General features: G+C 45.3%; 2 protein-coding genes across 2 annotated transcripts; one reads left to right on the top strand and one right to left on the bottom strand.

The window, feature by feature from the left end:
• Window positions 1–8,828: 8,828 nt before the first annotated feature.
• On the top strand, window positions 8,829–10,087 carry LOC123141582 (homeobox-leucine zipper protein HOX24). The gene is made up of 2 exons (XM_044560688.1): window positions 8,829–9,288; window positions 9,409–10,087. Exons 1-2 carry the CDS (start codon window positions 8,905–8,907, stop codon window positions 9,700–9,702), a joined length of 678 nt encoding a protein of 225 aa, XP_044416623.1. The 5' UTR covers window positions 8,829–8,904; the 3' UTR covers window positions 9,703–10,087.
• A 28,654-nt stretch (window positions 10,088–38,741) lies between these two features.
• On the bottom strand, window positions 38,742–44,703 carry LOC123144963 (embryogenesis-associated protein EMB8). Its single transcript, XM_044564240.1, has 9 exons — window positions 44,223–44,703; window positions 42,820–42,948; window positions 41,456–41,587; window positions 41,018–41,160; window positions 40,830–40,927; window positions 40,651–40,745; window positions 39,546–39,599; window positions 39,081–39,411; window positions 38,742–38,956 (listed from the first exon to the last, which is right to left on the bottom strand). Exons 1-8 carry the CDS (start codon window positions 44,637–44,639, stop codon window positions 39,190–39,192), a joined length of 1,290 nt encoding a protein of 429 aa, XP_044420175.1. The 5' UTR covers window positions 44,640–44,703; the 3' UTR covers window positions 38,742–38,956; window positions 39,081–39,189.
• Between the last annotated feature and the right edge of the window lie 27,386 nt (window positions 44,704–72,089).

A 72,089-nucleotide genomic window follows, 5' to 3' on the forward strand; every position in this document is an offset into this window, starting at 1 on the left:
TTGGCAAGGTGAACCTCCACGTTGTTACCCAGGGTTCCCTCAATACCCTAGTTGCTAAACCAGATCTCGAGGACAGCATCAAAAGGCTACAGAAGTATGACTCTGAAGCCTACAAGATTAAGCGCTACCTCGCAGAAGGAAAGCCCTCATTCTTCACCATTTCTGAAGATGGCACCCTATACTTCAAGGGCCGCCTAGTGGTGCCATGTGCAGAGAAAAACCTGGATATGACACAGGAAGTTATGAAAGAAGCTCATGATACGCCTCTAAGTATCCATCCGGGTAGTACAAAGATGTACCAAGATATCCGTCAAAGATTCTGGTGGTCTAATATGAAGCAAGACATTGCTCGTTATGTTGCTGAGTGTGACGTTTGCCGTCGTATCAAAGCAGAACATCAAAGGCCTGCTGGAACTCTGCAACCTATCTCTATTCCTGAATGGAAATGGGACCATGTTGAGATGGACTTCGTCACTGGATTTCCCAAATCGCAGAAAGGTAATGATGCTATTCTTGTCGTCATTGACCGACTTTCCAAAGTTGCACATTTTCTGGCAGTCAAAGAAACGATCACTGCTAGCCAGTTGGCAACGCTCTATATGTCCAGGATTGTTTCACTCCACGGTATTCCATTGGTTATCAGTTCAGACCGTGGTAGCTTATTCACTTCAAGATTCTGGGCAAGTTTCCAAGAAGCAATGGGAACTCATCTGTCATTCAGTACTGCGTTTCATCCTCAATCGCAAGGACAAGTTGAACGCGTCAACCAAGTTCTCGAAGACATGCTTCGAGCTTGCGTTATTTCCTTCGGCAAGAAATGGGAGGAATCTCTCCCGTATGCTGAGTTCTCTTATAATAATAGCTATCAAGCTAGTCTGAAGATGGCCCCCTTCGAAGTGTTATATGGACGAAAGTGCCGAACCCCTCTGAACTGGTCAGAAACTGGGGAACGTCCACTCATCGGACCGGATATTATCCAAGATGCCGAAGAACAAGTCCGCATTATTCGCGAGAATCTCAAGACTGCTCAGTCACGTCAGAAGAGTCAGTATGACCGTCATCATAAAGACATGGTCTATCAACCTGGCGAAAAGGCTTATCTTCGAGTCACACCTATGAAGGGTGCTCACCGCTTCGGGATCAAGGGCAAACTAGCTCCTCGCTATATTGGCCCATTCACTATTCTCGAAAGGCGTGGAAAAGTGGCATACCAACTGGAACTACCGCCGAACCTTTCTCAGGTTCACGATGTGTTCCATGTGTCACAGCTCCGCCGTTGCTTCAAGGATCCAATCCGAGCTGTGGATCACGAAGTGCTCGAATTGCAGCAAGACCTCTCCTATAAGGAGCATCCGGTCCGCATTCTCGACCAAGCTGAACGCCGCACACCTCAGAAGGCGATCAAGTTTCTCAAAGTCCAGTGGTCGCACCATTCTGAAGATGAGGCCACTTGGGAACGAGAGGATCGTCTGCGCGAAGAATACCCCGCACTGTTTCCTTCTACCTCCTAAATCTCGGGACGAGATTTCTTGTAGTGGAGGAGATTTGTAACACCCTGAGAATCATGCTACAGTAACCCCCTGTGATTAAGCTAATCATATTGCTAAACAGGGCTAGATCACATTTGAACCACACCCTTGTCAAACTCCTAGTTCAAACTTCAATTAAATTTAAAAGTGGAAAATAAAAGTTTTCAAAAATTCAAACAAAAATGTTCAGTGGGTTCTAAATAATACACTGGTAATTATGGTGGAGAAATCACATTTTTATAAAATGTCTAAATACTTTTAAATGAAATAAAACAAAAAAGGAAATAAACAAATAAAAGGAAAACAGAAAACAGATCCCAGAAAAAAAAGGAAAAAGGGAAAAGACCCCCCTCCCCGCTGGGCCTCGGCCCAGCTGGCCGTCGACCCACCCTAGCCGGCCCACTCCCCCTCCCCGGTCGGGTCTCTGTTCCCCCGACCCCGTCGCTACAGGAGGCTGGTCGCCGCCGGACCCCCCCTCGCCGGCGATGAACCCCGCGAGAGGATAAGGCTGCCACGGCTCGACTCCTCGATCCCCTCTCCAATCCCCCTGGCGTCCCCATCCATTCCCCTCCTCCTCGCTCGCTCTCTTCCCTCCTCTGTCGTCCGAACGCCATCGCCGTGCCGTCACCGTGCTCGTGGCCACAAGCCTCCCCGGCGCTCGGGAGGATGTCGAGGAGCACCGCCGTCCTCTTCTGCACCGTATGCAAGCGCTAGGTTGAGCCGGAGTGCCTCGAGACATCGCCGCCGGCCTTCTTCCCCAACCACGGCCGTCGTCGTCCACCTCATCGATCTGCCTCGCCGGACCACCCCGCGCCCGCTTAGCACCTCTGCAGACCCCCCCTGTGAGCATCTCTCTCCTTCCCCTCACTCAACGCGCTCGATTGCGAGCTCTAGCAGCTGATCCGCCATCGGCCGAAAGCTTGCTCCGCCGCTCACCTCGCCGTTGCGGCCACAGCTCACGCAGCTGGCGTTTGAGCACGCCGTCGTGCTCAACATCTCCGTAGGAAGCCGTAGCACCCACTAGCTCTTTCCCGCATGCCCCCTGCGTCTTTCCCGTCAGTGCCGTGCTCTGGTCGCCGCCTCGGCTCATCGCCGGTGCCATTTCCGACCACCTCGGCACCTGCCGCTTGCCGCGCCCGATGCGCGCGAGCGTCAGCTCGTCATAGGACCTAACCGCGCTCCAAATGGGCCACCGTGGGCGAAACCCGAGCTCACCCGCGCATCGCCGCCGCGTTGGAGCTCGCCGGAGCCCCTCTCCGGTGCCCTGCCGACGTGGCCGGCCGGGCCCCACCCCTGGGTCACTGCCAGTGGCCCCCACGGGCCCCAGTTGACTGGGTTGACCCAGTCAACTGCTGACTGGGCAGGCCCAGTCACTGACATGCGGGCCCCGCCGCAGAAATTAAAAAAATAAAAGAAAAGGAAAATGTTTTATAAATAAAAATAATTAGTTTAGCTAAACACTCACTGACATGTGGGGCCCATCCCTCTAATTATACTGTTAGATTAGTTTAATTAAGTATTAGACTAACAAAGGCTGACATGTGGGTCCCACTGGACCCACCTGTCTGGTTTGACTGGTCAGCCGACCTGTTGACTTGCTGACGTCAGCATTGCCTCATGCTGACGTCATAATTCATTTTTCTTAATATAAATAATTCCAGAAATTCAAATAAACTTTGAAAATTCATATCTTTTAAACCGTAACTCGGATGAAAATGTTTTCTATATGAAAGTTGCTCAGAACGACGAGACGAATCCGAATACGCAGTCCGTTCGTCCACCACACCTCCCTAACCTATCGAACTAGCAACTTTCCCCCTCCGGTCCGTCTGTCCGAAAACGTGAAACATCGGGAATACCTCCCGGGTGTTCCCCCCCTTCACCGGTACCACCTACTGTCGCGTTAGGACACCCCTAGCACCGCTCACTGTCATGTCACGCATCGTCATGCTTATGTTTGCATTGTATTTACTGTTTCTTCCCCCTCTTCTCTCCGGTAGACTACGAGACCGACACTGCTGCTGCCCAGTTCGACTACGGAGTCGACGACCCCTCCTACTTGCCAGAGCAACCAGGCAAGCCCCCCCCTTGATCACCAGATATCGCCTACTCTACTCTCTACTACTTGCATTAGAGTAGTGTAGCATGTTACTACTTTCGATATCCTATTCTGATGCATAGCCTATCCTTGCTAACTACTGTTGTTACCTTTACCTGCAATCCTATCTGCTTAGTCTAGGATGCTAGATTTCCATCAGTGGCCCTACATTCTTGTCCGTCTGCTGTGCTATACTATCGGGCCGTGATCACCTGGGCGGTGATCATGGGCATATACTTATATACTATATACATGACACATGTGATGACTAAAGTCGGGTCGGCTCGTAGGAGTACCCGCAAGTGGATCTTTGTGGCGGAGCGACAGGGCAGGTTGAGACCGCCTAGGTAAGAGGTGGGCCTGGCCCTGGTCGGCGTTCGCGGACACTTAACACGCTTAACGAGATCTTGGTATTTGATCTGAGTCTGGCCATTTGGTCTATACGCACTAACCATCTACGTGGGAGTAGTTATGGGTATCCCGACGTCGTGGTATCAGCCGAAGCTCTTTTGACGTCAGCGACTGAGTGGCGCGCGCCGTGTTGGACCGCTTTGACGTAACCGCCGTGATCGTGTGGGTTGCTAGGTCTGCTCGCGGCCGCGTTCGCAACGTGCAGGTGTGCATAGGGCGATGGGCCCAGACCCCTGCGCGCATAGGTTTAGACCGGTGTGCTGACCTCTCTGTTGAGCCTAGGTGGGGCTGCGACGTGTTGATCTTACGAGGCCGGGCATGACCCAGAAAAGTGTGTCCGGCCAATTGGGATCGAGCGTGTTGGGTTATGTGGTGCACCCCTGCAGGGAAGTTTATCTATTCGAATAGCCGTGTCCCTCGGTAAAAGGACGACCCGGAGTTGTACCTTGAGCTTATGACAACTAGAACTGGATACTGAATAAAATACACCCTTCCAAGTGCCAGATACAACCCGGTGATCGCTCTCTAACAGGGCGACGAGGAGGGGATTGCCGGGTAGGATTATGCTATGCGATGCTACTTGGAGGACTTCAATCTACTCTCTTCTACATGCTGCAAGATGGAGATGTCCAGAAGCGTAGTCTTCGACAGGACTAGCTATCCCCCTCTTATTCCGGCATTCTGCAGTTCAGTCCACTGATATGCCTCTTTACACATATACCCATGCATATGTAGTGTAGCTCCTTGCTTGCGAGTACTTTGGATGAGTACTCACGGTTGCTTTTCTCCCTCTTTTCCCCTTTCTATACCGGATTGTCGCAATCAGATGTCGGAGTTCAGGAGCCAGACGCCACCGTCGACGACGACACCTACGGCACTGGAGGTGCCTACTACTACGTGCAGGCCGCTGACGACGACCAGGAGTAGTTAGGAGGTCCCAGGCAGGAGGCCTTGCCTCTTCGATCGTTGCTACTTTTGTGCTAGCCTTCTTAAGGCAAAACTTGTTTAACTTATGTCTGTACTCAGATATTGTTGCTTCCGCTGACTTGTCTATGATCGAGCACTTGTATTCGAGCCCTCGAGGCCCCTGGCTTGTATTATGATGCTTGTATGACTTACTTATGTTTTAGAGTTGTGTTGTGATATCTTCCCGTGAGTCCCTGATCTTGGTCGTACACATTGCGTGCATGATTAGTGTACGATCAAATCGGGGGCGTCACAAGCTCAAGGGGAATAAGGTGAAGACGCGGTCTTCTGAGTTAAATCTCAGCCTCCCTAACCAGACGTACAGTTGTCATAGCAACTGGAACTGGTCCAACAAATCCTTGTCCTCACCAAGCAACTGGTTCTATCTCTTCCCTCACTTATTTACAGTTTGTCTTCGTGAAGTCATTTGCATGCTTGCCTTATCAGTTTGACTTCACGGTGTGACGACTATTGTTGTTTGGCTTCATACTATCTTCCATCCTAATCTATACTACCTAGCTGCTAATAGTCTTCGTGCTTTCACTTCATTGCTTACTTGACTATGGCTTGTCTAGTGTTGTCTATCTTTCGCTGCATATCAATAGGTTTAATTGTTATGTTTGTCTTCAAAACCCAATGTTTTGAAGATTTTCATAAAAATCGCCTATTCACCCCCCCCCCCTCTAGTCGATAACTAGCACTTTCATCCACGAACCATTGTCATTGAGCAGACCAGATACAAAACGTATGCGACACCGACCATGTAATGACACCTGTTTGTATGAGTAAGGTCTTGGGATCCAATTGTCTCTCCATACTCTGATACTCCGTCCATTTCCAACCCTCCAAATTAAGCCTTTCTTCGAGAGATCGAGCCCATGACTTATAGCTTGCCACGATGATGAAGCATTACCTGAGAAGACCGTGTCTACTAAATTACCATGAGGATAATACCTGGCCTTCAAAACTTGGGCGCACAAACTGTCCGGTCTAGATAACAATCGGCAAGCTTGTCGGTCCAACAACGCTTGATTAAACATACGAAAATCACGGAATCCAGCACCTCCTTTGTACTTAGGCTGTAACAGATAATCCCATCCTCTCCAATGGACCTTTCTTTTTCCTTCTCTAGACCCCCAATAAAAATTTCTCACCATCCTTGTCAAATCATCGCACAATGAATAAGGTAACTTGAACACACCCATGATATAGGTTGGCAATGCTTGTGCAACTGATTTAATTAAAACCTCTCTTCCTGGTTGGGCAAGAAGTCCATCCCCCCACTGCATCAAATGCTTTGTGAGACTAGTTTGTAGATTCTGGAAATGTCCCTTGGACATACGCCCCTCAGGAGTTGGGAGGCCCAAGTATTTTTCCTCAAAAACCAAGCTTGTTACCCCCAACACATCTCTCACTTGCTGCTGTATCATCACAGGGCATGTAGCACCAAAGAAAACAGAGCATTTACCATAGTTCAGACTTTGTCCGGTGGCCTTACCATAAAGTTCCAAAGCAGCCTTCACATTCTCCGCTTGGGCACTAGAGGCCTCGAAAAACAGTAAAGTATCATCGGCGAATAACAGGTGGAATATACCAGGGGCTGATCTGCATACCTTAACTGGGGTGATCACACCCAACCTCACTTTGTTCTTTAAAATTGCAGATAAGCCATCCGCAACAAATAAGAATAAGAATGGTGATAGAGGGTCGCCTTGCCGAAGTCCACGCGACAGTGCAAATGTATACAAGAGGGCCCCATTTAATTTGACAGAATATCTCACCGATGTGACACATGTCATAATCCAGTCAATCCATCTTTGAGAGAAACCCCACTTTTGCATCACCCGCTTCAAGAAAACCCAATCCACTCTATCGTATGCTTTTGACAAATCAAGCTTATAAGCACAAAAACTCTTTGTTGGATCATTCTCCCGCTTGATGTAATGAATGCATTCAAAAGCCACAAGAGCATTATCTGTAATCATCCTACCAGGAATAAAGGCACTTTGTTCTGGCGAAACTAGTGTATCCAATAGTGGTATAAGCCGGTTCACCAAGCACTTTGAGATGACTTTATAAATTACATTGTAAAGGCTAATGGGCCTGTAATCAGAGATCTTAGCAGGGTTAGAAATTTTAGGAATAAGAACAATGGACGTAGAATTTACCCCCTCGGGCATTATTCCAGTCACAAAGAAATCCTTAACCGCCGCAAGCACATCCTCTTTGATAGTACTCCAATTTTGCTCAAAAAACCTGGCAGGAAAACCATCCGGCCTTGGGGCCTTGAGCGGTCCAATCTGAAACAACGCATCAGAAATCTCCTTGTCCGAGAACGTGGCACATAACTTGACATTATGTTCATCCGTCACCATAGACTCCAAAAGATCAAGGACCGGTGAAGCATCAAGTGTCGGGTCTGCAGCAAAGATATCATGAAAATAGTCATTTGCACGCTTACCCATTGCAGCAAACTCCGAGTGCACCACCCCAACACTGTCTGTAAGTTGGCGGATTTTATTCTTCCTAGCTCTCCATACTACCTTACTCTGAAAAAATTTGGTGTTTCCGTCCCCCTCCTTCAACCAAGAAATTCTAGATCTCTGAAGCCATAACATTTCCTGTTGATATAATAACTCGTTCATGCATTGGACCTGTAGCTGCCTGCAGAAGGCGCCGGAGGGATCGAGCCTCCCGTTACGTATACTGTACTGACATAGGTGAGCCGCGATGACTCGACGTACTTACTTAATCTCAGCCTGCTTAGCCGACCGGCCGCTGCACGAATCACGTGCAAACACTTACCGGAACTTGACAACGGGGTTGGATCGACAAAAAGAAACGTCAGCTGGGTTTTCATTTATAAACACAGTGTCAATGTTCTTGAGCAAATGAATACCTTACGTGAGCAGCGGTCATTGCGTCCGGGGCGACTCATTCGCCAGCTTGCTCTTTGTATAGTAAGTACTCCCTCCGTAAACTAATATAAAATTATTTAGATCATTATTTATATAGAGAATACTTACTATATAAGCAGATTAATAGTCCAACTGTCGGACTGGAGACTCTAGTGTCAAGCAAAATCTATCGACAGATAAAACAGGTGACGACAACACACGATTTTTGTGTAGCACAACGCACATGCATCGGTCGGTGGCCCCGCTATCCATCTTGGTCGACGCAGAGCAGCTGGAGGGACACGTAACGCAACGTAACGTCGATCGAACTGGAGATAAGCTCTTCTAGCTAGCTTTAACGATCCAAGGACGAAGAGAAGCTATCCATGGAATTCTCCTCTCCTCTCTTCTGCCGAGCCGTCATCTCGTCGCCGGCCTCCACAGCGACACCCTACCCAGACCTAGGGAGCCTAGCCAGCGAGAAAACGGGGAGCCTCCCCTGCCACCTCGGCATCTCTTTCGGGAGAAGCCGTGCGACCCCTGGGCCGATTGACATGGGCGCTGTCGACCTAGCTACAGCGACTGGCCTCCCGAGAACCGTGGCATCGTCGAACATTTCCTTCTTGAACAAAGTGTGCAGAACAAAGTTGCAAAAAAAGAGAGAGAGAGAGGATCTCGCACTCCAGCGATGCGCGCACACCACGTGTCCGGCCGGCGCGAGGCCCAAGTCGATCTGGAGACGGATAACCATTCCGTGCATATGCCCGCGGGCCACCGGCCCGATGCGCGACACCTGTACGGCCCGATACAGCGACGACGGGCCCGCGGGTTTCGATCGGCGCCACGTGTGCGCGTGCGTCGCGCAGTTCCGTTCTGGACCCGTATAAAACCGGGCCGGTGCACCACGTTCCAAACGCGCCACAGATGCACGCGCTACTAGCCAGCTTGGTTCACTGGAGTTCTGTCTCTGACGATTCGATTCCAATACCGCGACGGCTCCGAAATGGAGAGCGACTGCCAGTTCCTGCTGGCGCCGCCGCCGCGCATGTACGCCGCGGCGGGGGACGACGGCCAGTTCCTTCAGCAGCATCAGCTGAACGGCGGCGGCGCCGGGGAGAGGAAGCGGCGGTTCACGGAGGAGCAGGTGCGGTCGCTGGAGAGCACGTTCCACACGCGGCGCGCCAAGCTGGAGCCCCGGGAGAAGGCGGAGCTGGCGCGCCAGCTGGGGCTGCAGCCGCGCCAGGTGGCCATCTGGTTCCAGAACAAGCGCGCCCGGTGGCGCTCCAAGCAGCTGGAGCAGGACTTCGCCGAGCTGCGCGGCCATTACGACGCCCTCCGCGCTCGCGTCGAGTCGCTCAAGCAGGAAAAGCTCACTCTCGCCGCGCAGGTAATTAACCAGCACATGCATGCCATATCCTCCATGCTCCATGGCCGGTCGTCGATCATTAGTTCATTACAGATACGTGAGTCGCGTGCATGCTAATGGTGTCGTCTGCTCGATGTGCAGCTGGAAGAGCTGAAGAAGAAGCTGAACGAGCGGCAGGACCAGAGCGCCAGCTGCGGCGGCTCTTGCGCCGTCGCCGACGTGGACGACAAGAGAAACAACGTTAGCAGCTGCGTCATGAAGGCGAAGGATGAGAGCGTGGCGCCGGCGACAGACGTCTCGGACGGCTCAACTCCGGGCTGGTACGAGTATGACGACCACCTGGCGTACGGGGTTGACCTGCACGAGCCGTTCTGCGCCACTCCGGAGCTGTGGGAGACGTCATGGCCGCTGGTGGAGTGGAACGCAGTGGCATGAACCAACGTTGCATACACTACATCTGTGTACGTCGATGCTGTTGCTAGCTTGTCTAGCTGGTTGATCCGGACTATGTAGATCAGGTCGATCGGGCCGTCAGGTAGAATCGTAGAACAGATAGGTAGTAGGGATCCCACATGCAAGCAGCCATGAAATCTGATGCGAGAAATCCTCCCGCCGACCGGCCGACGATCTGCTCCGTCGACTCTGGGATTCATGTCCGTGAAAATGGCTTAAGAGTCACGCGAACCGTGTCTGGCGGCTGTCACTCATGTGATTCCTGTGGCGTCGTCGCCGACGAAAGAGAACCACTGTTACCTATAGAGAACGTGTTTCACCAGCTGCCCATGTCGCTCTAGAAATCCATACATCCGTTCCTGTGTTCTCCTCTCGCGCGCGTGTTTATTTACTGTGCCTGTGGGCGACCGATCGATCCAGAACGCGCGTGCACCGGAGACGACGAGAGGGGAGGAGCGTCGCTGTCGCGGCAACACAGGGGGGATGATTCGTATCGTCTGTTGCTGCTTTGGACGCCACCCGGCGTGTCGACCGTTGGTTCGTCCGGCACTGTCGCGCGCGGGGGCCAAAGACGAGAAAGAGGCAGCGGGAAAACGACGCGGGAGGCGCGGCTGTCGCCGGAGGAGAGGACGGTTCGGCGAGAAAAGGAAGTTGTGGATGCGTGGCCCGGCGGCTCAATGGGTGGTGGAAACGACTCACTCACCTGGAAAGCGACCGCCCGCCACATCAAATAAGAAGCGCGCAGATGCTAAGGCCAACTCCAACTCGACCGCGCGACGTCAAACGGATGTTCGCTTTAACCAAATTTCGTCCTTTGGGTAGGACGATGGGGTCGTCTCCGGACGTGTCCCTGGGATGCTGTGGCTGATGGATTATGGATGGGCTTGGGCCCATATAAGACAATAATCCCTAGTTAATCTCTAAGGCCCATGCATTTGTGCGGCAAGTGGTGGGAAGTGTGGGAGTGAGACCTCTTTATAAGGGCTGCTCCATCACTTGCTATTGGGAGCTTGGGAATAGGAGCTATACACGCGCGCTCCTCCTCCTTCGTCGCCCGCCCCGCCTCGCCTCGCCTCGTCACGACGCGGACCGTGGGTTGTTCGCGGACTCGGTCGCGGGCCTGGCCCAAACCCATCTACTTGATGGCCTATATAAGAAGGCGCTGGCCAGTGGAGTGAATCCTAACTCAGTTCATTCACTCCCTCTCGTACAACCCTAGCCGTCATCTACTGTTCCTCTCACTGTGTTGCCTCCGGCGATCCCATCCCAACGACCGCGTGCACGGTTGGTTGGGAGAGCAGGTGCCTCCGAAACCCTGTCGTTCGAGATCCTGCCCGGGAGAACGGCAATAAGGTTTTTGGGGAGCGTCTCGACGCGACTGCTCCCGCCCCGTCTCCGTCCGCCTCTGCTTCCAGTACTTCCCCTGCATCGACCCCATGGCTGACGACGCCGCCGCCAAGAAGAAGGCCACAGACAACGCCGAGGCTGCTGTTGCCGTCGCCGCGTTGGCCTGGCCAACCGGAGGGTATGATCTGTTCATCCCTCGTTTACTCGTACTTGTACTAGCCGTATATGTGCTGCTCATAGATGGTTCGCTTCTATGTTCTGTACGTGCTAGTATGCTTAGGTATCGCTATGAGATGCATACCTTTTATGCCATGCTTACTGTCTACTCGTGGATTAGATTAGTTGAAAAAGTACTAATATTTTCAACAATCCAAAACCCTTATTTTAGGCACTTTTCGACTCATGGCTTCGTCGCTGCTCTGAAACCGGAAAAGTTTACTGGAATGCATTTTAAGCGTTGGCAGACGAGGACCACTTTGTGGCTCACATCAATGAACGTGTTCTAGGTTAGTGGTGTGTCTCCCACGATAACGATTGCTCCTGAACAGGAGAATGCGTTTAGGGAGGCGACCACCATCTTTCTGGGAGCCGTTCTTACTGTGATCGGAGACAAGCTTGTGGACGCATATCTCCATATGCGTGTTGCTAAGAATTTGTGGGATGCGCTCGAAGCTAAATTCGGCACAACCGATGCTGGAAGCTAGTTGTATGCTATGGAGCAGTTTCATGATTACAAAATGGTTGATAACCGTTCTGTATTGGACCAAGCCCATGAGATACAATGCATCGCTAAGGAGTTGGAGCTCCTGAAGTGTGAGTTACCGGACAAGTTTGTCGCGGGTTGCATTAATGCAAAACTCCCTCCTGGATGGAGAAACTTTGCTACTTCTCTCAAGCACTTGAGACGTGAATTCTCTGTTGAGGATGTCATCGGTCATCTAAGTGTTGAGCAAAACTCGAGAGCAAAGGACTCACACGTGAAAGGGGCAGAGGGTTCTTCTAGCACCAATATGGTGCAGAAGAACTCCCACAAGTTTAAGGGAAAGAACTCTGTCCAGCAGAATACTACCTTTAAGAAAAAGGGTAAGAAGAAAGACAAAAGAGAGATGGCTGCTTTACTTGTGGTTCAGATGAACATTGGGCAAACAAGTGCCCGAACAAGTACAAGAAGCCAGCACATGACTCCAAGTCTGTGATGTCACTCTGAGCTACAATGATGCGGCATCTGGGTATGGTAATTTGTTTACCATACTTTCAGTTTGTCAGTCCACTGATTGGTGGATTGACACTGGGGCCAATATTCATGTGTGTGCTGATGTGTCTTTGTTTTCTTCTTACCAGGTCGCACAAGATTGTTCCGTTCTGATGGGGAATGGCTCGCATGCTTCTATTCATGGTGTTGGCACAGTAGATCTGAAGTTTACTTCGGCAAAGATCGTGCAACTGAAGAACGTGCAGCATGTCCCCGCCATAAAGAAGAATCTCGTTAGTGGCTCCCTTCTATCTAAATAAGGGTTTAAGTTAGTATTTGAGTCTAACAAAGTAGTCGTATCTCGGTATGGACTATTTGTTGGAAAAGGATATGATTGTCGTGGTTTGTTCCGCCTTTCCCTGGAGGATTTCTGTAATAAAGTCGTGAACCAAATTCATTCCAATGTGAACGAATGTGAGGTTTGACATTCACGTCTTTGTCACATAAATTTCGGTTGTATGACGCGGCTAGATAAGATGAATCTAATACCAAGTTTCACTTTAGCCAAAGGCTCTAAGTGCCATGCGTGTGTGCAAACAAAGCAACCTCGTAAGCCTCACAAGCCTGCGAAGGAGAGACATCTGGCACCACTAGAGCTCATACATTCAGATCTCTGTGAGATGAATGGTGTGTTGACTAAAGGTGGAAAGAAATACTTCATGACTTTGATTGATGACTCCACTAGATTCTGTTATGTGTATTTGTTAAATACAAAGGATGAGGCTCTACACTACTTTAAAATCTATAAGGCTGAAGTTGAGAACCAACTTGAGAAGAAAATAAAACGAGTCTGGTCTGATCGTGGTGGAGAGTACTTTTCTAGTGAGTTTGATTTATTCTGTGCGGAACATTGCTACCTCTTGAGCACTACGTTGGTTTTCCCTTGAAGAGGAAAGGGTGATGCAGTAAAGTAGCGTAAGTATTTCCCTCAGTTTTTGAGAACCAAGATATCAATCCAGTAGGAGACCACGCTCAAGTCCCACGCACCTACACAAACACATAAGAACCTTGCAACCAACGCGATAAAGGGGTTGTCAATCCCTTCACGGCCACTTGCAAAAGTGAGATCTGATAGAGATGATAAGATAATGTTTTTGGTATTTTTATGATAAAGACTAAAAGTAAAGAAAGCAAAACAAACGGTGATAGAAATAATGGGAGATTAATATAATGGATACCCGGGGGCCATAGGTTTCACTAGTGGCTTCTCTCAAGAGCATAAGTATTACGGTGGGTGAACAAATTACTGTCGAGCAATTGATAGAATTGAGCATAGTTATGAGAATATCTAGGTATGATCATGTATATAGGCATCACATCCGTGACAAGTAGACCGACTCCTGCCTGCATCTACTACTATTACTCCACACATCGACCACTATCCAGCATGCATCTAGAGTATTAAGTTCATAAGAACGGAGTAACGCTTTAAGCAAGATGACATGATGTAGAGGGATAAACTCATGCAATATGATATAAACCCCATCTTTTTATCCTCGATGGCAACAATACAATACGTGTCGTTTCCCCTACTGTCACTGGGATCGAACACCGCAAGATTGAACCCAAAGCTAAGCACTTCTCCCATTGCAAGAAAGATCAATCTAGTAGGCCAAACCAAACTGATAATTCGAAGAGACTTGCAAAGATAACCAATCATACATAAAAGAATTCAGAGAAGATTCAAATATTGTTCATAGATAATCTTGATCATAAACCCACAATTCATCGGATCTCGACAAACACACCGCAAAAGAAGAGTTACATCGAATAGATCTCCAAGAGAATCGAGGAGAACTTTGTATTGAGATCCAAAGAGAGAGAAGAAGCCATCTAGCTAATAACTATGGACCCGAAGGTCTGAGGTAAACTACTCACACATCATCGGAGAGACTATGCTGTTGATGTAGAAGCCCTCTGTGATCAATGCCCCCTCCGGCGGAGCACCGAAAAAGGCCCCACGATGGGATCTCACGGGTACAAAAGGTTGCGGCGGTGGAAATAGGGTTTTGGCTCTGTATATGATGTTTCCAGGGTACGTAGGTATATATAGGAGGAAGAAGTAGGTCGGTGGAGCTATGAGGGGCCCACGAGGGTGGAGGGCGCGCCCCCTGCCTCATGGCCTCCTTGTTGATTGCTTGACGTCCACTCCAAGTCCTCTGGATCACGTTTGTTCCGAAAATCACGTTCCCGAAGGTTTCATTCCGTTTGGACCCCGTTTGATATCCTTTTCCTTCGAAACACTGAAATAGGCAAAAAAACAACAATTTGGGTTGGGCCTCCGGTTAATAGGTTAGTCCCAAACATAATATAAAAGTGTATAATAAAGCCCATTTAAACATCCAAAACAGAATATATAATAGCATGGAACAATCAAAAATTATAGATACGTTGGAGACGTATCAAACATGGTATTATTCATGAGAGGACGCCTCCCTATTCACCCCAGTCAAACGGGGTTGCTGAACGGAAAAACCGTACTCTAACAGATTTGGCTAACGCCATGTTAGATACATCAGGTTTATCCAAGGCATGGTGGGGGGAGGCTGTATTGACATCATGTCATGTCCCGAATAAAATTCCCGCAAAGGATAATGAGACTACTCCCTATGAGCAATGGGAAAAGAAAAGAACTACACTCTCTTACTTGTGCACTTGGGGTTGTTTGGCGAAAGTCAATGTGCCGACCCCCAAAAAGCGTAAGCTTGGACCAAAGACCGTGGACTGTGTTTGTTGGGGAACGTACTAATTTCAAAAAATTCCTACGCACATGCAAGATCATGGTGATGCATAGCAACGAGAGGCGAGAGTGTCGTCCACGTACCCTCGTAGACCGTTAAGCGGAAGCGTTATGACAACGCGGTTGATGTAGTCGTACGTATTCACGATCGACCGATCCTCAGTACCGAACGTACGGCACCACCGCGTTCAGCACACATTCAGCTCGGTGACGTCCCGCAAACTCACGATCCAGTAGAGCTCGAAGGAGAGTTTCGTCAGCACGACGGCGTGGTGACGATGTTGATGAAGTTACCGACGCAGGGCTTCGCCTAAGCACCGCTACGATATGATCGAGGTGGATTATGGTGGAGGGGGGCACCGCACACGGCTAAGAGATCAACAGATCAATTGTTGTGTCCGTGATCATATCCGGGACTCCGAACTACCTTCAGTACATCAAAACACAAAAACTCATAATACCAATCGTCACAGAACTTTAAGCGTGCGGACCCTACGGGTTCGAGAACTATGTAGACATGACCAAGACACGTCTCCGGTCAATAACCAATAGCGGAACCTGGATGCTCATATTGGCTCCCACATATTCTACGAAGATCTTTATCGGTCAACCGCGTAACAACATACGTTGTTCCTTTTGTCATCGGTATGTTACTTGCCCGAGATTCGATCGTCGGTATCTCAATACCTAGTTCAATCTCGTTACCGACAAGTCTCTTTACTCGTTCCGTAATACTTCATCCCGCAACTAACTCATTAGTCACATTGCTTGCAAGGCTTATAGTGATGAGTATTACCAAGAGGGCCTAGATATACCTCTCCGACAATCGGAGTGACAAATCCTAGTCTCGATCTATGCCAACTCAACAAGTACCATCAGAGACACCTGTAGAGCACCTTTATAATCACCCAGTTACGTTGTGACGTTTGGTAGCACACAAAGTGTTCCTCCGGTATTCGGGAGTTGCATAATCTCATAGTCATAGGAACATGTATAAGTCATGAAGAAAGCAATAGCAACATACTAAACGATCAAGTGCTAAGCTAACGGAATGGGTCAAGTCAATCACATCATTCTCTAATGATGTGATCCCGTTAATCAAATGACAACTCATGTCTATGGCTAGGAAACTTAACCATCTTTGATTCAACGAGCTAGTCAAGTAGAGGCATACTAGTGACACTCTGTTTGTCTATGTATTCACACATGTACTAAGTTTCCGGTTAATACAATTCTAGCATGAATAATAAACATTTATCATGATATAAGGAAATATAAATAACAACTTTATTATTGCCTCTAGGGCATATTTCCTTCAGTCTCCCACTTGCACTAGAGTCAATAATCTAGTTCACATCGCTATGTGATTTGACACCAATAATTCACATCACCATGTGATTAACACCCATAGTTCACATCGTCATGTGAGCAACACCCAAAGGGTTTACTAGAGTCAATAATCTAGTTCACATCGCTATGTGATTTAACACCCAAAGAGTACTTAAGGTGTGATCATGTTTTGCTTGTGAGAGAAGTTTAGTCAACGGGCCTGCCACATTCAGATCCGTATGTATTTTGCAAATTTCTATGTCAACAATGCTCTGCACGGAGCTACTCTAGCTAATTGCTCCCTCTTTCAATATGTATCTAGATTGAGACTTAGAGTCATCTGGATTAGTGTCAAAACTTGCATCGACGTAACCCTTTACGACGAACCTTTTGTCACCTCCATAATCGAGAAACATATCCTTATTCCACTAAGGATAATTTTGACCGTTGTTCAGTGATCTACTCCTAGATCACTATTGTACCCTCTTGCCAAACTCTTGGTGAGGTACACAATAGGTCTGATACACAGCATAGCATACTTTATAGAACCTATGACTGAGGCATAGGGAATGACTTTTCATTCTCTTTCTATTTTCTGTTGTGGTCGGGTTTTGAGTCTTTACTCAACTTCACACCTTTGTAACACAGGCAAGAACTCCTTCTTTGACTGTTCCAGCTTGAACTAATTCGAAATCTTGTCAAGGTACATACTCATTGAAAATCTTATCAAGCGTCTTGATCTATCTCTATAGATCTTGATGCTCAATATGTAAGCAGCTTCACCGAGGTCTTTCTTTGAAGAACTCCTTTCAAATACTCCTTTATGCTTTCCAGAAAATTCTACATCATTTCTGCTCAACAATATGTCATTTACATATACTTATCAGAAAGGCTGTAGTGCTCCCACTCACTTTCTTGTAAATACAGACTTCACCGCAAGTCTGTATAAAACTATATGCTTTGATCAACTCATCAAAGCATATATTCCAGCTCCGAGATGCTTTGAGAAAACCTTTTGTTAGCACCTTTAGGATCAACAAAACCTTCTGGTTGCATCATATACAACTCTTCTTTGAGAAATCCATTAAGGAATGTAGGTTTGACATCCATTTGCCATATTTCATAAAATGTGGCAATTTGCTAACATGATTCGGGCAGACTTAAGCATCGCTACGAGTGAGAAAATCTCATCGTAGTCAACACCTTGAACTTGAACTTTGTCAAAACCTTTTTGACAAGTCTAGCTTTGTAGATAGTAACACTACTATCAGCGTCCGTCTTCCTCTTGAAGATCCATTTATTTTCTATGGCTTGCCGATCATCGGGCAAGTCAACCAAAGTCCATACTTTGTTCTTATACATGGATCCCATCTCAGATTTCATGGCCTTAAACCATTTTGCGGAATCTGGGCTCATCATCGCTTCCTCATAGTTCGTAGGTTCGTCATGGTCAAGTAACATGACCTCCAGAACAGGATTACCGTACCACTCTCGGGCGGATCTCACTTTGGTTGACCTACGAGGTTCGGTAGTAACTTGATCTGAAGTTACATGATCATCATCATTAGCTTCCTCACTAATTGGTGTAGGAGTCACAGGAACAGATTTCTGTGATGAACTACTTTCCAATAAGGGAGCAGGTACAGTTACCTCATCAAGTTCTACTTTCCTCCCACTCACTTCTTTTGAGAGAAACTCCTTCTCTAGAAAGGATCCATTCTTAGCAACGAATGTCTTGCCTTCGGATCTGTGATAGAAGGTGTACCCAACTGTCTCCTTTGGGTATCCTATGAAGACACATTTCTCCGATTTGGTTTTGAGCTTATCAGGATGAAACTTTTTACATAAGATCGCAACCCCAAACTTTAAGAAACGACAACTTTGGTTTCTTGCCAAACCACAGTTCATATGGTGTCGTCTCAACGGATTTAGATGGTGCCCTATTTAATGTGAATGCAGTTGTCTCTAATGCATAACCCAAAACGATAGTGGTAAATCGGTAAGAGACATCATAGATTGCACCATATCTAATAAAAGTACGGTTACGATGTTCGGACACACCATTACGCTGTGGTGTTCCAGGTGGCATGAGTTGTGAAACTATTCCGCATTGTTTCAAATGAAGACCAAACTCGTAACTCAAATATTCTCCTCCACGATCAGATCGTAGCAACTTTATTTTCTTGTTACGATGATTCTCCACTTCACTCTGAAATTCTTTGCACTTTTCAAATGTTTCAGACTTGTGTTTCATCAAGAAGATATACCCATATCTGCTCAAATCATCTGTGAAGGTCAGAAAATAACGATACACGCCGCGAGCCTCAACACTCATCGGACTGCATACATCAGTATGTATTATTTCCAATAAGTCAGTTGCTCGCTCCATTGTTCCGGAGAACGGAGTCTTAGTCATCTTGCCCATGAGGCATGGTTCGCAAGCATCAACTGATTCATAATCAAGTGATTCCAAAAACCCATCAGCATGGATTTTCTTCATGCGCTTTACACGAATATGACCCAAACGGCAGTGCCACAAATAAGTTGCACTATCATTATTAACTTTGCCTCTTTTGGCTTCAATATTATGAATATGTGTATCACTACGATCGAGATCCAACAAACCATTTTCATTGGGTGTATGACCATAGAAGGTTTTATTCATGTAAACAGAACAACAATTATTCTCTAACTTAAATGAATAACCATATTGCAATAAACATGATCAAATCATATTCATGCTCAATGCAAACACCAAATAACACTTATTTAGGTTCAACACTAATCCCGAAAGTATAGGGAGTGTACGATGATGATCATATCAATCTTGGAACTACTTCCAACACACATCGTCACCTCGCCTTTAACTAGTTTCTGTTCATTCTGCAACTCCCGTTTCGAGTTACTACTCTTAGCAACTGAATGAGTATCAAATGCCGAGGGGTTGCTATAAACACTAGTAAAGTACACATCAATAACATGTATATCCAATATACCTTTGTTCACTTTGCCATCCTTCTTATCTGCCAAGTATCTAGGGTAGTTCCACTTCCAGTGACCATTTCCTTTGCAGTAGAAGCACCCAGTTTCAGGCTTGGGTCTAGCTTTGGGCTTCTTCGCGGGAGCAGCAACTTGCTTGCCGTTCCTTTTGAAGTACCCCTTCTTCCCTTTGCCGTTTTCTTGAAACTAGTGGTCTTGTCAACCATCAACAGCTTTTCTTGATTTCTACCTTCGTCGATTTCAACATCACGAAGAGCTTGGGAATCGTTTCCGTTATCCCTTGCATATTATAGTTCATCACAAAGTTCTAGTAACTTGGTGATAGTGACTAGAGAACTCTGTCAATCACTATCTTATCTGGAAGATTAACTCCCACTTGATTCAAGCGATTGTAGTACTCAGACATTCTGAGCACATGCTCACTAGCTGAGCAATTCTCCTCCATCTTGTAGGCAAAGTACTTGTCAAAGGTCTCATACCTTTCGACATGGGCATGAGTATGAAATACAGATTTCAACTCTTGGAACATCTCATATGCTCTGTGGCGTTCAAAACGTCTTTGAAGCCCCGATTCTAAGCCGTAAAGTATGGTGCACTAAACTATCAAGTAGTCATCATATCGAGCTTGCCAAACGTTCATAACGTCTGCATCTACTCCTGCAATCGGCCTGTCACCTAGGGGTGTATCAAGGACATAATTCTTCTGTGCAGCAATGAGGATAATCCTCAGATCACGGATCCAATCCGCATCATTGCTACTAACATCTTTCAACTTAGTTTTCTCTAGGAACATATCAAGAATGAAACAGGGGAGCTAAACGTGAGCTATTGATCTACAACATAGATATGCTAATACTACCAGGACTAAGTTCATAATTAAATTTAAAGTTCAATTAATCATATTACTTAAGAACTCCCACTTAGATAGACATCCCTCTAATCATCTAAGTGATCACGTGATCCATATCAACTAAACCATGTCCGATCATCACGTGAGATGGAGTAGTTTTCAATGGTGAACATCACTATGTTGATCATATCTACTATATGATTCACGCTCGACCTTTCGGTCTCCAGTGTTCCGAGGCCATATCTGCATATGCTAGGCTCGTCAAGTTTAACCCGAGTATTCTGCGTGTGCAAAACTGTCTTACACTCGTTGTAGATGAACGTTGAGCTTATCACACCCGATCATCACGTGGTGTCTCGGCACGCTGAACTTTGGCAACGGTGCATACTCAGGGAGAACACTTTTACCTTGAAATTTAGTGAGAGATCATCTTATAATGCTACCGTCAAACAAAGCAGAATAAGATGCATAAAGCATAAACATCACATGCAATCAATATAAGTGATATGATATGGCCATCATCATCTTGTGCCTTTGATCTCCATCTCCAAAGCACCGTCATGATCACCATTGTCACCGGTGCGACACCTTGATCTCCATCGTGGCATCGTTGTCGTCTCGCCAACTATTGCTTCTACGACTATCGCTACCGCTTAGTGATAAAGTAAGGCAATTACAGGGCGATTGCATTGCATACAATAAAACGACAACCATATGGCTCCTGCCAGTTGCCGATAACTCCGTTACAAAACATGATCATCTCATACAATAAAATATAGCATCATGTCTTGACCATATCACATCACAACATGCCTTGCAAAAACAAGTTAGACGTCCTCTACTTTGTTGTTGCAAGTTTTACGTGGCTGCTACGGACTGAGCAAGAACCGTTCTTACCTACGCATCAAAACCACAACGATAGTTCGTCAAGTTAGTGTTGTTTTAACCTTCTCAAGGACCGGGCATAGTCACACTCGGTTCAACTAAAGTTGGAGAAACTAACACCCGGCCACCTGTGTGCAAAGCACGTCGGTAGAACCAGTCTCGCGTAAGCGTACGCGTAATGTCTGTCCGGGCCGCTTCATCCAACAATACCGCCGAACCAAAGTATGACATGCTGATAAGCAGTATGACTTGTATCGCCCACAACTCACTTGTGTTCTACTCGTGCATATAACATCTACGCATAAACCTGGCTCGGATGCCACTGTTGGGGAACGCAGTAATTTCAAAAATTTCCTACGCACACGCAAGATCACGGTGATGCATAGCAACGAGAGGGGAGAGTGTCGTCCACGTACCCTCGTAGACCGTTAAGCGGAAGCATTATGACAACGCGGTTGATGTAGTCGTACGTCTTCATGATCGACCGATCCTCAGTACCGAACGTACGGCACCTCCGCGTTCAGCACACGCAGCTCGGTGACGTCCCGCGAACTCACGATCCAGTAGAGCTCGAAGGAGAGTTTTGTCAGCACGACGGCGTGGTGACGATGTTGATGAAGTTACCGACGCAGGGCTTCGCCTAAGCACCGCTACGATATGACCGAGGTGGATTATGGTGGAGGGGTGCACCGCACACAGCTAAGAGATCAACAGATCAATTGTTGTGTCCGTGATCATATCCGGGACTCCGAACTACCTTCGGTACATCAAAACACAAAAACTCCGATCGTCCTAGAACTTTAAGCGTGCGGACCCTATGGGTTCGAGAACTATGTAGACATGACCGAGACACGTCTCCGGTCAATAACCAATAGTGGAACCTGGATGCTCATATTGGCTCCCACATATTCTACGAAGATCTTTATCAGTCAAACCGCATAACAACATACGTTGTTCCCTTTGTCATTGGTATGCTACTTGCCCGAGATTCGATCGTCGGTACCTCAATACCTAGTTCAATCTCGTTACCGGCAAGTCTCTTTACTCGTTCCATAATACTTCATCCCGCAACTAACTCATTAGTCACATTGCTTGCAAGGCTTATAGTGATGAGTATTACCGAGAGGGCCCAGATGTACCTCTTCGACAATCGGAGTGACAAATCCTAGTCTCGATCTATGCCAACTCAACAAGTACCATCGGAGACACCTGTAGAGCACCTTTATAATCACCCAGTTACGTTGTGACGTTTGGTAGCACACAAAGTGTTCCTCCGGTATTCGGGAGTTGCATAATCTCATAGTCATAGGAACATGTATAAGTCATGAAGAAAGCAATAGCAACATACTAAACGATCAAGTGCTAAGCTAACGGAATGGGTCAAGTCAATCACATCATTCTCTAATGATGTGATCCCGTTAATCAAATGACAACTCATGTCTATGGCTAGGAAACTTAACCATCTTTGATTCAATGAGCTAGTCAAGTAGAGGCATACTAGTGACACTCTGTTTGTTATTCACACATGTACTAAGTTTTCAGTTAATACAATTCTAGCATGAATAATAAACATTTATCATGATATAAGGATATATAAATAACAACTTTATTATTGCCTCTAGGGCATATTTCCTTCAACGTTAATTTGGGCTACGCTAAGAATAGCGTTGGCTATAGATTTCTAGTAGTGAAATCTGAGGTACCTAACCAGAAGTTCGGTACAATCATAGAGTCTAAGGATGCTATATTATTTGAGGATATTTTCCCCATGAGAGATATGCAAAGCACTTCTAGACTGGAATCTGATGAGACTCCTGAACCTGCCATTTCGATGGAATACTATGAACACAAAAGTGATGAAAATTCATCAGAGGATGACGAGGAAGCTCCTGTTAGGAGCAAGAGACAAAGGACTGCAAAGTCTTTTGGTGATGATTTCCTCGTGTACCTCGTGGATGACGACACTCCCAGTTCTGTTTCAGAAGCTTATGCATCTCCGGATGCTGACTACTGGAAGGATGTGGTCCATAGCGAGATGGATTCCATCTTGGCAAACGGGACATGGGAGATCACTGATCGTCCCTATGGTTGCCAACCATTGGGATGTAAGTGGGTGTTCAAGAGGAAGCTTAGGCCCGATGGTACTGTTGAGAAGTACAAGGCTAGGCTTGTGGCCAAGGGTTATACCCAAAAGGAAGAAGATGATTTCTTCGATACTTACTCACCTGTGGCTAGGCTGACAACCATTCGAGTGTTACTCGCTTTGGCTGCCTCGCATGGTCTTCTCGTTCATCAAATGAATGTTAAGACGGCTTTCCTTAATGGAGAGCTAGACGAGGAAATTTACATGCAACAGCCAGATGGCTTTGTAGTAAATGGTCAGGAAAGAAAGGTGTGTAAGCTAGTGAAATCTTTGTATGAGCTCAAACAAGCGCCTAAGCAATGGCATGAGAAGTTTAATACAACTTTGACATCTGTTGGTTTTGTTGTTAACGAAGCTGACAAATGTGTATAGTATCGCTATGGTGGGGGCGAAGGAGTTATATTGTGTCTGTATGTTGATGACATACTGATATTTGGGACCCACCTCAAAGTAATTGAGGAGGTCAAGGCTTTTCTATCTCATAACTTTGAGATGAAAGACCTGGGCGTGGCTGATGTTATCTTGAACATCAAGCTACTGAGAAATACTGAGGTGGAATTACACTTTTGCAATCCCACTATATTGAGAAGATTTTGAGCCCTTTTTGGATATTCGAACTGCAAACCTTCTACAACACCATATGATCCTAGCATGCGGATTCGAAAGTTCGAAGGCACGGCTGTAGATCAATTGAGATATTCTCAAGTGGTTGGTTCACTCATGTACCTAGCTTGTGCTACTCGCCCTAACATCTCAGTTGTTGTGTGCAAACTGAGCCGGTTTGTTTCCAATCCGGGAGATGTGCATTGGCATGCTGTTGAGCGAGTGATGCGCTATTTGCAAGGCACTGTGAACTACGGGATTCACTATTCTGGGTACCCGATGGTACTTGAGGGGTATAGTGATTCTAACTGGATATCTGATGCTGATGAGATGAAAGCCACAAGTGGATATGTCTTCACACTTGGTGGTGGTGCTGTTTCCTGGAAGTCTTGCAAGCAGACGATCTTAACCAGATCGACCATGGAAGCAGAACTCACAGCATTACACACATCATGCGTCGAAGCAGAATGGCTTCGAGAGCTTTTGATGGATTTGCCCGTGGTTGATAAACCACTCCGGGCTGTTCTTATGAACTGTGACAATCAAACAGTGATTGCCAAGGCTAAGAGTTCAAAGGATAACTTGAAATCCACAAAGCGCATAAGAAGAAGATTAAAATCTGTCAGAAAATCAAGAAACTCCAGAGTAATAGCGTTGGATTATATCCAGACGGCTAAGAATCTGGCAGACCCTTTTATGAAAGGGCTATCACGGATTGTGATAGAAAATGCATCGAGGGAGATGGGTATGAGACCCACGTAAGTTGCCATGGGAGTAACCCAACCTATGTGATCGGAGATCCCGTGAATTAGGACCTGGGAAAACAATCCAGCGGTCAACTGAGGAGAGTATCCTTAATTAACTCACTCAGTTGGAGATGCAATAATACTCTCAATTCTGTAAGGCAGGCTGACTTTTGTCTTAATGTGTTCCAAAGCTTATGTAAGCAAGATGCTAACCTACAGAGCATTCTTTGGAGGAAAACACCTATGTGAGCCCGACTGCTGGTCACAGTCTATGAGATTGGGTGATCTCTAGGAAGCTCATGAGAAGGTACGGAGTATGACTAATAAGCTCCACCCGTGGGGTTTAGCCTTCGGCAGCCACGTATCAGCGACAATAGGCGAAACTTCTACACGCCAAACTGACAATTCAAGGCATAGTGCATTGTTCAGTTGTGAAGAAGTCTAATCCTATTGCTCTAGGTGGAAGTTCAACTTAACAGTCTCCACTGAAAATTCTGGTATATTAAACAAACAGTTGACAAACTTATGTGCCTCGAGATCTGGTGGGGGATTGATGGATTATGGATGGACTTAGGCCCATATAAGACAATAATCCCTAGTTAATCTCTAAGGCCCATGCATGTGTACGGCAAGTGGTGGGAAGTGTGGGATGTTTAGTCCCATACTGCTACAGTAAGAAGAGTGAGACCTCTTTATAAGGGTTGCTCCATCACTTGCTATTGGGAGCTTGGGAATAGGAGCTGTACACGCGCGCTCCTCCTCGTCCGCCGCCCGCCTCGCCTCGCCTCGTCACGACACGCGGGCGCCGCGGGTTGCGGGAATGAGCTGAGCCGAAGCTTTTTTTTGCCGCTCAGGAATGGTTAATTAATTAATGAGTCGCTTACGGAAGCGCCACTGTCCGAGACGTTGGACTGTGGGCTATTCGCGGACTCGGTCGTGGGCTTGGCCCAAGCCCATCTACTTGACGGCCTATATAAGAAGGCGCTGGCCAGTGGAGTGAACCCTAACTCAGTTCACTCACTCCCTCTCGTACAACCCTAGCCGTCATCTACTGTTCCTCTCACTATGCTGCCTCCGGCGATCCCATCCCGATGACCGCGTGCACGGTTGGTCAGGAGAGCAGGTGCCTCCAGAACCCTATCGTTCGAGATCCTGCCCGGGAGAACGGCAATAAGGTTTTTGGGGAGCGTCTCGATGCGACTGCTCCCACCCCGTCTCCGTCCGCCTCTGCTTCCACTACTTCCCCTGCATCGACCCCATGGCTGACGACGCTGCCGCCAAGAAGAAGGCCACGGACGACGCCGAGGCTGCTGCTGCCGCCGCCACGTTGGCCTGGCCAACCGGAGGGTGTGATCTGTTCATCCCTTGTTTACTCGTACTCGTACTAGCCGTATGTGTGCTGCTCATAGATGGTTCACTTCTATGTTCTATACGTGCTAGTATGCTTAGGTATTTCTATGAGATGCATACCTTTTATGCCATGCTTACTGTCTACTCGTGGATTAGATTAGTCGAAAAAGTACTAATATTTCCAACAGTGGCCGTGCGCCAAGCGCGCGGCCGCATCCTTTGGCTCCATCTTGTCCGCCTCCATATTTAAAAGAGAACAACGTTTCAAATACCAGCGGCCTTAGTTCAGGCCAGCGGCCTAGTTCACGCCAGCGGCCCTAGTCACACCGACAACAGAGCCAGCGGCCTACACGTCCTCGCCAGCAACACAGCCAGCCTCCAAAATGAATAGTTTTGTTTGCCGGCAACACAGCCAGCGGCCGGCAACACAGCCAGCCTCCAAAATGAATGTGTTTCTCGCCGGCAGACAGCCAGCGGCCCAGCGGGCGGGCGGCACCCATGCCAGCCTAAAAAAGAACGGCCATGGCCGATCGGTCAACCTAGTTCAGGCCGTCGGCGTCGAACATCTCCTTCTGCCTGGCCTTGAACCAGCTCCTTGTCTTCTCGCTCATCTTGGTCAAGTCCACACTCATGATCGCAAGTGAAGGAAATATGCCCTAGAGGCAATAATAAAGTTATTATTTATTTCCTTATATCATGATAAATGTTTATTATTCATGCTAGAATTGTATTAACCGGAAACATGATACATGTGTGAATACATAGACAAACAGAGTGTCACTAGTATGCCTCTGCTTGACTAGCTCGTTGATCAAAGATGGTTATGTTTCCTAGCCATAGACATGAGTTGTCATTTGATTAACGGGATCATATCATTAGGAGAATGATGTGATTGACTTGACCCATTCCGTTAGCTTAGCACTCGATCGTTTAGTATGTTGCTATTGCTTTCTTCATGACTTATACATGTTCCTATGACTATGAGATTATGCAACTCCCGTTTACCGGAGGAACACTTTGTGTGCTACCAAACGTCACAACGTAACTGGGTGATTATAAAGGTGCTCTACAGGTGTCTCCGAAGGTACTTGTTGGGTTGGCGTATTTCGAGATTAGGATTTGTCACTCCGATTGTCGGAGAGGTATCTCTGGGCCCTCTCGGTAATGCACATCACTTAAGCCTTGCAAGCATTGCAACTAATGAGTTTGTTGCGAGATGATGTATTACGGAACGAGTAAAGAGACTTGCCGGTAACGAGATTGAACTAGGTATTGAGATACCGACGATCGAATCTCGGGCAAGTAACATACCGATGACAAAGGGAACAACGTATGTTGTTATGCGGTTTGACCGATAAAGATCTTCGTAGAATATGTGGGAGCCAATATGGGCATCCAGGTCCCGCTATTGGTTATTGACCGGAGACGTGTCTCGGTCATGTCTACATAGTTCTCGAACCCGTAGGGTCCGCACGCTTAACGTTACGATGACAGTTTTATTATGAGTTTATGAGTTTTGATGTACCGAAGGAGTTCGGAGTCCCGGATGAGATCGGGGACATGACGAGGAGTCTCGAAATGGTCGAGACGTAAAGATCGATATATTGGACGACTATATTCGGACATCGGAAAGGTTCCGAGTGATTCGAGTATTTTTCGGAGTACCGGAGAGTTACGGGAATTCGTATTGGGCCTTAATGGGCCATATGGGAAAGGGGAGAAAGGCCCCAAAGGGTGGCCGCACCCCTCCCCATGGACTAGTCCGAATTGGACTAGGGAGGGGGGCGCCCCCTTCCTTCCTTCTCCTGCTCCCTTCCCTTTTCCTACTCCAACAAGGAAAGGAGGAGTCCTACTCCCGGTGGGAGTAGGACTCCCCTCTTGGCGCGCCCTCCTCCTAGGCCGGCCGCCTCCCCCCTTGCTCCTTTATATACGGGGGCAGGGGGGCACCTCAGAGACACAACAATTGATATATTGATCTCTTAGCCGTGTGCGGTGCCCCCCTCCACCATATTATACCTCGATAATATCGTAGCGGTGCTTAAGCGAAGCCCTGCGTCGGTAGAACATCATCATCGTCACCACGCCGTCGTGCTGACGAAACTCCCTCAACACTCGGCTGGATCGGAGTTCGAGGGACGTCATTGAGCTGAACGTGTGCTGAACTCGGAGGTGCCGTGCGTTCGGTACTTGATCGGTCGGATCGTGAAGACGTACGACTACATCAACCGCGTTGTGTTAACGCTTCCGCTTTCGGTCTACGAGGGTACGTGGACAACATTCTCCCCTCTCGTTGCTATGCATCACTATGATCTTGCTTGTGCGTAGGAAATTTTTGAAATTACTACGTTCCCCAACAGTGGCATCCGAGCCAGATTTTATGCGTAGATGTCATATGCACGAGTAGAACACAAGTGAGTTGTGGGCGATATAAGTCATACTGCTTACCAGCATGTCATACTTTGGTTCGGCGGTATTGTTGGATGAAGCGGCCCGGACCGACATTACGCGTACGCTTACGCGAGACTGGTTCTTCCGACGTGCTTTGCACAGAGGTGGCTGGCGGGTGTCAGTTTCTCCAACTTTAGTTGAACCGAGTGTGGCTACGCCCGGTCCTTGCGAAGGTTAAAACAGCACCAACTTGACAAACTATCGTTGTGGTTTTGATGCGTAGGTAAGAACGGTTCTTGCTAAGCCCGTAGCAGCCACGTAAAACTTGCAACAACAAAGTAGAGGACGTCTAACTTGTTTTTGCAGGGCATGTTGTGATGTGATATGGTCAAAGCATGATGCTAAATTTATTGTATGAGATGATCATGTTTTGTAACCGAGTTATCGGCAACTGGCAGGAGCCATATGGTTGTCGCTTTATTGTATGCAATGCAATCGCCCTGTAATGCTTTACTTTATCACTAAGCGGTAGCGATAGTCGTAGAAGCATAAGATTGGCGAGACGACAATGATGCTACGATGGAGATCAAGGTGTCGCGCCGGTGACGATGGTGATCATGACGGTGCTTCGGAGATGGAGATCACAAGCACAAGATGATGATGGCCATATCATATCACTTATATTGATTGCATGTGATGTTTATCTTTTATGCATCTTATCTTGCTTTGATTGACGGTAGCATTATAAGATGATCCCTCACTAAATTATCAAAGTATAAGTGTTCTCCCTGAGTATGCACCGTTGCGAAAGTTCTTCGTGCTGAGACACCACGTGATGATCGGGTGTGATAGGCTCTACGTTCAAATACAACGGGTGCAAAACAGTTGCACACGCGGAATACTCAGGTTAAGCTTGACGAGCCTAGCATATAACAGATATGGCCTCGGAACACGGAGACCGAAAGGTCGAGCGTGAATCATATAGTAGATATGATCAACATAGTGATGTTCACCGTTGAAACTACTCCATCTCACGTGATGATCGGACATGGTTTAGTTGATATGGATCACGTGATCACTTAGAGGATTAGAGGGATGTCTATCTAAGTGGGAGTTCTTAAGTAATATGATTAATTGAACTTAAATTTATCATGAACTTAGTCCTGATAGTATTTTGCAAATTATGTTGTAGATCAATAGCTCGCGTTGTTGCTTCCCTGTGTTTATTTTTGATATGTTCCTAGAGAAAATTATGTTGAAAGATGTTAGTAGCAAAGATGCGGATTGGATCCGTGATCTGAGGATTATCCTCATTGCTGCACAGAAGAATTATGTCCTTGATGCACCGCTAGGTGACAGACCTATTGCAGGAGCAGATGCAGACGTTATGAACGTTTGGCTAGCTCAATATGATGACTACTTGATAGTTTAGTGCACCATGCTTAACGGCTTAGAATCGGGACTTCAAAGACGTTTTGAACGTCATGGACCATATGAGATGTTCCAGGAGTTGAAGTTAATATTTCAAGCAAATACCCGAGTTGAGAGATATGAAGTCTCCAACAAGTTCTATAGCTAAAAGATGGAGGAGAATAGCTCAAGCAGTGAGCATGTGCTCAGATTGTCTGGGTACTACAATCGCTTGAATCAAGTGGGAGTTAATCTTCCAGATAAAATAGTGATTGACAGAATTCTCTAGTCACCATCACCAAGTTAGTAGAACTTCGTGATGAACTATAGTATGTAAGGGATGACGAAAGTAATTCCCGAGCTCTTCGCGATGCTGAAATCGACGAAGGTAGAAATCAAGAAAGAGCATCAAGTGTTGATGGTTAACAAGACCACTAGTTTCAAGAAAAGGGCAAAGGGATAGAAGGGGAACTTCAAAAAGAACGGCAAGCAAGTTGCTACTCAAGTGAAGAAGCCCAAGTCTGTACCTAAGCCTGAGACTAAGTGCTTCTACTGCAAAGGGACTGGTCACTGGAAGCGGAACTGCCCCAAGTATTTGGTGGATAAGAAGGATGGCAAAGTGAACAAAGGTATATTGGATATACATGTTATTGATGTGTACTTACTAGTGTTTATAGCAACCCCTCAGTATTTGATACTGGTTCAGTTGCTAAAGAGTAGTAACTCGAAACGGGAGTTGCATGAACATAAACTAGTTAAGGATGAAGTGACGATGTGTATTGGAAGTGGTTCCAAGATTGATATGATCATCATCGCACACTCCCTATACTTTCGGGATTAGTGTTGAACCTAAATAAGTGTTATTTGGTGTTTGCGTTGAGCATGAATATGATTTGATCATGTTTGTTGCAATACGGTTATTCATTTAAATTAGAGAATAATTGTTGTTCTGTTTACATGAATAAAACCTTCTATGGTCATACACCCAATAAAATGGTTTGTTGGATCTCGATCGTAGTGATACACATATTCATAATAATGAAGCCAAAAGATGCAAAGTTAATAATGATAGTGCAACTTATTTGTGGCACTGCCGTTTAGGTCATATTGGTGTAAAGCGCATGAAGAAACTCCATACTGATGGGATTTTGGAATCACTTGATTATGAATCACTTGATGCTTGCGAACCGTGCCTCATGGGCAAGATGACTAATACGCCGTTCTCCGGAACTATGGAGAGAGCAACAGATTTGTTGGAAATCATACATACAGATGTATGTGGTCCGATGAATATTGAGGCTCGTAGCAGGTATCATTAATTTCTGACCTTCACAGATGATTTGAGCAGATATGGGTATATCTACTTAATGAAACAGAAGTCTGAAACATTTGAAAAGTTCATATAATTTCAGAGTGAAGTGGAAAATCATCGTAACAAGAAAATAAAGTTTCTACGATCTGATCGTGGAGAAGAGTATTTGAGTTACGAGTTTGGCCTTCAGTAAAACAATGTGAAATAGTTTCACTACTCACGCCACCTGGAACACCACAGTGTAATGGTGTGTCCGAACATCGTAACCGTACTTTATTAGATATGGTGCAATATATGATGTCTCTTACCGATCTACCACTATCGTTTTGGGGTTATGCATTAGAGACAGCTACATTCACGTTAAATAGGGTACCATCTAAATCCGTTGAGACGACATCTTATGAACTGTGGTTTGGCAAGAAACCAAAGTTGTCGTTTCTTAAAGTTTGGGGTTGCGATGCTTATGTGAAAAAGTTTCATCCTGATAAGCTCAAACCCAAATCGGAGAAATGTGTCTTCATAGGATACCCAAAGGAGACAGTTGGGTACACCTTCTATCACAGATCCGAAGGCAAGACATTCGTTGCTAAGTATGGATCCTTTCTAGAGAAGGAGTTTCTCTCGAAAGAAGTGAGTGGGAGGAAAGTAGAACTTGATGAGGTAATTGTACCTGCTCCCTTATTGGAAAGTAGTTCATCGCAGAAACCAGTTTCTGTGACGCCTATACCAATTAGTGAGGAAGTTAATGATGATGATCATGGAACTTCAGATCAAGTTATTACTGAACCTCGTAGGTCAACCAGAGTAAGATCCGCACCAGAGTGGTACGGTAATCCTGTTCTGGAGGTTATGTTACTAGACCATGACGAACCTACGAACTATGAAGAAGCGATGGTGAGCCCAGATTCCGCAAAATGGCTTGAGGCCATGAAATCTGAGATGAGATCCATGTATGAGAACAAAGTATGGACTTTGATTGACTTGCCCAATGATCGGCGAGCCATTGAGATTAAATGGATCTTCAAGAGGAAGACGGACGCTGATAGTAGTGTTACTATCTACAAAGCTAGAATTGTCGCAAAAGGTTTTCGACAAGTTTAAGGTGTTGACTACGATGAGAGTTTCTCACTCGTATCTATGCTTAAGTCTGTCCGAATCATGTTAGCAATTGCCGCATTTTATGAAATCTGGCAAATGGATAAACAAAACTGCATTCCTTAATGGATTTATTAAAGAAGAGTTGTATATGATGCAACCAGAAGGTTTTGTCAATCCTAAAGGTGCTAACAAAATATGCAAGCTCCAGCGATCCATCTATGGACTGGTGCAAGCATCTCGGAGTTGGAATATACGCTTTGATAAGTTGATCAAAGGATATAGTTTTATACAGACTTGCGGTGAAGCCTGTATTTACAAGAAAGTGAGTGGGAGCACTACAACATTTCTGATAAGTATATGTGAATGACATATTGTTGATCGGAAATAATGTAGAATTATTCTGCAAAGCATAAAGGAGTGTTTGAAAGGAGTTTTTCAAAGAAAGACCTCGGTGAAGCTGCTTACATATTGAGCATCAAGATCTATAGAGATAGATCAAGACGCTTGATAAGTTTTTTCAATGAGTACATACCTTAACAAGATTTTGAAGTGGTTCAAAATGGAACAGTCAAAGAAAGAGTTTCTTGCCTGTGTTACAAGGTGTGAAATTGAGTAAGACTCAAAGCCCGACCACGGCAGAAGATAGAAAAAGAATGAAAGTCATTCCCTATGCCTCGGCCATAGGTTCTATAAAGTATGCCATGCTGTGTACCAGATCTATTGTATACCCTACACTGATTTTGGCAAGGGAGTACAATAGTGATCTAGGAGTAGATCACTGGACAGCGGTCAAAATTATCCTTAGTGGAATAAGGATATGTTTCTCGATTATGGAAGTGACAAAAGGTTCGTCGTAAAGGGTTACGTCGATGCAAGTTTTGACACTAATCTAGATGACTCTAAGTCTCGGTCTAGATACATATTGAAAGTGGGAGCAATTAGCTAGAGTAGCTCCGTGCAGAGCATTGTAGACATAGAAATTTGCAAAATACTTACGGATCTGAATGTGACAGACCCGTTGACTAAAATTATCTCACAAGCAAAACATGATCACACCTTAGTACTCTTTGGGTGTTAATCACATAGCGATGTGAACTAGATTATTGACTCTAGTAAACCCTTTGGGTGTTGGTCACATGACGATGTGAACTATGGGTGTTAATCACATGGTGATGTGAACTATTGATGTTAAATCACATGGCGATGTGAACTAGATTATTGACTCTAGTGCAAGTGGGAGACTGAAGGAAATATGCCCTAGAGGCAATAATAAAGTTATTATTTATTTCCTTATATCATGATAAATGTTTATTATTCATGCTAGAATTGTATTAACCGGAAACATGATACATGTGTGAATACATAGACAAACAGAGTGTCACTAGTATGCCTCTACTTGACTAGCTCGTTGATCAAAGATGGTTATGTTTCCTAGCCATAGACATGAGTTGTCATTTGATTAACGGGATCACATCATTAGGAGAATGATGTGATTGACTTGACCCATTCCGTTAGCTTAGCACTCGATCGTTTAGTATGTTGCTATTGCTTTCTTCATGACTTATACATGTTCCTATGACTATGAGATTATGCAACTCCCGTTTACCGGAGGAACACTTTGTGTGCTACCAAACGTCACAACGTAACTGGGTGATTATAAAGGTGCTCTACAGGTGTCTCCGAAGGTACTTGTTGGGTTGGCGTATTTCGAGATTAGGATTTGTCACTCCGATTGTCGGAGAGGTATCTCTGGGCCCTCTCGGTAATGCACATCACTTAAGCCTTGCAAGCATTGCAACTAATGAGTTTGTTGCGAGATGATGTATTACGGAACGAGTAAAGAGACTTGCCGGTAACGAGATTGAACTAGGTATTAAGATACCGACGATCGAATCTCGGGCAAGTAACATACCGATGACAAAGGGAACAACGTATGTTGTTATGCGGTTTGACCGATAAAGATCTTCGTAGAATATGTGGGAGCCAATATGGGCATCCAGGTCCCGCTATTGGTTATTGACCGGAGACGTGTCTCGGTCATGTCTACATAGTTCTCGAACCCGTAGGGTCCGCACGCTTAACGTTACGATGACAGTTTTATTATGAGTTTATGAGTTTTGATGTACCGAAGGAGTTCGGAGTCCCGGATGAGATCGGGGACATGACGAGGAGTCTCGAAATGGTCGAGACGTAAAGATCGATATATTGGACGACTATATTCGGACATCGGAAAGGTTCCGAGTGATTCGGGTATTTTTCGGAGTACCGGAGAGTTACGGGAATTCGTATTGGGCCTTAATGGGCCATACGGGAAAGGAGAGAAAGGCCCCAAAGGGTGGCCGCACCCCTCCCCATGGACTAGTCCGAATTGGACTAGGGAGGGGGGCGCCCCCTTCCTTCCTTCTCCTTCTCCCTTCCCTTCTCCTACTCCAACAAGGAAAGGAGGAGTCCTACTCCCGGTGGGAGTAGGACTCCCCCCTTGGCGCGCCCTCCTCCTAGGCCGGCCGCCTCCCCCTTGCTCCTTTATATACGGGGGCAGGGGGCATCCCAGAGACACAACAATTGATCTATTGATCTCTTAGCCGTGTGCGGTGCCCCCCTCCACCATATTATACCTCGATAATATCGTAGCGGTGCTTAGGCGAAGCCCTGCGTCGGTAGAACATCATCATCGTCACCACGCCGTCGTGCTGACGAAACTCTCCCTCAACACTCGGCTGGATCGGAGTTCGAGGGACGTCATCGAGCTGAACGTGTGCTGAACTCGGAGGTGTCGTGCGTTCGGTACTTGATCGGTCGGATCGTGAAGACGTACGACTACATCAACCGCGTTGTGTTAACGCTTCCGCTGTCGGTCTACGAAGGTACGTGGACATCACTCTCCCCTCTCGTTGCTATGCATCACCATGATCTTGCGTGTGCGTAGGAAATTTTTGAAATTACTACGTTCCCCAACAGCAAGGGCCACCTCCTTTGCTTTGGTTGCGGCGTTGGTGGCCAAGACATTGGCGGCCTCGATATCGAGCTGCCTTTGCCGGGACGCCTCCTCCATGTCGATCTTCCTCCTCTTGGCCGCCTCCTCCATCTCAAGCTTCTTCCTTTGAGGCTCTAGGTATTGCTTCATTTGCTCATCCTTGCTTTGCCGCTTCTTCTCGTCCCTCACATCCTTTTGAGACATCATGCCATGCAAAGTCTCATGCAAGGCCATGGATGAGGCATCACGTATGTCGTCCACCTTGGAGTTGGTCTTGCCCCTCGACCTCTTCAACGCCTCGCCATATCCACCTCCGGCGAACTTGGCCGTCTTCTTGCCTCTCTTTCTTTGAAGTTCACGGTATTGATCCTTGAACTTAGGGCATTGTGCCGGGCCTTGAATGCTTCCAAAGATTGAAATGCCTACACCACATGATCAATGCAATTGAACATGCAAACATATACAAGGCCGAAGTCTCATGGCCGTAGCAAGGAAAGGACTAGGATAAGGAAAGCATACCATGTCCCCAACGCCGAGACCACTCACGGGCCGTGCTTCAACACTCTCAAATGCGGCGCAATACTTGTTACACTCTTGTTGGATGAACAACCATCTCTTTTGAATCGAGGTGATGCCACGGTTGCTTGTAAGTTGGCAGGGCTCAAACATCTTCCTTTCATGGAATGTTTTGTGGACTCTCGTCCAAAAAACAAGGCCCTTTTGTTGCGCGCCGGTCTTCGGATCTTGGCTAATATCCATCCAACATTGGAAAATCAACTTGTCCTCATCTTGTGTATATGAACCCGTGCGAATGCTCTTCCTCCTCTTTTGTGCTTCCGCTCTTTGGGTGAGCTTGTCGATGAACAATGGCTCGCCATCAATATCAATGTCATTGCTTTCTTCTTCATCACCATCACCTTCGCAATAGATATCATCGTCTTCATGCCACGAGTCACCATGGTCGTGGTCAGCACGGTCGTCGGCCTCTTCATCGGCAACGTATTGGGCGCGGCCATCCTGACTTTGGGTCTCGTCGGGGTCGTAGGCACGTCCCTGCCCACCCTGAAAGATCACATCCTCCATGAACTGGTTGTAGAAGGGGTCGTCGACCGGTGGCGTTGGTATTGGCATTCCGTCGAACAAGACACGGGGGGACGGCATGGTGACCGTAAACGGTGGTCGTGCATGCTTTCTTTGCATCTCCACGGACGGCGGCCGGTCGCCGCTGCCGGACCTAGGCGTGACGTTGAGGTCGATGACGGCCGAGGGGCGTGGGGTGGATGGCGCGATCACGCCAATGTCCGGCGACCCCGAGAAACGGGTCTGGGCGTCGTGCCTTGGCGGGGCGAAAGCCGGGCGACATAGGCGTGGTCCGTGATGTCGGCGACTGGCAGTGCGGAGGCCGCGCGACCGACGAGCTTGTGCTCGCCGGGCCGACGAGCGCTGCAGGGAAACCAGTCGGACGGCACATGCCAAGCATGAGGAGGGTGTGCGCTTTGTTGACGATGTCCTCCTTCTCGTCGACCTCGGCCTTGCGCCGCGCGGCCTCCCTCGCATCGCGCTCGGTGGCGAACTTGGCCGCGGCGACATTGACCTTGACGACCGCCCTCCGGTTCCTCCTCTTCGCGGATTCCGCGTCCAACTTGGCGATCTCCTCCGGCGTGCACTACGATCGCGGCTTCCTTGGCGCCTTGGCCGCCTTCTTCTTCACCTTTCCGGGCGGGTCGACGGCCAAGTCGCCGGAATTCGGCTGGGCGTCGGCCATGGACGGGCGAGGGAGGGGGCGGCGGGAGGGACGTGGGAGGGTTTGGGGGAAAATGGCGCCAAATGGGGCGCGGGAGGGGGGTTGCTTTGTGCCACCAACAGGCGGGCCATGGGAGGACAAGCGCGTGCATCCCGCCAGTCCGCGCGCTGTCCGTTTCACCCCAAAATCGGCGCAAACTTGGGCCGGGGATGGGTCGAAAGCGGACAGAAAACGGACAAAAGTTCGTTTGCTCCCTCGCGCTGGGCCGTCTGGTTCGTCCGTTTTACCCCAAACGGACGTGCGCGGACAGGATGGGGTCGCGCGGTGGAGTTGGCCTGATTGATTGAAGTCTTGCTAAAAAAAGATTGGTTCTTTTTTTACTCCTGGATGTAACCACACCCCTCGCGTACAGTAAATTTAAAAAAAAACAGAAAATGGAATTTTGTGACATCAAATATACCCAAAACGTTTTAAGTGACTTGAGGAGGTTTGCACACAGAAAAATTCACTGCTCAAAGTTTTCATCATCATTTTGTTTCTCTTGTGCATAATCACCTAGAAACATTTGGGCCTATTTGTTGACGAAAAAGTTTGAATTTTTAGAATGTTTTCGATTTTACATTTTTGCAATTATTTTGAATTTGCTGTTCACCCGAATGTTGGTACACCGGTGTGTAGTGACACCTTTGCCCTCTGGAAATACAGGAGCACCCATTTCGCTTAGTCAGACAGTGCTTTCTTCTAAGAAGAAGCAACGACTGCAAGGAGAAGAAACTTGGCGCTCCTTTGATTCAAAGGAATTTTATAGAATTTTGATTCGTAGAATTGGATCTTATAGCAAAATCACCAAGAGATCATCTGTAATACTCCCTCCGTCCCATAATGTAAGATGTTTTTTTCCACTACACTAGTGGCAAAAAACGTCTTACATTATAGGACGGAGGGAGTATATTTTTTTTCTCTTGTGTATAATCACCTAGAAGCATTTGGGCCTATTTGTTGACAAAAAAGTTTGAAATTTTTAGTTTTTTTTATTTACTTCTTTTTGAATTTACTGTTCACCCCGGATGTTGGTACACCCGGGTGTAGTGACACTTTTGCCTTCTACAAATATGGGAGCACCCATTTCGTTTAGTGTGACAGTGCTTTCTTGTAAGAAGAAGCAATGACTGCAAGGAGAAGAAACTTGGCGCTCCTTTGATTCAAAGGAATTTTATAGAATTTGGATCTTATAGAAAAGTTACCAAGAGATCATCCGTATTATATTTGACGGGAAATTTAGCATCCACTTTAATCTCTTTTTACAGTTCATTTGTTTTTTCTATGGTATCGAACAATCTATGGTTCAGAACATTTGGTTTGCTAATCCTATGGGATTCAAGTAAACACACCACTCCAATCATGTATTTTTCGTATTCCTGTGTTTTGATATTCATGCAAATCAAAGAAGCCCTCAATGTTGATATGACAACGAGCCGGGCGCTTGATTCTAAATTATCATGGCATGGTAGACTGGTCAGTTGAATTTTTTTAGTGATCAGTTGTCAATGTCATGCAACTCCTGTTCAACCAAAACATAACGACACGTCCCGCCTACTGACTGATGTTATGACCATGGAAGTGGAAGGTCATGCCTATTGATTGTGATGTTATTAGGATAGAGAGAGGGGGCAACTCTTGTTTACCATCTGATAATCTGCTAAAGTTCCTTTACAAATTGAGATGACTGAAGCTGTCGCTGAAAACCACGACTCCAAACTCGGTGCTCTGGTTTTGGCACATTCTAGTATTCTGCAGTTAAAAGTTTTCAGCCTTTGTGTGGGCGTGATGGATTGACTGAAGCGACTGCCTTTAAATTACCATGGGATTAGTGTGAGAACACATACAAGAGGGTGTGATGGGTACATGCATGGATGAATGCGGTTGAAATACTCTATACAACATGGTGCAGTTTGATACAGCAAGCCTTCCAAATGGCAAATAAATACTTCATGTCGAAATGTCAGTAAAATGGGGAGCCAGCGATGGATTACCGACCCCAATATATTTTTAAGATGTTCAGAACCTGTGCCAAGTAAAGTATGCAAGGGGTAAGAAAATTAGAAAATACTGTTATCGGCCAACGGATAAAAAATTCATGCCAGGTAAAAAATGAAACTGCATAATGAGGAACCAAGCAGAGGGTATACCTTCGTGTTGGTGGAGCAAGTGTAGCACATTTCAGCTGCAGAACAGCAAGTGAAGCCTAACTATGCGTATAAAACGTGCGCATCGAGTGGAAACGCAATGTTACTATCTCTACACATGTTCGGACAAGTGTGGTACTGATGTCTTTGGAACACCCTGCGGCTCATTGGCCACGCTATTCTTGCTGGTTGAGCCCGTTTCATTGTGAACATGTTCTAGAAACTCCATAACAATAGGGTCAGTCCAAGGACATCCAAATGGAGCTTCATCGCCTGCTACCCATCCAAGATGACCACCCTCTGGTGTTACTATCAGTAGGCAGTTCGGATTTGCCTGAATCGATAAAAGAACAAGGCTAGTAACTCACTTAGGATACTAGAGAAGAACCAAACCAAATGAAGAGTGGATTCATGAATTAGAGTGGATACAAGCAGGTGAATAACAGGTGTGTGCTGAAATAAAAATACCTTGATATCTTCTCTGGGAATTCCCCTGGATGGTGCAATTGGATCATTATCCGCCTGCACACGATTAAGCTAGCATTAGAATTATAATAGAAAAGAGCAAACCATACAGTACCAACATATCCATGTGTGACGTTATTTTCTTGCTGACTTAATATGAATAGGTAGTGCCACTTCAAAACAAGCTATTGAAATCAGCATGTTTATGGAAATACAGAATAGATATCCTTTTGGGAGATCATTTTGTTTTTTCTCATGCGGAAACTCGGGTAAACATATGCCCCTCATTATAAATCACTGCCTCTAGTTTCGTCTTAATAGAGGACTAAGAGTCAGTCAGTTGGCTAGTGGTCTCTGCACTTGCACAGCCCACCCAGGTCTAACCGTTTGAGGCCTGGCCTTCCCCTACGGTGCTCGGTTGTTTCATCTAAATAAAAATGCCACGGCTACTAGTGCCTGCTGATGAATTCTTTTCATCTTAATGAATTGTAAACGCTCCTGCCGATTACTCAAAAGAAAAGGGAGTGCACAGCAGATGGTAGTAATTCAAATTTACTGTGCAGTTCATGAATCTCAGCGTGGCCTCCCCTTGTGGTGGTCAGTTGTTTCTTCTAAGTAAAAATGCCACAGACGCTGGTGCCTGTTGATTGAGTTTTTTTCGTCTCAATGAATCGGCACCACTCCTGCCAGTTACTTGGGAAAAAAAAGTATAAAACAGATGGTAGCAATTAAAAATTACTGTGCAGTCCATGAATGTGAATTGAGTCTTCCCGTTTTCCTTGTTTGCTTATTGCATGACTAATACGCATTTACAAGTATCGACTTGAAGCAACATATGCAATGTGAGCCATCTAGAATTATCGTTGCAGCTCCCCACACAACTGAAGTATGAACTCTGATCAATTTAAGCTTCCATTTCAAGACATTGGCAAGCATTCAAATATCTCCAGCTTTTATTTCGATGTTAAGATCCCACATGAATTATCGTGCATTGTAACATTCCTATTTCACCATTTTCAAAACTTCAAGTAAAACATCTTAAACTAAGTAATCAGATAGCTGTTGTTTCCAAATCCGCTAACGCAGTATAAAGAACTGGTAGCTTCACCTGTATGCACAATAAGGGTATGGAAACATTCTTGATAGAATCTGAGCTGCTTGAGTTGCTGTAGTAATCATCTACTGACCTGAAACCAAATGAAACTGCACACAATCGAAGTATCTTTAAGTGTGGGGTCAAATAGAAATAGGTAAAAAAACTCAATTCAGCTTGAGTTCAATGCAAACCTCGGGTTAGGCCTTCATCAAAATCTCTAACAGTTTTTGCATTGGCTGCCTTTGGTATGTCATATTCACCATCCAATCCTTCAAAAAGAAGTGCATGCCTAAAATTTGATGAAGTTCCTAAAATTCAGCTGTTAGAAAAGGAGCGTGAATATTACTTAGATTGCAGGAAAGGTAAACAAAAGGTTTACTTCTTAAATATAGCCCTCAGAGAGTTAGCAAGTGCTCTATCATAGATGTTGTTGAACCCTTTGTGGAAATCTTCATCTGCTATGACCAAATTAAACGGATTGCACATGGACACTGCTCCAGAAAGGGAGCATTTATCAGTCTCCTGGAAAAAAGAATTATTGAGTTAAGTTATGGACAGTCAAAGGAAACATACCTCTGAAAGCAATTTTATATAGGAATAAAAAGGAGTCAGTACAATGCTAAGCACTTTGATTAACATTGATGGCCACAAAGAAAAGTGGCACACATTGTCATAGGTGGATTAATTAAGCATCATTTGCTACTTAAGGACTTTTAAGTAAAGCATATAACTTTAATGAATATGACAATGTGGGAGGTAAAAAATGTTCTGACATTGTGTAAAACTGTAAATCTTAATAACTGAATACAGAGCTCACCTCGCCAAGGTAGCGCACAAGAATATTTGCTCCAAGAGACCAGCCAGCAGCATAGATATTAGATTGAGGATAACGGGTTAAAACATGATCGACTACTTGACGGAGATCTCCAGTAAATGAAGCAGAATAGAACTGTGCACAACAGAAGATAAGAGTCAATAGATTTAGAAAGTAAGATGTTCTTGTATAGTTTCTGCTAATTTGTTTTTGGAGCAGCTATCTTCTTCAATCTTTATATTTCTCTGCTTGGTTATGTTATGGACACTCTGTTGCTTCCTAGGTCTCCTCCACAAGATTCATACGCTGATCACTGAGTACCAAGACCTATGCTGATGATCAGAAAAAATGGTGTTCACACTCAACGGACAGTATTTTAATATGCCTGTACTAAAGATTAGGTCAGCTATCCTAAGAAATGCTAATAAGTTTAAGGATACAAGATATACTATTCCTAAGGGTAAAAAGATAAGAGGAAAAACATATGCATGCAAACCTAATAGCCTATTTTCCTTAAGCCATTGTCTGAGTACCAAGTATAGCCTCGAGAACTGGACATTATTTGTCATGAGATTCATGCCAATCAGCAGGTTTGTGGGCCATATAGTACCGCAATGGCCCATATCACACTGCTAAGAAAAGCTCAGTGCAAGCTGCATTATCACACTGGATGCAAATTAACATAAGATTTCTTTCCATATGACTTGCCACTAGCTCTATTTCTGGTCTTTGTTGCAGGAAAGAAAGTGGAGAAAACAAAGGCGCACTACAGGCAGTGAGGGAATGGCAGCTACCAGCAAAAGGAACAGTAGGACCGGTGTGTTGTTTTCTTTTGAGCGGCACATTTACATGTTTTTTCTGCTTCCTTGGCTTATGTGGATTGTCTGGATGATAGTCGAGAGGCTTGCTATATTGATGCAAAGTAACTTTTCTGGTACAATTTATCTTTTGCTTGCAAATGCTAGTTAATTGATTAGGAGCTAGGGAAAGGCTCTCGCCCCTGTGGGCAAGATAGAAGAACTATTCTTCTAATTCTTGTTTGCTTTATTCCACATACGGGGGTCCTATTTAAGGTTCAAGCTAAAAGATACTCCCCCCATTCCAAAATACTTGTTGTGGTTTTAACGGAGGGAGCATAATCCTAATTCAAATGATAAACTTCCTAACGAAGAGATCACGGAGGTCCTATCCCTAACTTGGTGCTGGGTGTGCCATGTACTTGTTGGAGTGTATATGTGGATTGTCTAGCCCTTTCCATCAGTTCGTACTTTTGGTTGCGTTGGCTACTGCATGAAGCTTAACAGTACTATACATAGATAACAAGCTATAACTAACTTTGCTGCATATCAGGAATGCGATTCAAGCACCTTCGCTGTGGTCACAGGACTATTTGCACATCCACGGCTATTGAATACCACAACACGCCATCCTTTGCTTCTAGCTCTCAAAAGCATATGTCGTACATATGTATCCTGACTCCCACCTGTCAGACCAGGCTGCCAATAACAAACCTCCAGCATCAAGCATTAGCCATAAGCTAGTTAAAAACTGTACGTGCATGAAAATACAAGTTTCACCCGCCTTTAAAAAAAATTGAAAATACAAGTAGAACAGTACACATAGTACTGCAGATAGCTAGATAAGATGTACAGAAAGACAATATGTTAAATGTCAATAGCCATGTATGCTGGAAGCAAAATTGACTTTGACATGATAGATGCAAAACATGAATTTAGCACGAGAAAGTGTTCGTTATGTGTTACGTTCAAAACTGTATTAAAACTGCCTATATTTTGTTGGCAGCATTTAGTTTTCTTTTTAACCGATTAGTAGCAAAATGCTTGGCTCTTCAGATCTTTGCTGAGCAGTCAGTTGAGTGCTTAATAAAAATGCAAACTTATAATGTCCACGGCATCCTTTTGCTTTTCTTCAATTGAACGTTATGCAGGAATATCTTTCCTGATTTAATTTGCACAACACTAGAATAGTTAGTGATGTTATACTAAAAATTAGTAAATTACATCGGTCTAATATGATCATGATGAATAACGTCATCTTTGTAAGTATATATGCCCACTGCTAATGTTTAGCCATGGTGCTACTTGGAATATCATATGCAGTTGGAATCAAACTATATTTCAGTCTCCATGTGCTCCCGTAGATACCCCTATATTTCACCTAAGATCTCTTCACCCGACAACATGAATCTATTTACAAACTGAACTTCCAGATGTACAATCTCAGGAATGCAACAGCACAATTAAATCCTCCTACACGGAGATGAGAAATCATCTCAGAACTAATCAAAACTGGCATCACATCCTCTCATTTCAACCAATGTTTTAAATAGCGGGCTATGCCAAATAGCGGCGGACTTCAAAATCAGCTATAGCGAGCTATAGCAGGCTATTTGTACATGAGACCATTTAGCGGCACCCGGTTGAAAAGGCTATAGCCGGCTATTTAAAACTATGATTTCAACACAGCCAAATTACACACGGTTCTCTACCACAAGGCGAAAGTAAAATTTAACAAATATCGCGGCATAATCTTAGCTACTCTTATTCACTCAAATACATCTACAGCACCACACATAACTCTAAACAGATTTCTACAACTGATCTGAAAACGAACCAAATCCAACCTCACTGGCATTTATTTATTTATTTATTTATTTTGAGAAGCCTCACTGGCCTCCATGACGCTAACAAAATGTCACACTTCCGTTGTGTCCTCTTTGCAACACTAGAGAAGGAAAGCGACGCCATACCAGAAGGATTAGCACAGGCGCGTCTCCCGGCAACGCCCGGTCGTCGCCGGAGACCCAGTCGAGGGCGACGGCTCCGTCGTCAGGGGTGCGTAGGCATTCGCGCCGGAATGCCACGGTGGGGAGCGAGCGCGTGAAGGCCGCGAAGATGGTCTCGACGTGGCGGTTGGACGCGAAGACGGGGAAGGCGCGGTACGGGCGGCGGAGGCTGTCGAAGCCGGCGAGGAGGCCGCGCCGCGCGCCGGCGATCTCGAGGCTCGAGTGCGGGAGGAGAGGCTGCTCCCCGTCGCCGTCGCGGCTTCGAGAGGAAACGATGGAGGAGGAGAGCGACATGGTGGTTGGTAGGAGTAGGTAGCGGAGGCGAGGGGCGAAGCGGCGGGCGGTGCCGGCGAATGGGGATGGCGTTTGTAGTGCGGCCATCAGATCAGATTCGCGCCTGCAGTGTGCACTCAGGTTTGGAATACACTTCTCGCTTCTTTGGACAGCTAGGAACCGAGGAGCCAGTAGGAATTGTGGTTGGGTCGTTGACACGTGGGGAAAAGGAGGATCAAGGAATTATGAGACTTTTTTTCTGGATCAATATATAGTCGTGGCTGTAGAAAGAACACCAAAAACAACATCAAAGATCATCAAGCAATGACTACAAACACTGGAGCAAGCCGAAGACGCGCTACGCGGCAATCATCAAGTCATCATGCTAAGACCCCAAGAACAACACACGAAAACAATAACCGCAAGCGATGAAGAGAACCGTAGATCGAAAGAATCAGACATGTAGATACACAAATGCAGACGAACGAAAATCGGTCCCATGTAGATCCACCGAAGACAAACGCCAATCGAATTCTATGGAGTCCATCGAATATACACCTCCACACGTCCTCTAACAACACTAGACGCACCGCCATGACGGAGACTAAACGGGGAGAACCTTATTCCGTCTTCAGGAAACCACACGCACGGGCGCAGGACCTTCCTGAGCGGGGCGCAAATCCTAAACGAACACAAAGAAGACTTAAAAAACGAAGCAGAGCTCTCACGCTAGCAAGGATCGAAATCCACAACGCCTCATTGACCTAAGGGCACTGGAGACAAGACAGACCCGCGTCGGCACGTGTAGGAGGCGAGAACCCTAAATCGCCTGAGTCACGGGAGCACATGATCAAAAAATTATGTTGTTTGACGCAGACCAGGAGACGTCGACGACCACAATCCGCGAAGCAAATCGCTGCCCCGAAGAAGATAACGCCGATAAGGGCTTGTAGAAACTCCGAAGACCATGAAAGACGACCAAATCCAGATGGATCCATTGAAAGCGTAACTGACCAGATGACTAAAGACCCGTCAGAGACACAAAACCACACCCCCTCCGCCGGTGATAAGCACACCAACTAAATGAGGTTAGGGCGGGGAAGACAATTTTCTAAACTCAGAAGTGATGTCGCCACACCATCCCAAACCAAACACAAGACTCCCTAAAAAATCATAGAAAACATTACCCGCGTCGTTGTGCGCCAATTCTGGATTTGAGAACAAACTCGTCGCCGACTATAGACATGAGTCGAGCAGTCTTCTCCAGTGGCCTAGCCTAGTCGGGTTGTCGTAGAAGCTCACCACACTAGATTCGTCCAACCGTCGGCGGCTTCACGAACGCCGTTGTCGAACACCGCTTGACGGAGGCCTCCACACGAGTCCTCATCTCCTTGTTGAAAGGGTCTAGATGACGACTAGGGGGTGAATAGGCGTTTTAAAACTTTTATGGATTTGGCTTTATCCTAATGCGGAATTAAACTAACGGATACCTCTCAAGCACAAATCCTAAATATGCTAGGCTCAACTAAGTGCACCAACAACCTACGCTAAACAAGATAGGTACTTAAGCAAACTAGCAAGCACAAACTATATCACGAGATATGGAAATGTGGGAACAACTAAGCAATTCAACTAGCACAAGATATATCAATATGAGCAAGTATGAATTGAGAAAAGTAAAGAGTATGGGTATGAGATAACCACAAGCGAGTCGGGAACGCGGATTTATCACGAAGCTCACACTCTTGAGAGTGCTAATCTCTGTTAGAGCGGTGTCGAGGCCAAAGCTCGGGGCGTCACCAAGTGACTCACCGTATTCTCCCTTTCGAGTCACCCCCAACGGATGAGCCTCGATTCACTCGGGGTTGGTCTTGAAGGCGACCACCACACCTTTACAATCTTCTCCGGAGCACACCACAAACACGAAAGCTTCCGGAGGAACTTCACCACCTAGGGCAAAATGATGTTTAGAAAGTGTATAAATAACTGTCAAACCGGTGGGGAGGAAGGGCTCTTTTATAGCCCCCCCCCCAAAAAAAAATTAGCCGTTGCGGCTCCAACGGACACTTCCTAGACATCCCGTGCCCACGGTACAAGCCCTGTGCGCACGGATGCCCCGTGCCCACGGCCTCATACCCCGTGCCCACGGGGTTCCCAGAAACAGCATGCAACAGCCCACTAAACACATGCACAACCTTGTCATACGAACTCCGAATTCGATGATCTTGGGCTCGTTTTAAAGCTATGGAAAAGCCCAAGGTCCTCACATAGAGAACCACCCAAGATCAACAAGAAAGAATGATGCAAATTATGCAAATATTTGAGCTCTCTACATGCGGCGTGATCAAGCTATACGCCCGGAAGTCCCTCTTGATAGTACGGCTATCAAACCTATAATCCGGTCTCCCTCCAAGCACCATGAGACCAGAAAAACTAGGAAAACCTAGCTAAGTTATACCTTTTCCTTGAACATTCCACTTGAGCTTGATGTTGACTTTAATGTTTGCCTCAAGTTGGAGTCATTTTCTTGTCCACAATCACTTGGTGAAGATACTCGAAATGCTTCCTCATATTGTAATGAGGGAAGCCTTAACTTAAGCCCATCTTCACATGGACATTATCATGATGTGGACCGCAAGCTTCAAAGCATGTAACCTCTGGCTTCTCATCTTGCACTTGGCCTCGAACCCGATGACCATCACCACTTGATGTCATGCACACATAGGCTACTTGAAATCTTTCCTTTTGATGCGAGCCCATGAGAAACACCTAACCCAGATAGACATAGCAAACACATAGCAAGGGTTAGGTAACAAAGCACAATTCACAATTACTTACCATACCACTAGATCACTTGATCCCACATGGTACAAAGATTGCACTTTGTGAGTTGACCATCTAGATAATCTTTGAGCTTCATCTTGGTCAACCAACATCTTTACTCATGCCCCATCTTGGTTTCTTGAAATCCACAATGAACTCTTCATTTCCCTTCATTGCTTCAAGACTATATCACCAAAGACTCTTCCATGGCAATATCAAGTTCCACTATGAATATCATCTTGGTCACCACATTCTCTCCTAAAACTCCATCGTAATCTCTTGAGAGGCACAATGAATTCTTCACTCTAGTTGCTTGCTTCAAGACTTGATCAACCTAAACCCAACATATGAGCTCACCATGATCTTGTCTTGAAGCCATAACTTGAATTCTTCTCTTTAACTATTGTCTCAAACCCTTGATCCTTAAAAGCCCAAATATGTTAATCTTTGAGATCTTCCAATGAACTCCACCTTGAACAAATTAGGTTGGACATGGAAATCAATCTTGATGGATTCAATAGAAGTCCCCAAAGACCAACTTGAAACCTCACTGAGCATGGGATCTCGAAAGCCAAAAACCTAGTCCCCATTACACGGGGTATCCAGAGAGTTGACACTCGACCCGTGCGCACGGTACAAGCCCGTGAGCACGGGGTATCCAGAGAAGGATACCATGAGGACTTCTTCGGGTGCTTTGATGGCATTCTTCACAAAACAACCCAATGCACTTCAAGCATCACTATGGAACATATCTTCATATAAGATTCAGTACACTTTATGCTCCATAGGAATTGTCATTTAATACCAAGCTTAGAGCAAACTTATCTTCGTATATATGGACTTTATCCTTGATTCCATCTAGTATCCTTGATGCACCATCTATGGACAATACCTTCAAATATATCTCAGTGAAAACATTAGTCCATAGAGATTGTCATTAATTACCAAACCCATACTTAGGGGATACATGCCCTTTTAATATTGGCATCATGACCATAAGAATAGCAAGCATCATGTTCATCAAGGGATATTTCAATCAAATCAACGGAATCATAATTATCTATAGATTCATGCATATCATTATTTCCTTCCAAAGCAGCGGACATTCTCTCAATAAATTCTTTAATATAGGCATTATGAGCATAGTTTTCATAGCAATATTTAAGTATGTCAAAAAAATTAGATTTGTAGAGAGTAATATCATACTTTTCAATCAAAGAAGCAACTTCATAAGCACCCTTAAAAGCAACAAATTCTTCAATTTGTTCGATATCATAGTAACTATAAACACCTTTGGCATAAGAAGATAAGATTTCATTATCATTCAACTCACATAGGTAGGGAAGGTGTTTTTTAGGGTTCTCCGAGCAACAAGTAAAATCATAAATTTCACATAGATTCCAAGCATAGCATAGCAAACAATTTGTTTGATTCCATAAGAGTCCCCCTTTTTTAGACAAACGGTGACGCACGAAATGAGCATGCTCATCTAATGATTTTCCCTCAACTAAGCTAGTTGGGGTTTCAACACGAGCACATATGGATCGAAGATGATCCAAGTAGAAAACTTTAAGTGGATCAATATCAATAGATTTTTAGCAAGCAAAGATGCAAGGAAATAGAAGGCACATGGCAACACAAGCAAAGATAGCAAACAAGCAAAAAGGCATACGGAAAGACGAACGGGAAGAGGGGCGAATAAAAAGGCAAATATTTTTGTATTTTTCTGAAAACATTTTAGAAGTGGGGGAGAGGAAAACGAGAGGCAAACGGAAAATAATGTAATGCAAGAGATGAGAGTTTATGATAGGTACTTGGTAGGCTTGATGTAGAACCTCCCCGGCAACGGCGCCAGAAATTCTTCATGCTACTTCTTTAGCTTGCGTTGATTTTTCCCTTGAAGAGGAAAGGGTGATGCAGCAAAGTAGAGATAAGTATTTCCCTCAGTTGAGAACCAAGGTATCAATCCAGTAGGAGGCACAAGCAAGTCTCCAATATATGCACCTACACAAACTAACAAACACTTGCACACAACGCAAAAAAGGGGCTGTCAATCCCTTCATGGCCACGAACAAGAGTGGGATCTAATAGAGAGATATAAAAAATAAAAGTAAATAAAACCCAGTGAGGTATCTTTTGTGTTTTTGATTTTATAGATCTGAAAATATAAGATGGAAAACAGACCCGGGGGCTATAGGTTTCACTAGAAGCTTCTCTCTTGAAAGAAAACATACGGTGGGTAAACAAATTACTGTCGAGCAATTGATAGAAAAGCGCAAAGTTATGACGATATCTAAGGCAATGATCATGAATATAGGCATCACGTTCGTGACAAGTAGACCGAAACGATTCTGCATCTACTACTATTACTCCACACATCGACCGACTCCTGCCTACATCTAGAGTATTAAGTTCATAAGAACAGAGTAACGCTTTAAGCAAGATGACATGATGTAGAGGGATAAACTCAAGCAATATGATATAAACCCCATATTTTTACCCTTAATGGCAACAATACAATACGTGTCTCGCTGCCACTTCTGTCACTGGGAGAGAACACCACAAGATTGAACCCATCACGAAGCACCTCTCCCATTGCAAGAAAAACCAATCTAGTTGGCCAAACCAAATCGATAGATCGGAGAGAAATACGAAGCTATCAAATCATGCATATAAGAATTCAGAGAAGACTCAAATATTATTCATAGATAATTTGTCATAAATCTACAATTCATCGGATCTCCACAAACACACCGCAAAAGAAGATTACGAATAGATCTCCAAGAACATCGAGGAGAACATTGTATTGAAGATCAAAGAGAGAGAAGAAGCCATCTAGCTACTAGCTATGGACCCGTAGGTCTGTGGTAAACTACTCACACATCATCGGTAGGGAAGCAAGGTTGATGTAGAGGCCCTCCGAGATTGATTCCCCCTCCGGCGGAGTACCGGAAAAGGCCCCAAGATGGGATCTCACGGGAACAGAGACCTGCGGCGGTTGAAAAGTATTTTTGGCTGCTCCCCTAGGGTTTGTGGAATATTTGGATATTTACAGAACTCATAGGCGATGCAGGGACTCCTGAGGGGCCCATAAGCCCACCCCCATAGGGCGCGCCCCTACGGCTTGTCGTCGCCTCATGGGTCTTCTGACTTCATCTCCAAGTCTCGTAGGTGTCTTCTGGTCCAAGAAAAATCATCGTAAAGTTTTATTCCGTTTGGACTCCGTTTGATATTCCTTTTCTGCGAAAGCCAAAAACGAGGAAAAAAACAGAAACTGGCACTGGGCACTAGGTTAATAAGTTAGTCCCAAAAATAATATAAAATGGCATATTAATGCATATAAAACATCCAAAGTTGATAATATAATAGCATGGAACAATAAAAAATTATAGATACGTTGGAGACGTATCATCCCACTTCTCATAACCCACTAAACTTCTCCCCCATTGGCAACAAGTACCAAAATGGAAGAAAAGTCTGGAGGTCCAATATAGTATGAGTTCCTCCTTATTTGTCCATTCCTCATATGTGAGTGGAATCAAATGCACATACCCATTTATGAATAAATGGAGGAGCTCAAACTATATTGGGGATCCACAGAATGCAACAGGAAGATAGAACATGAGAATCACACATTCAAAAGATCCAAAGAACATATTTTGGATAAGATACACGGGAAGTATCCAATAGGATCATCATGCTAAGAATGGGTGATACGTCTCCATCGTATCTACTTTTCCAAACTCTTTTGCCCTTGTTTTGGACTCTAATTTGCATGATTTGAATGGAACTAACCCGGACTGACGTTGTTTTCAGCAGAATTGCCATGATGTTATTTTTGTGCAGAAATAAAAGTTCTCGGAATGACCTGAAACTTCACGGAGATCAGTTTTGGAATAAATAAAAAATATTGGCGAAAGAATCAACCGAAGGGGGCCCACACCCTATCCACAAGGGTGGAGCACCCACCCCCCGGGGCGCGCCCTCTGTCCTTGTGGGCCCCCTGGACCTCCACCGACCTCAACTCCAACTCCATATATTCATGTTCGGGGAGGAAAAAACAGAGAGAAGGATTCATTGCGTTTTACGATACGGAGCCGCCGCCACCTCCTGTTCTTCCTCGGGAGGGCAGATCTGGAGTCCGTTCGTAGCTCCAGAGAGGGGAAATCGTCGCCGTCGTCATCATCAACCATCCTCCATCACCAATTTCATGATGCTCACCGTCGTGCGTGAGTAATTCCATCGTAGGCTTGCTGGAAGGTGATGGGTTGGATGATATTTACCATGTAATCGAGTTAGTTTGGTTAGGGTTTGATCCCTAGTATGCACTATGTTCTAAGATTGATGTTGCTATGACTTTGCTATGCTTAATGCTTGTCACTAGGGCCCGAGTGCCATGATTTCAGGTCTGAACCCTTTATGTTTTCATGAATATATTTGTGTTCTTGATCCTATCTTGCAAGTAATAGTCACCTAGTACGTGTTATGATTCGGCAACCCAGAGTGACAATAGTCGGGACACTTCCCGGTGATGACCGTAGTTTGAGGAGTTCATGTATTCACTAAGTGATAATGCGTTGGTCCGATTCTCTATTAAAAGGAGGCCTTAATATCCCTTAGTTTCCAATAGGACCCCGCTGCCACGGGAGGGTAGGACAAAAGATGTCATGCAAGTTCTTTTCCATAAGCATGTATGACTATATTCGGAATACATGCCTACATTATATTGATGAATTGGAGCTAGTTCTGTGTCACCCTAGATGTTATAACAGTTTCATGATGAATGCCATCCGACATAATTAGCCATCATTGATCCATTGCCTACGAGCTCGTTTCATATTGATCTTTGCTCTGTTACTCTTCCGTTGCCACTGTTACGATTGCTACAAAATTGCTACTGTTACTTTTGCCACTGTTACCGTTACTTCCATACTACTTTGCTACTAAATATTTTGCTGTAGATATTAAGTCTTTTAGGTGTGGTTGAATTGACAACTCAGCTGCTAATACTTGAGAATATTCTTTGGCTCCCCTTGTGTCGAATCAATAAATTTGGGTTGAATACTCTACCCACGAAAACTGTTGCGATCCCCTCACTACTGCAGGATGCTGCTAACGCGACACTACGACCAGAGACCCTTCGATGAAACTGTGTGCGATGCAATAATCGCAAACGGTGGTGTAAAAAAACCGTCAAAAAAGGTGCAAAATGTTTGCGATGACTAATGCATCAAACACGGTTCGGATTTTAGTTGTGTGTGCGATGCAGGGCATACGATTCAGTTCAATTAACTGTTTGCGATCAGGAGGAACAAAAGAAACGGGTAGCCAGATGAAGGTGTGTGCGATATACATCATACAGTTCACTCGGATGAACTGTTTGTGATTAGGCAACACAAAAGAAACGGTCAGCCATATCAAGGTGTGTGCGATATACGGCATGCGGTTCACTCGGCCTTGTCGTCAGCGTGTGACCTCTGTGGCAACCGTTCGCTCCCCACTAGTCTCTTCGTGTACCGTAGCAACCTTCCACCTCCTCTTCATCTTTCCCTCTTGATTTGGAACTGTTGTCGCACGCTCTTCCTACCTTCATTTTCCTTCACCCTTCCTTCTGCCATTGTTCGATCGTCTTCTCCATGGAGGGAAAAGGTCAGAAATGACCCCGTTATTCTTGCCCCGATCTGAAAGATGACGTGGTGGAGGAACTCATTGATCGGTGCGACGTCATCACCTCGGCTAGCATGGCAGGTTCTTTCAAGTCCATTCTCGACTCAACAAATAACATCATTGCAAAGAACCCAAGGGTTCAGGAGCAGTTTGATCTCCCCTATCTTCCTCGCCATGACGCTGGTCGCCGGCGTGGGGATGACGGAAGCCTCGCCTTGTGCAAGTTGATGCCGCTTGATAATGATACGTGTGATGTTAAGATGCCATCGCTTGAGGGTAAGGCTTGGGCAGGCACAAATGGAGATTGGGTTGTTTATATTGGGTATAACTGCGAGTGGGAACTTGTGAATGTGTACACTCGCCACCAGGTTCCACTTCCAAAAATCGCAGACTGCCCTGAGGTTGAGCACACAGATGATCTACGTACGTTCAAATACGATCATGGTGACTGACGTCTACGGAAGTTAGAAATTTGTCGAGTTCCCAACCGCTCTTGGGATTACAAGAACTATGAAGTTGTTGCTATCTTCGACAAGCTTGTTGCCATCCTTACTTCCACGCCTCGATGGATATTGCTCAAAAATCATATTTTTGTACACGGATGAGTACTGTGATGCAATTCAATACGAGGGTCTTGTGTTTGCTGCCACCACTCATGGCACTGTTTTTGCATGGAATCCTTATGGTTTCGGTATGTTTGTCTTCCACCGTAATTATAATTGTTTCATCCACATGCATGCGGGTTAGCTAGTTTCCCTTTACTAATTAACCTTCTTGTGTTTCCAAGGTCCTGTGAACATTCCACCACCTATACTTGAAAACTTTTATAACCAAGGGGGAGATGACGATGGTGATGATCACGAGCATGAGGACGAGCAGGACCTATATACTCAGTGGCGCCTGGCAACTTATTCCGATGGATCAGGTCTTCTTGTATGTATACAGGGCACTGCTGATGTTACTAACGAAGCAGGTGTTGTCTCCCATTGTCGCACTCTCCGGACCTATTCCAACATCCGTTGTAGGGTATTCGGGATGGATACTAGTGTGCTAGCACCAACACCTTCTCCCTGGTTCAGTATTGATAGTATTGGAGAAAACTCGCTCTTCCTTGGACAAAACTATCCAATGATGGTGAAAGGCGATCCAGCTGTTGTTGACACAACGTTACTACCATTTATGAGAAGCAACTGTATCTATACCTCAGACATTGCTATGGTTCCCTACCCTGGCTATCATAATATGCGTCCTAATATAGGCCGCTTCACCTTGATGATCAGTCCTGCGTTGGTCTCGAGATTGACAATAGCTGGCCCTTCCTAGAGAATCAGTTATGGTTCAAAGCAAGCGTTTCCAACGCCGATGATTGGTTGAGCTGAAGTTCATTTCATCACTTTGTTATTTGTTGTGTGAGAAAAACTTTATTATTTACTAGAATGTTTTGTTGGAAATAATCTATAATCCAACATGTATCCTCGTTGTGATTTTGTGTGTTGATGACTTGTTATATGTAATGAATGGTACATTTGCATATGCGTCCCGTCAACTCACGTCTGCTCGCACGGCACACGGGTCGCATGGCGGCATGTATATTGTTTTTCTATTTGGATGATTAATGCTTCCGCTTTATTGCTTAACCGAAGCATGGCACGTATCCATTGTTGGTCTAACGCTCACGGTTCGAATAAATAATCTGTTTGGGATATTGGTTCCCAATTATTTATAATCCCCCGTCTGTAATTAGATAAAGATTACATCAAAACTGGTCTCAAATTTGACAAAAAAAGTACAATGCCACTTTGTATTGGTGTCCATATGAATGGTGCTAGTGATTTTAGTTGCAAAAATTAGATAGTGCTAGTGATTTTTAGCTGCATATTTTGACAAATCGCAGTGTTACAAGGTTGACAAATGGCAATGTTACTAGATCAACAAATGTCAATCTTTCTAGTTTGAAAAATGGCAACACACCCAATATGACAGATGCAAATCTTACCAAATTGTTTGTAAGTGGTTGCACACGGGTCATCCAAAAGAACCGTTTGCATTGAAGAGATGCACAAATCCTGCTCTCACTTTGCATACAGGTGTTCTATCTAAAACATTTGCGATCAAGAGCTGCACAAATCCTGCTCGGCACATTTTCCCTTGCCTTCCTGGGGAAGCTGTCCATTTGCATACGGTGTTCTAACTAAAACGTTTGCGATGAGTATTTTATATTTAAAAACCATTGACGTTTTTTCCAAAACAAAATCATTTGATAAGTCTGTACATTAAGAGAGAAAAATGCAAGTTCGCTCAAACCATATCTTTCATTCAGTCATACTGCAAATTTATATTCATATGATCGAGATACAGTATTAAACCCAATAAAAAACTATTTCCGGCGGCGGCGGAGGCGGCGTGCCGCGCCGTCATTGTCGTTGTCGTCCTCCGGGACGCCGTTGTTGAAGTCTTCAATGCAGCACAGAATGTTCTTCACTTGTAAATCAAACATCATGTCGTCGCACGATCGACGGGCGGGGCGCGGGAGGACGGCAGCGGGCAGCGCCGAGAGGTAGCGGTCGACGGCGGCGTCCCATGCCACTGAGGGGGCGTGTGCACGGGCACGGGGGCGGCGGGTGCAGCCAAACGCACGGGGTCCGGCGCCGCGGTGGGTGGAGGGGCGCGCACGGGCACGGGCGCTGGTGCTGGCATGTACACGAGCTCCCGCGGGTCCGCGGAGACCTCGCTGACGCCCGCGGCTTCCAGCTCTGCGATAGTGCTCGGCGACCAGCCCGTCAATGCTACGGGGATGGTCGCTGGCGCGGGCTCGGGGATGGGAGCTGGGACGGGAGCGGGGGCAGCAACCGCCGCGGCCAGCTCATTCTGGGCCATGTCCATGAGGCCCCATTCCTCCTTATTTTCTATCTCCTCTGACACGGAGTCGACTTCACCAAACTTGAAGACTAGTGGCAGATGATCCTTCTGCGTCATGGCGTTGGTGGTGGTATGCGGGAGGGAGGGGAATGGGAGGCGAACAGTAAGGCCGCCCGTATTAAACAGCGGCTCGGGCGCCATTAATGGAGAGGAAGGCGGGCGGCCATGGAAGTCAAAGGGCTCGCTTCCCAGTGAGCCTGCACAGCGCACAGCTCGCATGCTTCCCGGTGAGTCTGTGCATTGGAGGAGAGCTTGCACGCCTCTCGGTCAGCCTGTGCACCGGACTGCGCTCGCACGCCTCCCGTTCAGTCAAGTAGCTGTCCGCACGGCACCTCCTATATCCATTAAAACGAAGACACGTGGCGTCACGTGAATGGTTAACATAGCACACACGATTTGAATTATACAAAGGTTTGCGATGTTAGAGTGGCAGCTATTTGTTTGAAAATGACTTTGTTGGTTGTTATTCGAGTGCGCCCTTCTCTCAAAATGGACACGAAAAATACCACAGTATGTCGGGTGCCATTCCATGATAGCATGCCAAGTTTCATGAATTTCAGACGAGTTTTGGTTTTGCTAGAATTTAAAAACAAAGTATCTCAACATTTTGCTGGCAATCAATGGTGCCCTGGTGTCTGAAATTCATTCCCATTTCTTGCATGGGACCTAAGCATGCACCCAATGACAAAGATTTGTTTTTTCAACCAATTTATATGCACTGAAGCATGTGCATGTAGTTCAAATTTGAATTATGCACATAAAATGCCTAGAAAACCCAGTTAATGTATAAAAATGTCTAAACGAATTCTAAAAAATTCCAATATTTAACACAACACTCCTGTTGTTCTATGTTGACACTAGAATTTTTTTTAAAGCAATAAGAGGCAGCGGAGATCGTTTCATCCCCAAAGGTGGGACGTTCCCTACCAAAACCATCAGGCTTGTTGTGAGAAGCTCTGGTTTGTGAGAAACTTATACCCAAACCTGCCCCAAATGGGAAAAAAATTACCACGACATGTTGATGCCACTCCATGATAGCATACCAAGTTTCATGAATTTCAGACGAGTTTTGGATTTACTAGAATTTAAAAACCAGATATCTCAATGTTTGCGGCCGAGTGACGGTGGTAGGGTGTTTGACATTCATTCCAATTTCTTGCATGGGACCTAAGCATGCAACCAAGGACACATATTTGAATTTTCAACCAATTTATATGCATTTGAGCATGTGCATGTAGTTCAAATTTGAATTATGCACATAAATGCATTGAAAACTCAATTAATGCATACAAATGTCCAAACGAACCCCGAAAAATCCCAAAAATTGACACAACACTCCTGTTGTTCTATGTTGACACGAGAAATTTTTTGAAAGCAATAAGAGGCAATGGATATTGTTTCGTCCCCAAAGGTGGGATGTTCCCTACCAAAACCATCAGGCTTGTTGTGAGAAGCTCTGGTTTGTGAGAAGCATATCCCCAAACCTGCCCCAAATGGGACAAAAAATTTACCACTGCATGTTGATGCCGCTCCATGATAGCATGCCAAGTTTCATGAATTTCAGACGAGCTTTGGATTTACTAGAATTTAAAAACCAGGTATCTCAATGTTTGCGGCCGAGTGACGGTGGCAGGGTGTTTGACATTCATTCCCATTTCTTGCATGGGACCTAGGCATGCAACCAAGGACACATATTTGAATTTTCAACCAATTTATATGCATTAGAGCATGTGCATGTAGTTCAACTTTGAATTATGCACATAAATGCATTAAAAACTCAATTAATGCATAAAAATGTCCAAACAAACCCCCAAAATCCCAAAAATTGGCACAACACTCTTGTTGTTCTATGTTGACACAAGAAAAAATTTGAAAGCAATAAGAGGCAATGGATATTGTTTCGTCCCCAAAGGTGGGACGTTCCCTACCGAAACCATCAGGCTTGTTGTGAGAACCTCTGGTTTGTGAGAAGCATATCCCCAAACCTGCCCCAAATGGGACAAAAAATTTACCACGACATGTTGATGCCGCTCCATGATACCATGCCAAGTTTCATGAATTTCAGACGAGCTTTGGATTTACTAGAATTTAAAAACCAGGTATCTCAATGTTTACGGCCAAGTGACGGTGGCAGGGTGTTTGACATTCATTCCCATTTCTTGCATGGGACCTAAGCATGTAACCAAGGACACATATTTGAATTTTCAACTAATTTATATGCATTAGAGCATGTGCCTGCAGTTCAAATTTGAATTATGCACATGAATGCATAGAAAACTCAGTTAATGTATAAAAATGTCCAAGCGAACCTCGAAAAATCCCAAAAATTGTCACAACACTCGTGTTGTTCTATGTTGACACAAGAAACATTTTGAAAGTAAGAAGAGGCAACATATATCGTTTCGTCCCCCAAGGTGGCACGTACCCTACCAAAACCATCAGGCTTGTTGTGAGAAGCTTATACCCACACCTGCCCCAAATGGGACAATATTTTTACCACGACATGTCGCTGCCGTTCCATGATATCATGTCAAGTATCATGAATTTCAGACGAGTTTTCAATTTACTAGAATTACAAAAGCAAGTAGCTCAACATTTGCCGGAGAGCCACGGTGCCGCGGTGTTCGAAATTCATCCCCATTTCTTGCATGGGACATAAGCATAAACCCATGGACACATATATGATTTTACAACCCATGTTGGTGCATCGGAGCATGTGCATGTGCTTTAATTTTGAATTGTGCACCTGAAATGGCTAGAAAACTAATTTAATGTATAAAATTTCCAAACGAACCCTGAATAATTCCAATTTTTTTACGACACACATATAGTTGCATGTTCACTGCAGATAAAAGGTCTAGCAATTCAAACACTGTCCATTGCCGCTGTGACCCCATTATGTAATTCAAATCAAGATTAAAAATCAAGTAGATCCCACACAGTTTATTATCACCAACCGTGTGAGATGCAGTACAAAATATCCTCGAGCGCCGTCGGTGTATAGTACACCTATGGCTTACGCGAGAAGGTGCGTCGGCTACAGTCCACAGCCAGCGTGTCAAGCACACTAGCTCGCTCCCCAAATATCATTCCACTGTTCAATCGTCGCCGGTGAAAGATGGGGACATGGACCCGCGTCGTGAGGGCAACTTCGGCGGCCCACTCCGGCGAGAGCGCGGCCGCAGCCGCCATGCGCGTGCTAACAAGGTGCATGAGCGCGGCCGCAATCTGCGACCGGGCGGCCAAGGCAGCCCAAACGACCGCTGTTGCTTCTCAGGTGGCGGCAGCAACATCTACCTCGGGGATAGCAACTGGCGTGAGCGGCACGACAGCTGTCCGTTCTGCAGCGGCGGCCTTAGCCCTGATGGAGGCCGCCCACGACCATGTCGAGGCCGCCCACGCCCAGCTCGTGGCGGTCACCGCACAAATCGAATGAAGCTTCTTCGACAACGGTTGACAACCCACGGCCGAAGAGTTGGCAATCGCCGAGAGCGTTCGAGCAGCCGTCCGTTCCTCCGCCGCATACCTTGCGACGACGGAGCCCGTCCAAGCCTAGATCGCGGCCGCCCATGCCTAGCTCGTGGCGGCCTTTTCCAAAGAGATGGCAGACGTGGATGGCAAGATGCTTGCCGAGTATGGTGTGATGGATGCCATGGATCCCCTTCCCCAGGAGACCGTCGGGCGCGAGCTGGACATGGAGGCGGCGGCGGAGATCGACGAGCACCAGCCGTAGTAGTACTCTTTGTTTTGTTTAATTAAGAGCGTCGGTCTTTAATTTGTTAGAGTAGTGTTTAGGTCAGCTAGCTCTGTTTAATTGCTGAACTTGCTCGATTAAGAAGTGTGGGTGTGCTGTAGTCTCCTTTGTGTCCCCAAATTATGCAATGACGTGGATGACCACTGTAACCAGGGAAATTCGAACCAAAATTTTTGACGTTCAAACTCATCACACATGGGTTAAGCTATCTGAATCGTTTGTGATGTTCACATATCATACACAGTTCTGAATAAGGGACCGTGTCTGATGACACTTTGCGCGCTTGTTTTTTCGCTGAAGCGATTCCAAATTTTCGGCTTTCGCCGAAATATCTAGCTCCCCGCCTGCTCCCCCTTACCAAAAGCCACATTTCCCTTGTTTCCTCCTTCCTTTCCAAGTTGAAATCTTCACTCCTTACTTGCAGCGCCGCCTCCTCGTCGGCGACCCTCCTTCACGCTGCTCGGCGTCATCTATCCAGGCAGGTAATCCACACCCTACCCCCATCCACCTCCTCCTTCCACATCCCACATGCCTCGACCACCGACGCGACACCTTCCACCCAAATCACCGACTCCTCCACCAAATAAGCGCCGCCCTAAGCCATGGTGCACGCAGTATGGCCAGGAGTTCAAGGAGCATTTGGCAGCGGAAAAGCAAATCGCGACCGCACGCGCGGATGAGGTCGCGATGGCTGCCATTCGTGCCGACCCCCAGATCTTGGAGGAGCACCTCGCCGTCGAGGCCATCGACGCCTCACGCGTTGACGCTGCGACGCGGTTGGCTGCTTTAAACGACAGTTCATGGCATTTTCTCGAGGCCACCCTCGGTGCCTTCGACGAAGACTATGAGGTGTTTTCTGAGCATGCACATGCTTACCTCAACTCGAGAGCCAGCGGGTTGGTGCCCGGAGCGGCTCAGGCAAATCACCACTACGACGAGGGCACCCACGATGCAGAGGCCTCGCCCTCTTCCATGTCCAAGGAGCCAATCGTCATCGATATCTCCAACAATGAGGAGTAGCTTGTCTTATTAGCTCACTATAAGGACCCATGTTCAGTTTGCTAGCTACTGCCTTTCCTTAACAAATTCTAGTGAATTGTGCTATCTACTTTTACCATGCAATCTGTTGCTCTAGTGTATATGTTCTATATGTCGTGCAATGTGGTGCTCACTTATTAACTGTTTGGTTAATTAGTTGTCATGTTCAGTTAACTGTTTGGTTCAATTATGCAAATGTGATGTTCAATGCTTCAGGGTGCAATTTTGTATTATCTTCCATGTGAGAAATAAATCTAATTTTTCTTTACAAAATACATGAGAAACAAATACAATTGCTATATTTCCAAGTTGTCAAGCATGCTTGGTTTGGTTAACTGCTTGATCTTCTAATATGCTATACATTGTGCAATGTTGTGCTCAGTTAACGTTTGGTTCATTTGTTGTGGTGTTTAGTTAACTGTTTGGTTTCATTCTGCAATGGGATGTTCAATTGTTGTGGGTGCATTTTGTTATTGTATACCATGTGAGAAATAAATCGAATTTTCCTGTACTAAATACACGAGAAACAAATACAATTGCTATATTTCCAAGTTGTTAAGCATGCTTGGTTTGGTTAACTGTCTGATCTTCTATTAGGAGTATGTTATATTGTGCAATGTGGTGCTCAGTTAACGTTTGGTTCATTTGTTGTGGTGTTTAGTTAACTGTTTGGTTCAATTCTGCAATGCGATGTTCAATTGTTGTGGGTGCATTCTATTATTGTATACCATGTGAGGAATAAATTGAATTAGGCTGTAGTAAATACATGAGAAACAAATACAATTGCTATATTTCCAAGTTGTTAAGCATGCTTGGTTTGGTTAACTGCCTGATCTTCTATTAGGAGTATGTTATATTGTGCAATGTGGTGCTCAGTTAACGTTTGGTTCATTTGTTGTGGTGTTTAGTTAACTGTTTGGTTCAATTCTGTAATGCGATGTTCAATTGTTGTGGGTGCATTCTGTTATTGTATACCATGTGAGGAATAAATTGAATTTGGTTGTAGTAAATACATTATTGTCTAATAGCATATTATTGTGCAATTGCAAGAACCATTCTAATATTTAGGTTTTTAAGAATTTGGTCTTGCACATGTAGGTCCTGCTGTCAGAGGTTTTGACCCACTGTTCGACCCTTTTTGCATATGGGGAAATGAGTTGTCCATTTTTTTGACTATTTACTGTAGAGCAACAGCCCCACAGTCCTTTTATTCCAGAAATTTTTGCCCAGGCATGTTTAAATCCGCTCCCACCGGGAGTCGAACCCAGGACCTGGGGTGCTACTAAGGTCGCTGCAACCACTTGGCTACAGGCCCGTTCGCAAATGATTTGTCCATGAATATCAATCAAGTCAAGAAACTCAGAAAGATTGTTAGGATAAAGAAATTAGCGACAAAAAACAACAAGATCTCTGTCTGCACAATGAAGAAGACATCAGTTCACTACAAGATGGTACTAACTATTATACCTTGCATTTTTTTATTCCTTTGCCCCATTTCCAATATAGAGAATATATTTATGCACATCCTTGTTTTCATGCCTTTCCAAAGCAGTTCACTGATGATTACCTCTCAAACCGCCTCTATGGTCAGGAGGCGAGGACGGTTTCACTAAAAAAAAGACACATCCGTGACATTTTGGGCCGAACGAATTTTTTTCTGTCATGCTTATGACACTTCTATGACGATAATTGTGACAAAACCCGGTATCATCATAGATGTGGTGGGCTCCTACTTCCATGACAAAAAATCATGACAGAAAATGGGCTTTTCGTCCTGGGCGGGCCGGAGACGCTGCATGACATTCTTTGGGCCGTCCATGACGGAAAAAACCGTGGTAGAAGCGAGGGCGAGGAAAATATCGGGGAGTTACCGGTTACGGTGGGTGGTCGGGGCCGAGCGATGCACGGAGGTTTGTGCGTTTATCTCATACACGTATGCACGCTGGATGAACAGTAGCCCGTGGAGGGGTGGTTGAACAGGACCATGCTACCTCTTGAGCACTGCGTTGGTTTTCCCTTGAAGAGGAAAGGGTGATGCAGCAAAGTAGCGTAAGTATTTCCCTCAGTTTTTGAGAACCAAGGTATCAATCCAGTAGGAGACCACACGCAAGTCCCTCGTACCTACACAAACAAATAAGAACCTTGCAACCAACGCGCTAAAGGGGTTGTCAATCCCTTCATGGCCACTTGCAAAAGTGAGATCTGATAGAGATGATAAGATAATATTTTTGGTATTTTTATGATATAGATTGAAGTAAAGAGTGCAAAAAAAATAGATCAGAAACTTATATGATGGAAAATAGACCCGGGGGCCATATGTTTCACTAGTGGCTTCTCTCAAGATAGCATAAATATTACGATGGGTGAACAAATTACTGTCGAGCAATTGATAGAATAGTGCATAGTTATGAGAATATCTAGGCATGATCATGTATATAGGCATCACGTCCGCGACAAGTAGACCGAAATGATTCTGCATCTATTACTATTACAGCACACATCGACCGCTATCCAGCATGCATCTAGAGTATTAAGTTCATAAGAACAGAGTAACGCATTAGGCAAGATGACATGATGTAGAGGGATAAACTCAAGCAATATGATATAAACCCCATCTTTTTATCCTCGATGGCAACAATACAATACGTGTCGTTTCCCCTTCTGTCACTGGGATCGAGCACCGCATGATTGAACCCAAAGCTAAGCACTTCTCCCATTACAAGAAAGACCAATCTAGAGGCCAAACCAAACTGATAATTCGAAGAGACTTGCAAATATATCAAATCATACATAAAAGAATTCAGAGGAGATTGAAATATTGTTCATAGATAATCTTGATCATAAACCCACAATTCATCGGATCTCGACGAACACACCGCAAAAAGAGTTACATCAAATAGATCTCCAAGAAGATCGAGGAGAACTCTGTATTGAGATCCAAAGAGAGAGAAGAAGCCATCTAGCTAATAACTATGGACCCAAAGGTCTGAGGTAAATTACTCACACATCATCGGAGAGGCTATGGTGTTGATGTAGAAGCCCTCCGTGATCGATTCCCCCTCCGGCGAAACGCCGGAAAAGGCCCCAAGATGGGATCTCACGGGTACAGAAGGTTGCGGCGGTGGAAATAGGGTTTCGTGGTGCTCTCGGATGTTTTTAGGGTATATGAGTATATATAGGCGAAGGAAGTCGGTCAGGGGAGCCATGAGGGGCCCATGAGGGTGGGGGGCGCGCCCAGGGGCAGGCGCGCCTCCCTGCCTCGTGGCCTCCTCATTTCTTTCTTGACGTCCACTCCAAGTCCTCTGGATCACGTTTGTTCTAAAAATCACTCTCCCGAAGGTTTCATTCCGTCTGGATTCCGTTTGATATTCCTTTTCTGCGAAACACTGAAATAGGCAAAAAACAGCAATTTGCACTGCGCCTTGGGTTAGTAGGTTAGTCCCAAAAATAATATAAAAGTGAATAATAAATCCCATTAAACATCCAAAACAGAATATATAATAGCATGGAACAATCAAAAATTATAGATACGTTGGAGACGTATCAAGCATCCCCAAGCCTAATTCCTGCTCGTCCTCGAGTAGGTAAATGATTAAAACAGAATTTTTGATGGGGAATGCTTCCTAGCATATTTCTCAATGTAATTTCCTTTATTGAGGCATGAATGTTCAGATCCGAAAGATTCTAGACAAAAGTTTAATATTGACATAAAAATAATAATACTTCAAGCATACTAACAAAGCAATTATGTCTTCTCAAAATAACATGGCCAAAGAAAGTTATCCCTACAAAATCATATAGTCTGGCTATGCTCTATCTTCATCACAAGAAGTATTTAATCATGCACAACCCCGATGACAAGCCAAGCAATTGTTTCATACTTTTAATGTTCTCAAACTTTTTCAATCTTCATGCAATACATGAGCGTGAGCCATGGACATAGCACTATATGTGGAATAGAACGGTGGTTGTGGAGAAGACAAAAAGGAGAAGATAGTCTCACATCAACTAGGTGTAGCAACGGGCTATGGAGATGCCCATCAATAGATATCAATGTGAGTGAGTAGGGATTGCCATGCAACGGATGCACTAGAGCTATAGGTGTATGAAAGATCAACAAACGAAACTAAGTGGGTGTGAATCCTACTCGCTTGCTCACGAAGACCTAGGGCATTTTGAGGAAGCCCATCATTGGAATATACAAGCCAAGTTCTATAATGTAAAATTCCCACTAGTATATGAAAGTGACAACATAGGAGACTCTCTATCATGAAGATCATGGTGCTAATTTGAAGCGCAAGTGTGGTAAAAGGATAGTAACATTGTCCCTTCTCTCTTTTTCTCTCATCATTTTTTTATTTGGGCCTTTTTTATGGCCTTTTTTTCTTTCTTTTTTTTGTCCGGAGTCTCATCCCGACTTGTGGGGGAATCATAGTCTCCATCATCCTTTCCTCACTTGGGACAATGCTCTAATAATGATGATCATCACACTCTTATTTACTTACAACTCAAAAATTACAACTCAATACTTAGAACAAAATATGACTCTATGTGAATGCCTCCGGCAGTGTACCGGGATATGCAATGAATCAAGAGTGACATGTATGAAAAATTATGAACGGCGGCTTTGCCACAAATACGATGTCAACTACATGATCATGCAAAGCAATATGACAATGATGAAACGTGTCATAATAAATGGAACGGTGGAAAGTTGCATGGCAATATATCTCGGAATGGCTATGGAAATGCCATAATAGGTAGGTATGGTGGCTGTTTTGAGGAAGATATATGGTGGGTGTATGATACCGGCGAAAGGTGCGCAGTATTAGAGAGGCTAGCAATGGTGAAAGGGTGAGAGGGCGTATAATCCATGGACTCAACATTAGTCATAAAGAACTCACATACTTATTGCAAAAATTTATTAGTTATCGAAACGAAGTACTACGTGCATGCTCCTAGGGGGATAGATTGGTAGGAAAAGACCATCGCTCGTCCCCGACCGCCACTCATAAGGAAGACAAACAATAAATAAATCATGCTCCGACTTCATCACATAACGGTTCACCATACGTGCATGCTACGGGAATCAAAAACTTTAGAACAAGTATTTCTTAAATCCACAACTACTCAACTAGCATGACTCATGTGTGTCTCTCCCTAAAGGTGTGTACAAAAAGTATGATTGTGTTAAACTAAAAAGAAAATACTCAAATCATACAAGACGCTCCAAGCAAAACAAATATCATGTGGTGAATAAAAATATAGCATCAAGTAAAGTTACCGATGGACAAAGACGAAAGAGGGGATGCCTTCCGGGTCATCCCCAAGCTTAGGCTTTTGGTTGTCCTTGAATTTTACCTTGGGGTGCCTTGGGAATCCCCAAGCTTAGGCTCTTGCCACTCCTTATTCCATAATCCATCAAATCTTTACCCAAAAACTTGAAAACTCCACAACACAAAACTCAACAGAAAATCTCATGAGCTCCGTTAGCGAAATAAAACAAACCACCACTTTAAGGTACTGTAATGAACTCATTCTTTATTTTTATTGGTGTTAAACCTACTGTATTCCAACTTCTCTATGGTTCATAACCTCCGATACTAGCCATAGATTCATCAAAATAAGCAAACAACACACGAAAAACAGAATCTGTCAAAAAACAGAACAGTCTGTAGTAATCTGTATCTAACGCAAACTTCGGTAACTCAGAAAAATCTACCAAAATAGGAAGACCTATATAATTTGATTATTGATCTACTGCAATTGGAATCAGTATTTTATCACGTTCTGGTGATTTTTAACAATTGTTTTCGTGAGCAGAAAGTTTCTGACTTTTTCAGCAAGTACAAATAACTATCATCCAAAAAGATCCTATAGGTTTTACTTGGCACAAACACTAATTAAAACATAAAACCACATCTAACCAGATGTTAGATAAAATATTTATTACTAAACAGGAACAAAAATAAAATTGGGTTGCCTCCCGACAAGCGCTATCGTTTAACGCCCCTAGCTAGGCATTGATAATTTTAATGATGCTCACATCAAAGACAAGAATTAAAGCACAAAGAGAGCATCATAGAACACGTGATAAACACATATAAGTCTAACATACTTCCTATGCATAGGCATTTTATAAGCAAACAAATTATCATAGTAAGCAAAAATTAGCATATGCAAGGAAGAAGAAAGAGACGATAGCAATCTCAACATGACGACAGGTAATTTAGTAAGATCAAAATTTCTACGAGCATATTTTCCTCTCTCATAATAATTACATGTAGGATCATAGGCAAATTCCACAAAATAGCTATCACATAACATATTCTCAACACGATCCACATGCATGCGAAGTTGGCACTCTTCCAAAATAGTGGGATTATCATTAACTAAAGTCATGACCTCTCCAAACCCACTTTTATCAAAAATACCATAAGATTGAACATTCTCCAAATATGTGGGATCTAAAGTTGACACTCTTCCAAACCCACTTTCAATATTATTGCAAACACTATTATCAATCTCATATTCATCATGGGGCTTAAATAAATTTTCAAGATCATAAGAAGAATCACCCCAATCATGATCATTGAAACAAGTAGTAGACATAGCAAAACTAGCATCCCCAAGCTTAGGGTTTTGCATATTATTAGCACAATTGACATCAAGAGAATTTATAGCAAAAACATTGCAATCATGCTTTTGATTCAAGGAACTATCAAGTATGGGTGCAATAGCAATAATCTCATGTTTAACATAAGGAACTATGACAAATTCATCTCCATAAATATTGGCATCGTGGCCATAAGAATAGAAAGCATCATGTTCATCAAGGGATATTTCAATCAAATCATCAGAATCATAATTATCTATAGATTCGTGCATATCATTATTTTCTTCCAAAGCAACGGTCATTCTCTCAATAAATTCCTTAACATAGGCATTATGAGCACAGTTTTCATAGCAATATTTAAGTATGTCGGAATTTTCAGATTTGTAGAGAGTAATATCATACTTTTCAATCAAAGAAGCAACTTCATGAGCAGCCTTAAAAATGACAAATTCTTCAATTTGTTCGATATCATAGTAACTATAAACACCCTTTCCATAAGAAGATAAGATTTTATCATCATTAAACTCACATAGGTAGGGAAGGTGTTTTTTTAGGGTTCTTAGAGCAACAAGTAAAATCATAGATTTCACAAAGATTCCAAGCATAGCATAGCAAACTATTTATTTGATACCATAAGAGCTTCCCCTTTTCAGACAAACGATGACGCACAAAATGAGCATGCTCATCTAAAGATTTTCCCTCAACTAAACAAGTTGGGGTTTCAGCACGAGCACATATAGATCGAAGATGATCCAAGTAGAACACTTTAAGTGGATCCATATCAATAGATTTTTAGCAAGCAAAGATGCAAGCAAATAGAAGGCACATGGTAACACAAGCAAACAATAGATCTGGCGAGAAAAAGGCAAACGAAAAAGAAGACGAATAAAATGGAAAAGGTGAAGTGGGGGAGAGGAAAACGAGAGGCAAATGGCAAATAATGTAATGCGAGGGATAAGAGTTTGTGATGGGTACTTGGTATGTCTTGACTTGTGTGTAGACTCCCCGACAACGGCGGCAGAAATCCTTCTTGCTACCTCTTGAGCACTGCGTTGGTTTTCCCTTGAAGAGGAAAGGGTGATGCAGCAAAGTAGCGTAAGTATTTCCCTTAGTTTTTGAGAACCAAGGTATCAATCCAGTAGGAGAGCACACACAAGTCCCTTGTACCTACACAAACAAATAAGAACCTTGCAACCAACGCGATAAAGGGGTTGTCAATCCCTTCACGGCCACTTGCAAAAGTGAGATCTGATAGAGATGATAAGATAATATTTTTGGTATTTTTATGATATAGATTGAAAGTAAAGAGTGCAAAATAAAATAGATCAGAAACTTATATGATGGAAAATAGACCCGGGGCCATAGGTTTCACTAGTGGCTTCTCTCAAGATAGCATAAGTATTACGGTGGGTGAACAAATTACTGTCGAGCAATTGATAGAATAGTGCATAGTTATGAGAATATCTAGGCATGATCATGTATATAGGCATCACGTCCGCGACATGTAGACCGAAACGATTCTACATCTACTACTATTACTCCACACATCGACCTCTATCCAGCATGCATCTAGAGTATTAAGTTCATAAGAATAGAGTAACGCATTAGGCAAGATGACATGATGTAGAGGGATAAACTCAAGCAATATGATATAAACCCCATCTTTTTATCCTCGATGGCAACAATATAATACGTGTTGTTTCCCCTTCTATCACTAGGATCGAGCACCGCATGATTGAACCCAAAGCTAAGCACTTCTCCCATTGCAAGAAAGATCAATCTAGTAGGCCAAACCAAACTGATAATTCGAAGAGACTTGCAAAGGTATCAAATCATACATAAAAGAATTAAGAGGAGATTCAAATATTGTTCATAGATAATCTTGATCATAAACCCACAATTCATCGGATCTCGACAAACACACCGCAAAAAGAGTTATGTCAAATAGATCTCCAAGAAGATCGAGGAGAACTTTGTATTGAGATCCAAAGAGAGAGAAGAAGCCATCTAGCTAATAACTATGGACCCGAAGGTCTGAGGTAAACTACTCACACATCATCGGAGAGGCTATGGTGTTGATGTAGAAGCCCTTCGTGATCGATTCCCCCTCCGGCGGAGCACCGGAAAAGGCCCCAAGATGGGATCTCACGGGTACAGAAGGTTGCGGCGGTGGAAATAGGGTTTCGTGGTGCTCTCGGATGTTTTCAGGGTATATGAGTATTTATAGGCGAAGGAAGTCGGTCAGGGGAGCCACGAGGGTGAGGGCGCGCCCAGGAGGGGCAGGCGCGCCTCCCTGCCTCGTGGCCTCCTCGTTTCTTTCTTGACGTCCACTCCAAGTCCTCTGGATCACGTTTGTTCAAAAAATCACTCTCCCGAAGGTTTCATTCAATTTGGATTCCATTTGACATTCCTTTTCTGCGAAACACTGAAATAGGAAAAAAAATAGCAATTTGCATTGGGCCTTGGGTTAGTAGGTTAGTCCTTAAAATAATATAAAAGTGCATAATAAATCCCATTAAACATCCAAAACAGAATATATAATAGCATGGAACAATAAAAAATTATAGATACGTTGGAGGCATATCAGACCCCGTGGAGAGGGCTGGTTGAACAGTAGCCGGTGGAGGAGCGATGGAGGCTGGATGAACATGAGCCCGTGGATGAACAGGAGCCCGTGGATGAACAGTCGCAGGTGGAGGCTGGAGGAGGTCGACGGTGGATGAACAGTAGCCCGTGGAGGCTGGAGGAGGTCGACGGTGGAGATGAACAGTATCCCGTGGAGTCCCCTTTTGCGATACGCCACACCACTCCCGATGAACAGGACCCCCATTTCGACCGTAGCGCTCCAACACAAGTCCGTTTCCTCCGTTTTGCGGTACGCCACACCCCTCCTGATCAACAGGACCCCGTTTCGACCGTAGGAGGTCCAAGAGAAGTCCGTTTCCTCCGTTTTGCGGTACGCTAGATCCCTCTCGATGAACAGGATCCCGTTTTGACTGTGGCCGGTCGAACACAAGACCGTTTCCTCCGTTCTGCGGTATGCCAGGCCTCGTTTCGATCGGCTATTCCGTCCAAGCCGGTTGGCTCCCGATGAACACGACGTATTCCGTTGCCCCCCGATGAACACGATGATGCATTTTCTCCGTTCTGACCCTGCCATGTACATGAGACCTGGCCGTACATATGCGCGAGTAGGCGTTCGAGACCCCGCCCGTATGTACGTACCTGGCCGTATTTACTTTCTTGCACCCTGGCCGCTGTACGTACGTGTACACGATATTAACAGGATTGCGTGACATGCTACGTGCGCGCCTCTACTATGACACATGCGCGCCTCTACTACGACACGTGCCCTTCCTTACACGACCATGGTTCATCGCTGCAGCCTGCAGACAGATCGATCGACCAGTATGTACGTACATCGTACGCTTCGACCAGGTGGGTCTTGACTGTCAGGCACTTCCTTGCGTGCGAAGATGTAGCTGGTGGGTCCCAGCAGTCAGGGGGGAAACTTTTTTTCGCGAAATATGGTGGCCCGGCTGGTGGGTCCCTGCTGTCAGGTGGAGGAATAATTATTTTGTGCGTAATAAGGAGGCACTTCCTTGCTGCTGCCGTGGACACAACTGTCAGCCTCTCCATGTATAGTACTCTTCTGATGGAAGTCGTTCCTTGACCATGTTGACGACGCCGCGCCGAGAGCACCAGGGTGGTGGACGACAGCGAGGCCTAGGAAGGGGACGACGCGAAGTCGTGGAAGACGCGGCAGTGGAAGCCCACGCTGAGAGGAGTACGAGGGTTCACTGGTTCGGCTGCGGTGTGGGGCTGCCATCGCCGCAGAATAACAGGAGGTGTGGGTGAGTGGATGGCCTGGCCAGCGGTGGGAGTAGTAGGGGGCGGTGAGGCCTCCGCGGCATCAGAGCCGGCCACGGGAGGCAGGAGCACGCGGCACGACCGCCGCTGGTTTGGGCGGCTGGAGCAAGAAGACCAGAGGTTGAAGACGCACTACGGCCGTTGGATGGACATCGTACGGTCACTGGAGCTAGAATCGTTCATATTGACTAAGTTGACAAAGCCCACAAGTCAGCCTCCCACTATGGTGGGTCCCAGCTAGCAGGGGGGTATTCATTTTTTTGTGCGTAATAAGGAGGCACTTCCTTGCGTGCGAAGATATAGCTGGTGGGTCCGATCTGTCAGCGGGGGGGGGGGGGGGGGCTTTTTTTTTTGCGAAATATAGAGGCCCTTCTGGTGGGTCCCAGCTGTCGGGTGGAGGAATCATTATTTTGCGCGTAATAAGGAGGCATTTCCGTGCATGAGGCCGTGGACCCAGCTGTCAGCCTCTCCACGTACAATCCACTTCCGATGGATGTCGTTCGTTGACCATGTTGACCACGCCACGCCGAGAGCACGAAGGCGGTGGACGACGGCGAGGCCTAGGAAGGGAATGACATGGAGCCAGGGAAGACTCGGCAGTTGTTTCCCACGCGGAGGGGAGTACGAGGGTTTACTGGTTTGTCTGCCATCGCCGGAGAATAACAACAGGTGTGGGTGAGTAGAGGGATGGCTAGGCCAGCGATGGGAGTACGGTGGGGCGGTGAGGCCTGCACGGCAGCATAGCCGGCTGCGGGAGGAGGGAGCAGGCAGTCCCGCCGGCGCTTGTTTGAGAGGCTGGAGCAGGAAGAGCAGAGATTGAAGAAGCACGACGACCGTTGGATGGACATCCAACAGTCACTGCTCTCGTGTG

The sequence above is a fragment of the Triticum aestivum genome, chromosome 6D, assembly GCF_018294505.1.
Source record: "Triticum aestivum cultivar Chinese Spring chromosome 6D, IWGSC CS RefSeq v2.1, whole genome shotgun sequence".
Lineage (NCBI taxonomy): Eukaryota > Viridiplantae > Streptophyta > Magnoliopsida > Poales > Poaceae > Triticum > Triticum aestivum.

Excerpts from the sequence above, each read along its gene's own strand:
- LOC123144963 (XM_044564240.1), bottom strand. The coding sequence starts at position 44,639 with ATGGCCGCACTACAAACGCCATCCCCATTCGCCGGCACCGCCCGCCGC. Across the intron at positions 41,161-41,455 it reads TTGTGCGCTACCTTGGCGAG|GAGACTGATAAATGCTCCCT; the intron begins GTGAGCTCTGTA and ends TCTTTTTTCCAG. Across the intron at positions 39,412-39,545 it reads TTCCCAGAGAAGATATCAAG|GCAAATCCGAACTGCCTACT; the intron begins GTATTTTTATTT and ends TTATCGATTCAG.
- LOC123141582 (XM_044560688.1), top strand. The coding sequence starts at position 8,905 with ATGGAGAGCGACTGCCAGTTCCTGCTGGCGCCGCCGCCGCGCATGTAC. Across the intron at positions 9,289-9,408 it reads AGCTCACTCTCGCCGCGCAG|CTGGAAGAGCTGAAGAAGAA; the intron begins GTAATTAACCAG and ends CTCGATGTGCAG.